This window comes from Pelodiscus sinensis, chromosome 23, assembly GCF_049634645.1.
Source record: "Pelodiscus sinensis isolate JC-2024 chromosome 23, ASM4963464v1, whole genome shotgun sequence".
NCBI lineage: Eukaryota > Metazoa > Chordata > Testudines > Trionychidae > Pelodiscus > Pelodiscus sinensis.
In genome coordinates, this window is record NC_134733.1 from 13092578 (window position 1) to 13157637 (window position 65060).

At 47.1% G+C, this 65060-nt stretch overlaps 1 protein-coding gene across 1 annotated transcript; it reads right to left on the bottom strand.

Annotated features, from left to right (window-relative positions):
- Nucleotides 1–275: 275 nt before the first annotated feature.
- On the bottom strand, nt 276–40442 carry SLC25A33 (solute carrier family 25 member 33). Its single transcript, XM_075906245.1, has 7 exons — nt 40224–40442; nt 19627–19806; nt 11118–11195; nt 9063–9163; nt 5272–5338; nt 3321–3604; nt 276–732 (listed from the first exon to the last, which is right to left on the bottom strand). The coding sequence occupies exons 1-7, from the start codon at nt 40271–40273 to the stop codon at nt 530–532; spliced, it is 963 nt and encodes a 320-aa protein (XP_075762360.1). The 5' UTR covers nt 40274–40442; the 3' UTR covers nt 276–529.
- Between the last annotated feature and the right edge of the window lie 24618 nt (nt 40443–65060).

A 65060-nucleotide genomic window follows, 5' to 3' on the forward strand; every position in this document is an offset into this window, starting at 1 on the left:
CCCCATTCTGAAAGCTCATGTGCATGATGAATACTATAGTCCATCGATCAGCCACGAAGCACACTGAAAGGTTTCACAGGCACCAGGCCTCAATACTTCTGGAAAATGATAGCTGTGACACCAGTGGTAGGTGGTTTAAGTTTCAGACTCCCAATTCAGTTCCTCTCCCACTTCAATACAGTTTTAATAACTATCAGTCCAAGACATCTCAATAGCTCAGGTGCATATATGCTACATGTACCTGCACTTAATGAAAAGGACAAACAAAACATATGTAAATTAAATAGCATGATTTAATTTAGTAGCAGTTTAATTCTGAATGATCTCTCCTTAAGTTAAAAAGTTATAATTAACTATTAACGTTAATGAGTTGAAACCTTCCAGAAAGCATGACTCCAAAAGGAAAAGTGTCCAGCAGGCGATCTGAGATTCATAGCTCTTTTCCATCATTATCACCTGTATCAGTCTCTTAAATGGCTATTTGCACAATGTCAGTTTTTATTTTTCCAGAGGATGCTCCCTGGCTCTGCTACTTAGTATGGTCTTCCAAGAGATACACAATTAGCTCATAGGTGGACAACACAATGGCTGTGTTTGGAATCTGCCTGATGAGCTGGGCAAACAGTCCTCTATAGAAGGCCAGGTAGCCTTCCTCACGTGCTACCAGACGAGCTGTCTGAAAGAAATTCTTGTATTTTGTGCCCTCCTCTCGCAGTCTTGTCCGTATGACCTCTGGGGAGAACAAAGAGAGCGCTCCGTTAGTGTTTCCTGTGAAATTCTGCAGTCCAGGAAACATTTACATGTTAGGAAAGAGCCTGCATAGCTCAGGGCAATCAGAACCTCCTGGACAAGTGAGATGCCTCTCAGAGAATCCACTCACCAACATTTACAAACCCTGCAGTCCTAAGGCACTGCTTCCCATGCAAGGCAGGAAGTTAAAATCAGTTTCCCACATCCATGTAAACACCAAACTGCCCAATAAATGGCTGATTTGCACATGAGGGCTGCTTGCTAGCCAGCTGACCTCTTCCTCCATTGCTCACATTTCCCATATTGTGCTTCGGAAAGGATGCACGGTTAAGGAGGCCCAGGCTCTCCTCAAACTGGAGTATGGGGTGAGCTGTGGCTTGGTGGTATTTACCATGAAGTAGAGGCCACTTTTCATTTGACATAGCTACATTGTTACTCAAGGCCATAGCTGTGATGGACAGATGCACTTGCACTGGATTCTAAGATTTAATGAGCAGCAACTTGCAGAACCAGTGCTTTCTGAGAGACCCACCACTCTGACATGCATCCTCTGCTCCAAGAAAGTTGGGAACTTCAGAAATGTTGCAAGGTGTATCCATTTTTGCGAGCAGCTTTGGAGAAGAGTCAGATTTGTGCAGCTATCTGCATGGTGCGTGGGGTGTTTAACTCTATGCGCTTTAGGGCAGAGGTACCTACTGCCTTAGATAGGAGCCACCTGTAATTTGTATAAATCAAAACACCTTCAAAAGACAAGTTTTCTTTCAGCAAGTCACCTTAGAATTTTTTCTTACCTAGCTCATTTATATACTGTTCCAGTATGGTAAAGAACAGTCTCTGTACAGCTGCAATAAAAATCTGTCCTCATCCAATCTGTCTGGAGAGCTCTGATAGAGAATGCATCATACAGATTCAGAGCAAGGCATCTATAGCTGCATGCATTAAACAAGGTGCCAAGGACAATTTAAAAAGGAAGAGAAAGATCTGAACACAATAACTTAGTTTCTGATAAAAACTTAAATCAGTTCATGGCTCTCATGAATCAGATTACATAGTCTTTTCTCCCCTGCTCTCTTCCATTCATGGTGTGATCTGTTCACATGAAAGTTAGTATGGAGAACAGGAGATAAAAGCCCAGAGGGGCATTTTAGTGGTAGCATCTAAGGGTACCCGGCTAAAACTTAAAACCACACTAGCAGGCAGCATCTAGGACTTTGATTTTAAAGAGGATGGAAAGATGGTGGCAGAGAAAGATGTGCAGGCAATCAGACAATTTTTCCATAGAGCACAGCAGAATAAAGAACTACTGTACTGCCAGGTAAGGAGAGGAGAATCAGTGGCATTTTAGAACCAGCCTCAGTGCCCTGTTTCTCTCTCACTTCAGCAGCTTTTTCTGTGTTACCTGTGAGAGATGTCAACATGTAGAAGACTACATGATTAACGGCCAAATCCTGTCATCTACACTCATTTTCCCCCCCTGCTGCCCCTGGTGTCCTTCACCCTCCACGCTGTTGCCTCTGATAGAGGCAGCAGCACAGAGGGTAAGGGGAGCAGGCAAGAGCCAATACCCGTGTGGAGCTGGCTTTTAAGCTGACTCCCCCCAGCACCAGCTCTTGCCTTCTCCCCCTCCCTGCCTCTGTAGGAGGCAGCAAGGGGGGGGGCCAGGCAGGTCCAATGGAGCCACTTGCCCCATCCCCAGCAACAGCGTGGGGGGAGAGCAAGGAAGGCTGCCATGAAGCAGCCTATGTCCACAGTGGGCTCGGGTTCGCTGCAAACAGGCTGCTGCCACCCCACATATTTTTAAACTGGCTCCCCTCACGGACTGGCTTCTGCCTGCCACCCCGCACTGCTGCCCGATAGCAGCAGGGGGCTTCCCAGGAATGGGGTCAGAACACACTGGCTGCTGGCCCTGCCTCCAGGGACCACTGAATAGTCGTGTAACCACTAAAATTTGATATGGTTACATGACTATTCAATAACACGCTAACATCTCTACTACCTGTTCTTTGTGGAACACCCTAAATCTTCATTGGTCAACGCATCACTCTTGCTTCATATACATCCCTGCTAAGCCTCTCTGCTGAGCTGTCTATAAGAACAGTGATGGGGCATCTATTTAACCATAATGACATGCAGAATTCAATGTGCTGCAACCTTGATATTCCCCAGGCTTTTCTCCTTCCCTTTCATCTCTTCAGGACAGAAATAGTCTATTTGTTCTGTAAAGCACTTAGCTCATAGTGAGTGCTGCCTAAATGACTGGAGGTAATAAGACATCCTCCCTGCTCCAAAGACCTACGAGGAGCTGGACAAGGCTATTAGTGAGAACAGAAAGGAAAGGAGAAGAGTTAGCTTTCTGCTGCAAACCTCATTCAGGAAGTCCCAGCAATAAGCTTTTTAGCTAGCAAAGAGTCATGGGAACAATGCTAAAGGCTCTTGGAACACAGAGTGTCACTGCAGTAACATGGCATCTGTAGATACCCAGATTAATAAGAATGTTACAGAACTGTCTGGCCATAGATGGATGCAGACAACAGCTGTTCTACTGCACTGGTAAACAGAGTTTAACATACCATGTGGATAAGCAATACAAGAGGCACAGCCCTTAGAAACAGCAGCAGCAAACATCAGTCCAAAAAAGTTGGTGGAGTTCCTCTTGGTCCCATTAGTAGAAGAAGGGGGCAGCTGGACAGCCTTCAGGTGCTTCTTTAAACTTTCATAAATAGCAAAGCAGATAATTGTCTCAGAAATCCCAGCATAGGAGGCAGTCAAGCCTCTGTAAAAGCCACGGAGACCTTCTGTCTGATAAACGTATCGAGTGCACTGCAGAGCGTTCATCGGCTTTGAATCCCTGACTCTGAAGGGAGAGAATTAAAACAGGGTTAGAATTTAGCAAAACTCAAGAGCTTCGAAAACTCCCCAGCTGTTACAAATGAAGTGACTCGGGAGAAACAAGAATGGCTCTCTGCTAAGTAACTGCAGGAATTTTCTAGGAATGCTGTGCAGAGACTTTTCAGTGTTCTTTTCATTGCCTTTGGCTTTGTAGTCACATTTAAAATGCCTGCAGCAGGATGGCAATGCCGTTTGCACATTTGACTCTTCCAGTCAGCTAATAGATGCTCATGCTAATCTTTCAAGGTCCAGTCCTGGCTGCTTTGTCATCGCTTAGTGCTTTAATACCAGCACCATGGAAAGAACATTGCTTTCTATTGAACTAGCTATTTCCTTCCTGTCTGGTTTTGGCAGGGCCCAAGACAAAAGGTCTCTATGAGGAATGATTCTTCAAGTAACAAGCAGCATTTAGTTCAAAGGTGCCACCTAGTGACTTACTGGAATAAAGCTTTTTAAATAATTTATAAGCTACGTAAGCCAATACATTTTTAAGTACATGTTAGTAGCTTTCTGATCCATCACCCAACATATCCCCAGGGGAAAAAGTTGCCATTTCAAAGAGTAACATTTTTACCAGCCTTAACTATAGCAGAGCTCTCACTGTGCTATAATCCCTCAGCTTTCGCATCCACTAGCAACTGTGAATCATTCAGCTCAAAGTTATTCCTATCAAATTTTACACAAGCTTATCCTGTGTCTCTAGGCGGCATGGTCGAGAGTACTAGGGTATTGGGGAGGATGCCAAAGGACTTCAAACCACTGAAGGGAACTTTATTGCCACTACAGTTTCTATGAAGTTAAACAACCCTAGTAACAGAAGTTTAAAAAAACCTTCATGTTGCCCAGAATGTAGGTGGTGGGCAGTTATGGAGGGTCCTGCATAAAACCCACCTAGAGTCAATGTTAGTGTCTTGTATTATCACGGGGGGATGACACAGATCAGTTCTTCAGTTCTGAGCTTTTCCTCCTTGAGCCCAGCACGAGTCTCTCTTTGGTATTAAGATGACCCCCCATTACCAAAGTATCGAAGGCCTCACAATCTCTCATGCATTTAGATTTGACACCACCACTCTGTGAGGCAGGGAAAATGGGGAACAGAGAGAGAAAGACTAAGTGACTTGTCAAGGTCACACAGGAAGTCTGGGGTGGAGCTGGGAACTAAATGTGGGTCTTGAGCAGTTTCCTGTAAGCTGAGCACTTGGACAGCGACTCAGGTGAGATTCAAGTGTTGCCCAGATGATTAGCAGAGCACCTAGAGCTACCCACAGCAGGCAACATGTGTTTCCACTGGTGGTGCACATCTGCACATGCCTCAGTTAACATAAAATGTATTCTGCACATGGGTGGACTATATCAAAAGGAACATTGGTCCTGAGTCTCAAGCTAGGACTAACTGGACCATCCTTCCCCTCCTTAGTAGTGACCCCTCTTGTCAAAGTGAAGTACAAAATGGAGAGGATTAAGCTGTACCCTGATCATCTAGCAGGAGGGTGACTTACAAGGGTAAGGGTTGAGTTGGACAGGCAATAGGAAAAGTGCTGTCAGGGATGCCAGAGTTATGGATGGAAGGGGCAAGAATGTGTGTTCTGGAGCCTCTCTTAATTGAAAGCGCCAGTTTCTTTAGTCACTTACTTCCGTTCCAGCTGCATTCTGGTTTTCACCATCCATATGGGATTCATCAGGGAATTTGTGACAAAAGCTGAAAAACGAGAAAAAAAACCCAAAGTAGTGTAATTAAGAGGAACTGGCTGCTGATAGAACAATGACAGTTATGCTAGCTGTACAGTCCTACGGGCGAGTGTTTCTCTAGAGATTTCAGAAAGTGGGTAGACAGTCAGTTTGGCACCAACGTTGCTGCAGAACCAAAGCAAGCTCCCCTTGTGAAGAATTCATTAGGGATGTCAAGGTGCAATTGACTATATGCACTCTCCCTCCCCTCTCGCTGCCTCTGATGCAGAGGCAGCAAAGGGAAGGCGGGATCTGGTGCTTGTGGAGCCGCCTGACTCCCCACACTGTGGCCTCTCTATCAGAGGCAGCAGTGCAAGGGATGGGAGGGGGTTTGGGAGCCAATACGCACAGGGAGCCAGCTTTTAAGCCGGCTCTCAGCACGTCGGCTCTGCAAAGCCACCTGCCCGCATTGCTGCCTCCCACAAGGGCAGCAATGCAGGGTGGGCAGGGAAGGCTGCTGTGGAGCAGTCCCTATCCACAGGGAACCCAGGCTCGGTGTGGACAGATGCTGCTCTGTGGGATGCTGGTGCAGCCTCTGTCCACAGGGAGCTCGGGTCCTCCACAGACAGGGGCTGCTGCCATCCCACACTACTGCCTCAGAGAGTGGCGCAGGTTGGCAAGTGGAAGCCAGTCTGCACAGGGTGCTGGTTTATAAACTGACTCCTGCCTGCCACCCCAGGCTGCTGCCTCTGATACAGAGGCAGCAGTGTGAGGTGGCAGGGGGAGCCATGGGAGTGGGACTGGGAGCACACTGGCTACTGGTCCCACCCCTGGGGACTATCAAATATTTGTGTAACAGCTAAAATTTGATGCAGTTACATAGTTATTCAATTACATGGTATCTAACATCCCTAGTATTCATTCTCTGTACAGTAGGATTTTGTGTAGCTCTCAGCATTGGTACGATTATCTAGCCCATGTTACTGTGAATAGCCTTCTATAAGATTTAATATTTGTTGATGGGTTTTAGAATAATTTATTAACTTGCCCTTAGAGGTAGAAGGAAATCCATACATCCACATTGGATATTTCATGACTCTAGGTGGTGCTGTTGAGCCATATCCTTAATTGAACCCATCCATACTTAAGGAGTTAATTTTTGAGAATGGCTTTTAACGGGCAGTTTAGTGACACAGGTCTGAGTAAACTGGTGCAGTCATCCTGCAATATGCTCTCCCAGAATAGCAAAATACCTTCCCAACACTGAGAAAAAGAGACTAAAGAATTTTTAATCTAAAAACCATTTAGATTTAGATTGGAGGTTGGCCAATTTCTGTTAAATTTCACATTTCCGTTTTGTTCACAGGAGCAGCATCATATCATCCTCCTCCTGCTCTGCAAATGGCAACCCTATTTTCAGAAGAAATGTATATTTCCCCCCCCACACACACAAAGTTTTCCATAGTAAAAGGGCTCTCACATATGATGAAAGTTTCTTTATTGCAACACACCCATTCAACATTGTACTGCATGAGATGTTAGTAACTTTACTTTTCTACCCCTTAAATCTTTTAAGTCTCAATTTCAAAGGCACTAATAATATGGGGTTCCCTTCCCCAGGAGAGGAAGCAATGACACATTGCTGGTCATTGGTTAAGAACTGCAGTGCTTGGTCTGATTTCTTTTCAGGAGCTTAAGGCTCTATCTATACATACCGCGACAAAGCTCCTTAAATTTAGCGGGTCCTGTGCTTTCAGATGGACTGGATGTCTCAGAGGCTCACAGCAACCCTCATTTAGACACCAGCTTACTGTTTGTTAGCTACTCTCATCATTGGCCAGCATGGGGGAAAAAGGGGATCCAAACTTCATGCCTTTGCAGCCCCTTCCAGTGGTACAGAGTAGGGCAAACTTGTACCAAAACTAGTCTTTCTAGTTCTGAAATGTGGAGTTGGTGGTAGGGGGAACCTGGAGCCTACCCTCCACTCTGAGTTCCAGTCCAGGGACCCTGTAAGAGCAGCTGTCTATAGTAACAGCAGCATGACAGCTATAAATCTCTGGGCCAATTCTTTACAGCCTTCCTCAGCACCTTCCTGACCGGAGGTTCTTCCTCCTGGTATCTGCTTGTACTTTCTTCTCCTAGACTAATCACCAAACTGAATCTCATCAGTTCCTTCCTCTCTCACTGAGGAAACAGAAGGGAAGCCTTTTTAAACCAGTCTCAACTGGTTTTTGATTGGTCCCCAGGTGTTCTAATTAGTCTGGCTCCCTTAAGTTTGGGAGCCTCCTAATGGTTCCAGGTGTTTTAATTGGCCCAATAGTTCTGATTCTAGCAAGTTCCTGCTGGTTCTGGATCAGCCCTTGTTAGTCTACCCTGGGAACACAGTCCTATTTAATCTGGGGCTAATATATTTCCTCTCCACTACTCTCCTGTAGCTCTCTGGCCTGACTGTCAAAATACATTGTACTGCTTTAACTATTCCAGTATAGTCTAGCACTACAACCTCCCTAGTGGGACACATTTATACCAGCACAAAAATGTTTATACTAGTAAATCTTAATCCTGTATAGGAAGGAGGATAAACTAATCCAGAATAAGACACCTTTATATTGGTATAACTGTAGCCATTTCAGTGTATTTATGTGAGTGTTTTCAGTGTAAGTATTTTAGTAAAAAGTTACAACTCCCCTCCACTCAACATTGTTTTACTGGTGTAACTCTGATGACAAAACAGGCCTAAAGGACTCATGTGCCCAACTCCCTTGAAAATCCTCACTGGCCCATGGGAAAATTCCATCTTACAGTCCTTGTTCCACAGGATAACCCATTCGGTACAACTCAGGCTGACACATGGAACCCTCTGCAATATGCCAGCTATTAAGCATTTCTTTATGCAGGTGACTACAGTATGTACAAACCTTATTATGTGAGTATTTGCCTGGCAGGCTTCTGTAGAATTTTGTTTCTCCCCTCCCCAATGCTTTACAGTAATTTTTAAAATGTTGTAGTCAAAGCTTCTCAAGTGTTACATAACTGGTAAACACACTTGTTTGGAATTAATTCCTTCCTGGTTGAAACTGATACCCCATTGTGTAAGTTGACTTGACTAAGCCTCGGTCTGCACAAACATTAACTGGAAGCTTCCTGTCCTGCAGAGTTGATTTTCAACAATTCCTGTACTTTGATTCCTTAGAGGTGCCCTTCACAATGTTGTTGTGTATTGAACTCAGTCACCTCTCCTGATCTCAATCTTTTATGGAGATCATTTGCTGGATAATTATTTCTTAGAAAGAACACCCTTCTCCATGGGGAGACCCAGTAATACATTGTGTGCACTAACCCAGGGAGACCAAATTAACATTTTCAAAGAGATCTGAGCATTTTTGCACCATGAAAACAGCAGCTGTATATTATTTGTTGTTATAGCCACATACAGAGGCATCAGACAGACCAAGCCCCATTGTCCAGAGTGTTTTATGCTTCATTACTAACATTTTCCACTGCTTTAGAAATGTGCTTGAGGCAATCGTAGCTGGCACTTGCACCATGGAGAGTGGCATGTTGAAAGGACCATCTAATAGATAAAACTTCATTGCCCTCTACAGAGAGGTTCTTGGGACTGGAGTGGAAATGGTACATGGCTTATTCTGGAGTAGGATCGACAGAATGTTTCTGGAAACAGAATGGCTGGGAACCTTTGTGCTGTGGCAAGACAGCCTGGGAGACAAAGGGACACCCTCCATGGAGTAACATACCTGCAGAGCCAGCTGAGCAAATGTGTACAATGTTGCTGTTGGGCACAAAAATGCCATTAAATCGCTCCTTGGCTTTGGAGTAGCATGCAAAGTAGACTGCCCTGTGCCAGGAAGAAGAGAGGTTGCTACAGAGGATAATGTACTGACATTCAGTTCAAACCAATCACTACTTCCCTCCCATAGTCTAAATGAGGTACATCTAAGAACGGTCTCAACATTATGGTTTCCACCTGCAAAGACTCAGCATGCCAATTGATATGTTGCCAATTGGATGTCTGCCAGAGGATTACAACTAATTTTTCTGTGGGCCAAGCTCACTGTACAATGCAGGACCCCTTGCATTTCTCCATTCCACCCCCATGCAACCCTACATGCCACCCTCCCAACTCCTCACTGCAACTTCCTCACTGCTCCCTTAGGTCTAAGGGCTTTAACTCCCATATCCCTCATTTAGCCCTTCAATGCCAGTGGCTATTCCTCCATTGGCAGGGGCTGTGTGTATACCCCTATCCTCCCAAACCAGGATCCTTACCCCCTCCCCCATTTCCATTCCACTAGGTGTTGTGTACTCCTCATTTCCCCTATGCCAGGTTCTTTTCCCCATGACAGAGCTCTGTTCGTGCCCTCCCTCTCCCCCGCCCCTTTTTTTTGGTTGGTCTTGTCCACAGATACTCAAACCATTCCTTGAAGTTTTGTAGCCAATCAGATGTTGTGCTGAACAGTTACTGTATTATTTACATTGACTAACACCATGCCATCAAGTGTATGGCCTCGAAGGCTGGCCGATTCAATCCTGAATGGGAAGTAGTGTAGCCTTGCACAGAAAGCACGGGATGGAGGAGTCGGGGGAAGTCTGTACTGCACCAGAGCGCGCCTCACTCTGCCCAGATAGACATGCACTTACACTGCTCTAGATGGTGTGCCAAAAATAGCAGAATGGATGCTGAAGCATGGGCTAAACCACCCAAGTTTTGACCCAATAAAGGAAGATGTGCTTGTACCAGAGCGGCTAACTTATGCAGCAGCAACCACCATGCTGCTATTTTTGGTGCGCTAGTATGAGCAGAGCTAGTGTGCGTCTGTCTACCTGGCTTGAGAGGCAGGCTCCCAGCTGCTAAGGTGCCTGGGTTCTAATCACAGCTCTGCCACTAGCCCATGGACTCTGGGTAAGTTGCTTAACCTATCTGTACCCATTTCCCTGGCTGCCATCTCACTGAGGGTGTTGTGTGAAGCTTACCCAAATGTCAATGCGAAACTTCAGATTTTTTGCATCCCAGTAATTTCTATTGGCCCAGACCATGCCTAGTGAGTCATCTATTCTGATACTCATTTTAATACTTGGTTCAATGTACATACTTAAACAAACTGACTGTCTTGGACTAACAGAAACCCCTCTTTTTATGCAAGGCTCCAATCCTCCCTCCTTCTCTGCATATCTGTGGTGTATGAAACTGATAATGAAAAGCAAAGATCATAAGCATCAGCCTAGATACACACAGAAAGTGTACAGAAGCCAATAAAAATGCCAGAGAAAGCCAGGTGCTGTAAACAGAGGCAAGTATCTTTCAGTCTGCTTGTACACCTTTTCCCAGGGAGAAAAAAACCCAGACAATTGGAAGGTGTTAAGCTAAGACTGATTCACACAGCTTTGATTTGCACACTTCAGAAATAATGGCTTGAATTTAATATCTATATCTGCATCACATTTGTACAGCATTTTTTTTCATCCATAGATCTGCAACCACTTTACAAAAAAGGAAAGAGTTTCAGTACCCCCATTTCACAGATGGAGTAACTAAGGTACCTAGAAGTTGAGCAACTTGCCCCAAATCACTGAGCACATCTGTGACAGAGGTGGAAAGAGAACGCATGTCTCCTGTCAGAACTATGTGCTTTTATCAGTAGGCAGCAGTTAGTTCACAAATGAGTTGTTTGGGAAGGGTTAAAACTAGTTTAATAAAGACAGAACATTTGTAATACGCATAGTTCAATTTTTGTGCCACAGCCTTAGTGTACCTTTTTATTAATATTAATTAACCCCTTTAAGATCTTTACCTTGATGGTGCAACTCCAACCAAGTTCGGACCCAAACCTCGGAAGAGCGACCTTGGTCCTTCCTTTTCCAGAATTGACCTAAGAAAATAGGGCAAAAATCACTGACCACCAGTCCTGGTCAATAACAACCATCAGTCACCAATCAGGAGAACTGTGCTAAAAGATAAATGCAGAATTAAAAAGAAAACCTATTAGCTATCGGGCTGTGCTCTTTAGTAGAAAACTGGCTGATTTAGCTCTTGACTTGAAAAAGCAAGCTAATGCCATAGAACTTAGGGGTATTAAAGACAAATCTGCGTTTGTGTCAGGAGAGAGCAGCTTAATAGCTCAATTGCTTGAAAGCTATGGGGAATGGGGTTATTTAAAAAGTTAATGGAGATCGCAAGATAAGTCAGTTCTGAAAGACAAAAAAAGCGTTCATTCTCTCCTAGCTATGCCTTCAGGGGTTTTGCTTTGAAGGGGAAGTGGAGATTTCATGGAGAAGCAAAGGGGTGTGGGGTTGAGAGAGGCCTTGCTAAACAGTGCACCCATCAGATGGCTCACCAGTGAGGGCTAATGAGCATAGGAGACTGCATTCCCTCACCCTCACCTCTGCAGGCAAGAGCAAGACCACCTTTGGAACCTTTCCTAGTCCTGAGTAGGTGATATAAGGGTTGCCTGGTCCCCACGAGAATCATGCAGTTTTCCCCTAATGGGAATGGGGGAAATACAGACTATAGTGGGACTGCTACACACACTCTTTCTGGACACCAGGGAGGATGTTTTGGGAAGAGAAGAGAACACCACATGGTCTGAAGTTAAGGAGTGGTTTCCAGAAGGAGGAAGCACATAACTCCTGTTTTGCAGCTGGGAGTCTAGTCTGACCAGGTGTTTACACATTCTGGTTTAGGTCTCCTAAGGAAAAGCAGAGACCACTGCAGCTGCAGAACTGTCAATTCTCAGCATCGAAAAAAAATTGTGAATTTGATACTGTAGAGCCTAAATTTGCCTTAAAATTCATGAGATTTTAGAAAACTAATGTTGGAATTCAGTTTCTTTGCCATCTGGGTTGAGCCTTTAGGTTACATCTGGGTCACATTTTCAAGCTTTTCTTCGCAATTAAGATGGCTAAAAATGTATTTTTCTAAAATAATCACTAGACTAAGAGTGGGGGCTTTAAAGATGGATACCAAACAGAGTGAGTTAGTACAATAAACTTCCGATAATCTGGCACCTTTAGGACCCAGGGGGTGCCGGATTATCAGATTTTTCGGACTATCGGAGGGGGGGGGCTATGAGGGGTCTGGGGTGGCATCCTACCCCACCCCAAACCACTCATAGCCCCCCCCTTCCGATAGTCCAGCTCTGCTCCAGGCGTCCCCGATTCAGCCGCTGCTGGTCAGTTTCAGCAGTGGCTGAATCGGGAAGCCTGCAGCAGAGCAGCTGGAGTGCTGCCGGGTTGGTCCGGTAGCACCAACCCTTGGCGTGGCGAGACCAACCCGGCAGCACCCCAGCTGCTCTGCCCCAGGCGTCCCCAAGTCAGCCACTGCTGATACTGATCAGTAGCTGAGTCCAGGAAGCCCGAGGCAGAGTTGCTCTGTCCCGGGCTTCCTGGAGTCAGCCACTGGTCAGTTTCAACAGCGGCTGAATCCAGACGCCTGGGACAGAGCAGCTGGAGTGCTGCCGGGTTGATCCAGTAGCGCCGTTCCTTGGCGCTGTGGGACCAACCCGGCAGCCCCCCAGCTGCTCTGTTCCAGGTGTACCCTAGTCAGCTGCTGCTGATATTCATCAGGGGCTGACTCCAGGAAGCCCCAAGCAGAGTTGCTCTGCCTGGGGCTTCCTGGAGTCAGCCGCTTGTCAGTTTCAGCAGCGGCTGAATCGGGGACAGCTGGGGTGCTATCAGGTTGGTCCTGCAGCCCCGAGGGGCAGCGCTACAGGACCTACCTGGCAGCACCCCAGCTGCTCTGCCCTAGGCATCCCCGATTCAGCTGCTGGTCAGTTTTAGCAGCGGCTGAATTGGGGAAGCTGGGAGCAGAGCAGCTCCAATGGTCCGGCTGCCCGGAGCACTTCCGGGTTCCTGATGGTTCCGGACCATCAGGAGTGCCGGACCATCAGATGCCGGACCATCAGAGTTTTACTGTAATACCACGAATCACTACATTGACAAATTCCTGACCTTGAGCATCATTTTTCCCCTCCTCCCATGTTTTCAACTCAAATAGGTGACACAAGCTGGCAACATCATAAAAAAAAAGGTAAAATGGTTTGGAAGCAGTGTTCCCTCATTTTTTCTCTGTGTGTGGAATAAGTTTTGCTATTTGCACCAAAGCATGTGTGGATGTGCACCACCAGAAGAAACACATGTTGCCAGCTGTGGGTGCTTTCGGTGCCCTGTTAATCAGCTGGGTGGCATCTGAATCTCTCCTGGTGGGTCATCCAAGTGTTCAGCTTACAGTGACCATTATTTGGAGGGCTCCTTGGGGACCTTGCAAGTTTTGTACAACAGCTTGGCTCAAAAGCAACCCTAGCAGAGTCCAATTCCATGCAAGAAGTCTTGGCACAGAGGGACATTTACAAGAAAGAAAATAATAGCTGAGCCCTAGTAGGAATCCCTGGACCTTATTTCACTCATCAGCAAAAGCCAGTGCCTACACCGACATGGAATGGCTTTGGATTTCAGTATGGGAGCCTGCAGGCAGTAGCCATGGGGTGGCCAACCCACGGCTCGTGAGCCACATGCAGCTCTCCGAAGGAAAAGTTGCAGCTCCCACACCCATGGCTAGACTCCTGTTCTGCGTTCCCCTGCTCTGACCTTTTTTCCTTGTCTGGTCTGGGTGCCGCTTGTGGCAGCGTGATCTGATGCTGTGGTCGACAGAAGCCTGCTTGGGCCACACACAGCTCTAAAGGGGGGCAGTGGGTTGTTGGGTTTTTTCTTTTTTTTGCTTAACTTCTTTTCCTCGGCTCTGTGTGTTGTATCCACCACTATTTTGGCTCTATATATAATAGGCTGGCCACCCCTGCAGTAGCCACTCTCCTATCAAAAAATCCTCATGTGAAAAAACGCAAGAAAATTCAAACAGATACTTCCAAAGGTCTTTCACATGTGCCTGTTCTATTGGCTTAAGTCTCCCATTTTGCAGAGTTTACTTTCCAGGTCATTAATGCTGCTGGTAACGTTTGTCGCAGAGCCCAAAAAACAAGCTCATTAGAAAGCTTCTGAAACGCATCCCCAAAGCAGAGCCGAATATTCTGTGTCAGCTCAGAGGCTAAGTGTCTCCTAGGAGACGGCTCCAGTGACAGGCTTGTTCTGTGTCACTTTAATAGTCACGACTGTGGCTTCCAGCTGAGGTGACTCACTAGAATCTCAACCGGATTACACACAAGCAGCTTGCACTTCTGAGAGCATTTTCCATTCTGAAAGATTCCACAGGCAAGCTTAACCTGGCTTTTCCAGGACATTTACTTTCTTTCTAGCCCATATACAACTCCCTGGGAGCAATTTTATAGAGGGGCCTCTGGAGGCTCTCACTGGGTCCAAGCACCTAAGTTCAAAGCACCTTTTCTCCTCCATCTCAGCCATGCTCAGCTATTTCAGGTCAGAAGGGCAAAGGGAATTAATGCAAAACACCGAATTTGCTCCGCATCCTGCTTCAAGATTTCAGAGTTCACAGCAGCAGGAAGAATCATCGCCAGCAACATTACTTATATTGCAGTGGCCGTTAGGTGCACTAATCAGGGACCAAGACCATTGAGGTAGGCGCTGTGCAAACACAGAACAACAGCAAACCATAGCGTCTGTGCCCCAAATCCCTAATATTCTGCACCATGGAGCACACGGAGATGTATCAGTAAGAGGAGCCCAACATCCTCTAGAAGGCTCGAGTCCAAAGTTATTAACACAGCGTGAACTAGGGTTGTACAAAGTCTGTTAAAAAGGTAACCACTAAAAGCTTAGCGATCACACGCACTGCGGGCGCAGCAGAATAAACGTTACCCTGCAAAGCCCACAGGGAAGCCTTCCCCATTTCTGCAGCAGAGCCACCTCCCCGGGAGCCAGGCCTGCAGGGACTGCTGAGCCCGCTCCTGGAGAGGCTTCACTGCAAGTTCTCCAGCCAGCTCCGTGAGAGCGGGATGGCAGCCCTGGCTGGCTCCACTGCCACAGAGCGGGCTGCTGGGACCGGGCATGTGTCTTCAGGCTCCTAACTACTGAGCCCACAGCAGGGAGGCAGCCAAATCTCCAGGCAGGCAAAGTTTCACTGATAAGCATCAGCTTGTTGGTCAATGTTATCGGTTAATCGGTTAAATTCTAACATCCCAATCATGAACAATCAGGTTCTGAACAGTGCAACTCCAACGATACACATAAGAAAAAAACTGAACAAATCCATGCTCCCCCACAATAACCATCCAATACTGCTCTAGAGAAGGCATTTCGTTTTGGGAGGAACGTGCACCCCAGCTATAGGAACGGCTCTACAAATGTGGCCACTGAAGACTTGAGTGGAGATGGGAGCAGGCAAGCGTTTACGCTTTCCTTAGAGAACGTGCCCATTAAAGCAAAGCTGTAGTTAGCAGCAGTGCCAAGGGACTCTGATTTCATCCAACTGGGAAAGGGAAGCCAGTGGCCAGTGTACACAGCCATATTAGGAAAGTGCACTTAGGTCCTATGTGTAATCAATCTTCATAGACAAAAACACCTTTCGTCTGTGACAAGCAGTATGACTGAGTTACAAGATTGCCTCACAGACCTCAGGAAAAGGAGCCAGGCAAGTGACAGAGTTTGAGCAACTGCTGGCATGAAATGTGATCAAATGAAATCAAGACCACAAACACCAACTTGGTTGACTCATTCAAGGTGATAAAACTCTGACTCAGTATTATCCAACTTTCCATCTCCCCATAAAGTACAACCCTGAAAATAAATGTGGGTGAATACTAGTGCCCTGCCTGGATACAAAATTGTGTATCCTCATCCACATAAATGAGCCACAGATATCTGCATCCACATCTGCGGATGCGGCTACCTGTAGATAAAGCAGATAGGGCTCTAGGGGGAGGGCAAAAGGGCCTCCATGGGCCGAATGCAGCCCACCGAGAGGGTTGATCTGGGCCTGGGGGCAGGGTAAGTGTGTCAAGTCTCCTCCAGCCCTGCAATGGGTACTGCACTTAAGAGTCAGCCTCCCGCTGCTGTTCAGCTGGCGGTTAACTAAGCACGGTGCTCCCTTGTAAGGTGGGGGCAGGGAGTGAGAGATTGTGTGCGCTCCCTCTCCCCCAGGCCCTGACTGACCTGGGGGCAGGAGGGAGCACAAAGTCTCCTCCCACTGCCAGGAGCAGGGCACCTAGAGGGAACAGCTGGCATCTCTCGGGTGGGGTCAAAGACTGCACGCTCCCCCACCCGCCAGACCAATCAGCGTCTGTGGGTGGAGAAGCATGGAAGTGTCATGGCCCCACCTCCTCCATCTGAGGCTCCGCCCCTTCCGGGGCAGCCTAGGGCCACCTCAAAAATTTCTGAAGTGGCCCATGGTCAAAAATTACTGCCCACTCCTGCTCTAGGGAATACTATTCCAAGAACTGGATACCTTGAAATGGTTTCACCGGACGTCCTTTAATCGGGAATGCTTTGTGTTGCAGGAGGGAGAGGAATTAGATGCATCCAAATGTACTGATTCACTCTCATTACCTTGGTTTTACATTGCATGCTGCTCTGACAAAAAAAATGTTATAAAGAAGAGCATTTGGAGGATGGAAGGGGGGAGAAGAATTGCTTATTTACAATAAGAGGCAAGCTATGATGCGTGACACAAGCAATACAGTTCTGCAGAAGACTTGATTGCCAAGGTATGGTTATATAATTATACAGCTTCACCAGGCAACATGCCAATTTTATCAGTATTACATAAATAAACCAACATAATTTGCTGGTTTGTTTTGGGGTTTTTTGGGTGCATCAAAATGCCTGATGTAAACAGGATGTTGGGCGACTAAAATTAAATGCAAATATTTATTTGCAAAGATCAAAATAAACATATGCAGATTTTTACTTTGCTTTCTTCACAAACACGACAGCAGACAGACCTGGGCTCAGGGTCTTTGGTTAGGTTATACAAAAGCATTAGCTTTGGAGCACTGGCTTGCCTTAGATCCAATCTTCTTTTTTTGGATCAGTCCTGAAGAGACTGGTACGAGCAGCAGCCTGTTCAGTCTGAGGTGGACAGGCATCTTATAAGCATCACAAACTCTCTCCTAGCTGAGGATTTATATGGGAACTAGAAGACTTACCTGGCATTGCCCAGGCCAAGGCTGGCCGAAGGAGGGGATGGGAGCGAGTCATGCTGTGCCCCCCACCCTCTAGCTTCTTTCAGGGGCCAGCCTGGGGGCGGGAGGACGGGCCACACAGTCCACCCGCTAGTTTCTTCCTGGGGCTGTGCAGTCTGCCTCTCGGTTTCTCCCTGGGCTAGCCTGGAGCAAAGAGGAGAGGGGGCGCGCAGTCCCCCCCACCGGCTTCTTTTCAGGGGTGACTGCAATGCAGGTCCGGGGGGCAGGGGAGGGGAAGGGAGAACCTGCTTTAAGTTATAAGAGGCTGCATATCAAATTTGGTGGTTCTAGCTCTTACTGTTCAGGAGGAGTTCTTGAACGAACTCTCAGACAGAGACAGAGGCACACTTCTAAAATATATAATAAGATGACCAATAACGAGACAATAACTGACTGAAACCACACAGCAGCAGCCGACACAAGGCTGCTCAGTCAGAAATAGCATAAGAGGAAGAAAGAATAGGCTGACTGAGGGACTGTAGTGTTCATGTCATGATTTCTAGCTGAACTGCTTCTGTACAAGACACTGTGTCTCCTTCCTCTTCTCTCCTCCCCCACAAGTTCTCATGTGGAATGTCACAATCAGCATTTTTCATACAGTGCAGAGAAGCCTTCATTTACCCACATTCACCAGCATCCTACCTGTTCCAGAAAGAGCTCCAAATTTAAAAGATCAGCTAGGCCTTCCAGCCAGTGTTCCCTAGTCTAATTTATGTCCATGTGCAGAATGAATTTTGTAATGTGCACCAATATGGAGAGCACATGTGAAACATCACCTTGCCATTGGGGCACATAACGTATCGTATTCCTGGCAGCCAGGGTGCTACTGGCAGAACTCAGTCTTGCAGATGCCAACTCTGCAGCGTTTGACAGAATCTAAGCCTTAAAAGAAAGTCAGAGAGAGATGGTTTTGAAAAGCCATCACACGTGGGGACCACTGCGCTCCTTCTCAGTGCAGCCTATGTTACTCCAGCGAGGACGGGCGTCAGGGGTTAGCTTGGACCACTTCAATATTAAACAACTGCAGCCTAATACTCTAAAACTCAGTGCCTGTCATGCAATGCAAGACATCATCTGCTACAGCCTTTACATTCTTCCCTTCCTCACCTCTTGATGGGTTCTTGACTTTTTTTTTTTTTTTTTTTTTTAACCTGTGCTTTAAACCAAGGCCCCGGTATATTTAATGACTGAGCTCGGTGGATTCTGCCCATCAAAGTAACGCAAAACCCACGCACAGAGGTGGGGATGAGGGCCCACAAAACCCTAGAACAAAACTAAAGGGACCAGGCTCTCAAACAGGAGAGGAGCAGATCCCACTTAGAGTGACAGTCTTAGAGCCCACAGTCCCCAGAGCAGGTACACAGCACAGACAGCAGCAATGAAACGTTTTTCATCCATGCTGCTCCAACTCTGAACTAGAAAGATGGTCACCAGCTCCCGAGATGAAAGGGAGAAGTTGCGACATAATTATCACCCAGCAAGAGACTACTATGGACTCTTGATTCTTGGGACTTAATACTTACTGGAAAGCTTAGATCCAATAAGTCTATTTAAAATAATACCTCTAGACACTTATCCAAACTTGGGATATTAAGTACTAGTTGACTAGTCGCTTCCCCACTTGCTGCCTCTGTCAGATAGAGGCAGCAAGGCAGGGGGAAAAGGGAGGTACTTCAAAATGGCAGCGCCACCTAGAGCCCGGGATCAGCTGTGCAGTGCTGCCCCTTTGAAACGCCGCTGTGGCATTTCAAAGCAACAGTGCCCCGTGGAGCCCAGGGTCAGCTGGGGAGTCCCCAGCTGATCCCAGGCTCTGTGCAGCACTGCCCCTTTGAAACACCGTGGTGGCATTTCAAAGGGGCAGCGCTGCCCTATCGACTAATCGAATAGTCGATGCAAAAATGCATTGACTATTTGATCCATGAATTATACACTACTTATCATTCTTAATCCAAACCAGTATTCTTTGGAAAGCTTCTCAGTGCCGTTGTAAATAAGTTAATCTGAAAAATCAAAGGTGCTCCCACAGGTCTACAAGATGTATTTTTAAAGTTTAATTCAACTTTTCAGATGATGCTGAACACAAAAGTCCCAATTCCTCATCTCACACCAGTGTGAATCAAGAACACCACCATTCAAATGTAAAACCAAGTGCCAATGAAATCAGTCAAGGCCAATAGGTGTGGATGTTGCTATGAATCACAAGAGATATACTCACTTTAGAACCTGAAGAAGTCCGGGTGAGACAGATGTTGGCCTGACCATTCCTTCCCCACTGATTGTCCCCAGCTGGACTTGAGGACAGTAGAAAGTCCGGAAAGCTAGCCTTGAAGACTGGAGCCTGGTCTTTATTACTTCTAAGGGACATGTAACAATGGCACCAACTGTACCTCCGCACCTGTAAGGCACAATGCAAACAGCATACAGCGTCAGCAAAATAATGTCACATCAAAACACCTCCACACGTAACAAGCAACGTTTGTTCCTCTCCCTTCTCCCACTGTAAGAAAGTTACAATTGTGGTTGTGTCAATATTGGGAGAGGGGAAATTTTGGCATGGGGCAAGAGAGAAGGTTTAGGAACAGGAGCATAACTCTTGTCTGAAAGATTCAGTGAATCAGTTTCTACACAATGCTTGCATAAATGACCAGTGGCATGAGGGTTCTGAAGGTCAGAGAACATCAATATCAATAGCAGCTTATCAGCTCTTAGTCCCATGTTCTGTGTTCCTCTTTTCTCAGGTCACCTGATCTTACTGTGCCAGAGAATTCGGTCTTCTTGAATGGAGTGTGGTAATTCCAGTTTTCAGTGAGTCTCTGGCCCTATGATAAACAAGTCTCTAGATCTGTGTCCTTGGGTGGTTTTTCTATTAAAAAAAAAAAAGGCCTAGATAGAGACCTTAAAGCTAGCAGCTGTAGGGGACTCCTGGGGCCTTGTGCAGACTAATGTGACAAAGTCACTCAAGTTTCACAAAGCTGTTCATGCTCTCTTCTCAGAAGTGGTATGGGGAGGAATCTCAGACCACTAGAGTTAATCAGCTGCCCCCAAAGAATTAACACTTGTTAATTTGAGAACACCACTGAGAGGTAAGAAAAGGGGGGCAAAAGGGCAGGCTATGTGGTCAAATCAGATGGATTCCTTTATCCTGATCTGGGATGCTTATATGTAATTTAATACATTAAACAAGCTGTAACACTTGTTCCTAGCAATTTTAAAAAAACACTCCATGGCTTCCATGGCATACACATTAGCCCCTATGCACAAGCGTCAAGAAAATCTTGTCCTTGACACAAACTGTTGCCACATGATACAAAGAATCAAAATACAAAAGAGCAATAAAAGCATCTAATTTTATTTCAGTTTCTCTATTGTTTTCCACAACTGTAACACCATGTGTCATGGTTGCAGCTCTTGTTGTTCAGCTCATATCATTTTCCCACTGTTATCTAGATACCGAAACAGAATTTCTGCTTCAGTGTTCTTCTTCCTTTTCTTTAAGGGTTTCTTCCTGTTAGCAAATGTAGCTCCTGAGGGCTTGTTTACTCGGGGACAAGGTAACCTGAATTAACTAATGTTGTGAATTTAAAGTGGATTTGCTAAACCACGTTAAATCCCTATGTGAGCACACTTATTCGAATTAAGGTGGCCTTTGCTTTGCTCACTAGTGAAATGAAAGAAAGTGTGCACACACACTCCCAGAAGTAAACTGATCTTATCTCAGTTTGTCTTAGTTCACCAGAGAATAAAACTAAATTAAGGCCACTTAAATACTGGGAGTGTCCACATAGGGATTAATGTGGTATAACAAACACTTGAAATTCATACCTTTAGTTAATATGGAATTGCTTTCCTGAATGTCCCCAAGCAGATAAGTCCTTAAGGATGTGTCCACACTACAATTTTAAATCTAGGCCAGTGGCATCTGGGCTTCTGGACCCATTTTTTCCCCCAAGCCTGCATTTGAGCATCATAAGATTAGCCATACTGGGTCAGACAAAAGGTCCATCTAGCCCAGTATCTTGTCTGTCGACAGTGGCCAATACCAGATGCCCCAGAGGGAGGGAACATAACAGGTAATCTTTACATGATTCCTCCCGTCACTCACTTCCAGACAAACAGAGGCTAGGGACACCGTTCCTACCCATCCTGGCTAATAGATTCATGGAGATTAGATCCATCGATGGCTATCTGGCTCTTTTTTTAACCATGTTAGAGTCCTAGCCTTCACCACATCCTCTGGCAAGGAGTTCCACAGGTTCACTGTGCACCAAGTGAAGAAAAACTTCCTTTTGTTTGTTTTAAATCTGCTGCCTATTAAACCTGCATCCTCATTGCACTGTATACCTGGCCTTGCAATTGCTGGTCCAGGATATCACAGCCATGCTAATGTGTTCATACTGCCCTACATCAACCTTCAGACTTGGATGTAACAGCTTGAGTTGCATCAACAATGCAAAACAATAGGGGGTGGGTCAGAAGCTAAAGTCCCAACAGGGTTTTAGGACCCAGGCTCTGAGTGCTTGTTAACATGATTTAGGCCAGGTCTACACCATGGGGGGTGGTTGGCTTAGGGCAGGGGTGTCCGAACTTTTTTCAAAGAGGGCCAGATTTGAAGACGTGAACATGCGTGAGGGCCGTCCCCGCACTCTCAGCCCCAAGGCGGAGGGCCCGCGGGGTTGGAGGCGGGCGGAAAGCGCAGGGCACGCCGGCCTCACTGCAGCCCGGGGGCAGGGCGAACCTGCAGGGGAGCGGGGCTGCGGACATGCCCTACAGGGCAGGCTCTAGGACTGTGGAGGCCATGGGCGGCTGCGGCTGTGTGGCTGGAAGCGGCACGCTGAGCGTGCCAGTTCAAAAGAGCGCCGGGGAGCCAGGAGAGGGGGAGGAAGCGGGGGCCGTATTAAACCGGAACACAGGCTGCAATTGGCCCGCGGGCCAGACTTTGGACATGCCTGGCTTAGGGTATGCAACTCTAGCTACCTAATAAACACAGCTAGAGTCAATGTACCCTATGCTGAGCTTGGCACTATTTCAACAGTGGGAGGTCAATGGGAGAAACGCTCCTGTTGACTTCCCTTACTCCTCACAACAGCAAGATGTGCTGGTGCTGACAGGGGTGCCATCAGCATTAGATTCAGTGGGTTTTTACTAGACCCTCTAAATTGAACCCTGGAAGATCGCCAGAGCATTGATCCTCCAGTAAGTGGAGACATGGCCTTAGACTGATTTGTGTGTGAACAAAGGGAAAAGTTGAGCTCAACATGAATCAGAACCTGGACTTGGAGTGCAGTACAGGCATACCCTATGTGACTAGCAACAACTGCATACACATCAGCAACAAACAACGCTAACTCATGTTGATTGGGAAAGCCACTGAAAATTAATGCACTTTAAAACAAACAAGAATGATTAAAACAAGGCCAGTACATTGCAAGATGTAGCTGGTTCATTTATTTTGACAAATGTTGTTTAAAATTATTATTTAACAGTTCACTGCATGCTCATAAATGCTTTTCCTCCCATAGTATGCGTTGTGTAAAGCTCCAGTAATGCGTGTAACCTTTCCAGTAAGGTCAGAACACCACTCTGCTATTACATCTTTGCTGAGAAATGGGGCAATACCCAAGTTTGTGGCTCAGAGAGGTTCTACTGCTCTTCTTTCCCCTTCTCCCTCCTCCCCTCCCATATATAGTTATACACACACACACACACACACACACGGACTCGGGGCAAAGGGGGTAATGCAAGTCAGGAAGCTCTGAAGTCTTGCAAATAGACTAATTCCTCTGGCTGTATGAGACAGTTCTGTTGCATCTGACCTTACATATTGACTGGGGCTTGCAATCATGCTGGAGCTCTCTGCTCTAGAATTAACCCTTGCTAGTAAAGCAGTGAACAACACAGGCTGAGACCCCAAGTGAAGAGCACTCCGGACTAAGACTCAGAAGACCTGGGTTCTAATGTCATCTCTGATTACTGCCCTAGCTTGAGTGACCTTGGTCAAGGCTCTTTGTCCTTGGAATAGTTTCCTCACACTTCTTTTACAAAGTGCTTAGACATTTACTATGGAAAAGTGTTATAAGATATTATAGGAGCTAGCCAGGGTATAGAGGGCACACTGAAAATTCCAGCTTTCTACAGCTCAAACAGGAGAGAGCATCCACTCAATGGAAGGAAGCATCTTCTTTTTGTTTACACAAGTGTCTTAGAATGTTATCACTTCAAGACATGCTATGAGATTCCCTTTGGAGAATACTTTTTAATTAAGCAAAGTTGATAGCAAACTTGCAATTTAGGTGTTTTCAGAGAGAAGGAAGAAAAAAATAACTGTTCCCAATGTTACACATCAGCAAAACCGTGTCTGCTAGAGTGACTAGGCACTTGAGAGCAAAACTCAAGAGATGAGGTATGTACAGCTCATTAACATAAGCATCACAGTAAATAAAATCTAATGCCAGGTCTACACTAGGAACTTTTGCTGCAATAGCCATGCTGGTTGGGGAGCTGTCGATGAATAAATGTGCTTTTGCTGGTAGTGCTAATTTGGCTTGCTGGATTAGCCAAATTTACAGAGCCTCCGAGCTGCATACAATAATCTTCATAAGTTTGTGCATGTCTTGCAGGTCTCAATTAGCCCCCACAGGGCAATGCTTGGGTTGGTCCAGTAGCACCCCAGCTGCTCTGCCCCAGGCGTCCCCAAGTCAGCTTCTGCTGAAACTGACCAGCGCTGACTACAGGAAGCCCGAGGCAGAGTTGCTCTGCCCCGGGCTTCCTGGAATCAGCTGCTGATCAGTTTCAGCAGCAGCTGACTTGGGGACGCCTGGGGTTCTTAAGTTGATTCTCTATGTAAGTCAGAACTGGCGGTCAGTTTCAGCAGTGTCTGAATCTGGACGCCAGTTCCGACTTACATACAGATTCAACTTAAGAACAAACCTACAGTCCCTATCTTGTACGTAACCCGGGGACTGCCTGTACAGTTACTGGATTACACGCATTTTAACATCCCTAATATAAACTGTAATGGCAATAGCAATTTTTTTTGTCAGTATAAGCTTGGGATGTTAATGGTTAACCAGCTGCTTCAGGGGTAGCCAAGTTAGTCTGTTACAGAAAAAAAACAAATGGTCTGGTAGCATTTTATAGATTAACAAAACATGTAGATGGGATCATGAGCTTTCGTGGGCACAGTCCACTTCTTCAGATGACCAGTCATCTGAAGAAGTGGGCTGTGCCCACGAAAGCTCATGATACCATCTACACGTTTTGTTAGTCTATAAAATGCTACCAGACCATTGGTTGGTTTTTTAATGGTTAACCAGTAAGCCTCACCTTAAACAGATGAGTCTTACTGGTTACAGTTAACCTGTAGGGGCTGAATAGTCCCCCTGCCCACCATGGGAAGAGGGCTGTTTCAGCCTGGCCAGAGCAGCCCCCATCTGTGGTGGGCCCAGCCCCAGCTCATGGCCCCCTGCCCACCCCATTTAATTAGTTAGCCAGTTAAATGTAACACTTAATCAAATTAATTAAATGGGATTTTGTATCCTTAGTATAAGCCACCTCTACACTATAGAGATTTTGTCAGCAAAAATTTTAAGGGCAGATTAGCCCTTATTGTAAAGATGATCAGAATATCTAGGACCATTTGGGCAAGGAAGTGGGTACTTTAATTCCAGTTTCTCCATCATTGTTTGCATTTGTGAGATTAGTAATTCTCCCTTTGCTATTAGTAATTCTCCCTTTGCTATTAGTAATTCTCCTCCCATGCAAAACTCAACCCTGGTGAAATGTGAGAACCTAGAGCCTTTAACTATGAGTAGCAACATCAGTCAAGTGTGTTTTCCTTCAGCTTCTTAATTTTTGCTCCTTTCCACCACAAACAGAAAGTTTACCTTAAATCAGTGGCAATTCATGCATTTTACAGTAACTGGTGTTCTGAGAAATATCCTTGCCTCCAGCCATTTTAATCCACTTGAGTTTGACCTTGGCTGCAGAAGAAAGCACTGAAGCCGCTTAGGAAGGGAGGTGTACACGTAAGTACACCCACGGCAGCTGAAATGCTGTTGCTTGGATAGAGGCTGAGCTACATTTGCTGACACAGACGACTGACTTTGAACAAGCAGCCTGGCTGTTATCAGCGCTTCACTCATGTGTACAGAACCTGGGCTTGACATTAGCTATCTGCTCTGCAAATACAACTTTGGAGCGCAATGCTTTAGCGCATCTTTCTCAATGTGGCGTGCTCGGCTCATGCTGTCGGTGTGCTAGTCTCAACGGGGGGGGGGGGGGGGGGGGGGGAGGGAGGGAGGGAGGGAGAGGTTGAAGGGACTGAGGCCCTGAGCAGGGAAAACACCCTTCACAACAAAACCTTTGTCTGTTCCCAGATTACAGACTTTAAAAACAGCTTGGGGTTGGTAACAGAGGGAAGGACGTGAGGTAACTATTGTCAGATCCATGCCCAGAATGTCCTCCCCTGTGCGCCTTGGATCCAACATTGGCACAACAAACCTGATTCTACCTTCACTTCTGGTAGTGTGAATCGAGTGACTCCAGTGAAATCAATGCTGTGAGGGAGAGGGGAACTTGAATCATCATTTTTACACTCCCACCTTATTAAAACAGGAACCCAGGTGATTCATTTCCAAGAAAATTCATTAAAGGTCATACAAGCACAGTGGCAGGCTTGTGCCTTCACCAAAGAAAGTCATCATTCCCTATTTACATAAATAACGGGACAGGTGCTTTAGTCATAAATCTTGCTTTGTTAGCTTTCTTTTTATAGAGCGTCTCATCAGCTAGGTGTAATTACAGGGAAAAATTGGGAGAGCCACAAAACTATATGTAAAGCCACTCCAAAAAAAAAAAAAAAAAAAAAAAAAGAGGCAGAACTTTGTAACAGCTACTTTTGCAATGTGTCACCCATATCCAGATCAGTCTCACCCAGGCCCACTGACAGAGGATGGGAAAGGAGGCAGTTGCCCTGGTGATTCAAAGGGGCCTGTGCGGGGTAGATGGAGTTCCAGGCCTTTAAAATCATTGTGGGAGCACGTGAGGGTGGCGGGGAGGAGCGGAGTGCCACACTCCGGGCAGTGCAGGGCCATACCCCTTCCAGAAATGCAGAGCCCTCCTCACCCTGCCCCCACCTTGCTGAGGGACACCCTCAGGCTGGCAGCTCCCCTCTTCTCACCAGTTTCTGATTATATAAATATTTCCAAAAATAACCCCAAACCAGAGATCATATGCCTGACAGTACCTTGAGAATTCTGTCAGGCTGCAAAATCAAGCAGAGAAAGCTCGCTCTGCTCCTGGCAAGGAACTAGCCACCAGAGAATTACAGACCTTAACTGCCACAATCATGTGCGAGGCAAAAGTGTCTTGGTGACCAGGGTCTCTCTATTCAGGGCCATAGGACTGTAGCCAACCCTCTGAATTGCATCTTGAGCTGAACAGGTAGCAGTACAAAGCATATGAGCATTTGCTGCCAATTCTGCACTTTCATGCCATTGAAGTGGAATGTAAAAACGCAACACTGTTTTATTTTTATTACAATAGCCCTTAGACTGATAGCAGGGCCTCATCGCACAAGGACTGTAATAAACTTTCTCTGCCCCAATAAGCTTACAAATCTAAATATACAAGACAGAAAATGAGTGAGAAATGAAGCTTCTTCTCTATTTTACAGATGGGGAAACCGCGGCACAGAATGAAGTTACTTGCCCAGGATCACACCGGAAGTCTGCATTAAAACCAGGAATAGCCCACACTGCACCATGCCAAACATCTAGCTACACTTTCTTAATTTTGTATACATAACAAAATGAAGTTAATTACCTACAGACAACAGAGGACACAGGTTTTACTTGGAGTACATGTACTTCCATAGCCTTTGTGACTGATGTGAGAACAGGATGATTCCTTCACTGAGTGACATCTTGTTATGCAGTTTCTCCAATCTTCTGACACCTGTCCATTATTCTCCAGCCACTAGCTGTCTCCTTGCCATCCTAACCTATTCCCACATACAAAGTGCCCCTCCATCCTGCTATTAGTTCAGTAAACTCACATAAATTCAGCCTCTACTATTTAAGTCAGGGGTCTCAAACTCTCTTTACCTTAGAGCCGGTGCTAATCCTCAAATTTTCATAGCAGGCCAGCGGGTACCCCCTTCTGGCAAGGCTCAGATTGGTGTCTCCCATCCTCACCTGCCAGCCTGTGTGCTCTCCCCACCCCATCCCCTGGCCCTCACTGCCATCTATAGGCAATTCAACTTCCCCTTCCAGGATTCCCTGCTGGCACCATCAACAGCACAGCAGGGCTAAAGCAGCTAGCTGCAAACTCCACACCAATGCCAATATGTCCCTGTGTCCCAGGAGAGGTGTGTGCAGAGCCGTCCTATCCACACGATGGTTTGGGACGGCCGCCCAGGCCCTGCACTCAGGAGGGTGGGATGACTGCTGGCGCCCTCAATGGACGGGATGATCCCCCATACTCAGGTTAGCCTATGGGGCGCTGGGCAGGTTGAGGACAGCAGCAGCGTCAAGTCCCCTCCTTCCACCCCACACACACTCACTACTGCTATCTCCCAGGCCAGCCCAGTCCCTCTGCTTCCCTACAGCTCTCGCCATTGCAACGAAGGGGGACTTCTGCTGCTGCCCCACACCATAACCTCCAGTAATCCCTCAGGCTGCGTCCCTTGGGGGAGGGGGCTTGAGGGAAGGTGTGCATTGTAGGTATGTTAAAATGTGTGTAAGTAACTGTAACTACTGAAAATGTCAGTGGTTACATACAGGACAGCAGTCAGCTCCCCGGAAGCCAGCTTTTAAGCCAACTCCCTGTACACACTGGGAGCCTCTGTGTAACCATTTACATGGTTACACTTTCACATCCCTAGTGTGAGGGGGAAGAGGGGTTACATGGTGGAGCAAGGGCAGGGGTGGAGCCGGGGCTGGGCTTGGGATAAGTGTGTAGCTGTTTGGTAAACAGCATGAGTCAGTACTGGCATTAGCAACTCTGGGCTAATGTTACCGACATGACTTTAAACACAACACTATCTACAGAGTCAGACTCTGGTCTTCAATATGTCAGAGCAAATTCTGTCCATGATATAAATACTCTGCAGGTCAGCTTAAGTAAGTACTTTAGTGCATTAACATCAGGTTCTGATCAGTTGACTGTCCTGCACATGAGGTTTCCTTGCATCATCTCTCCCTGTTCCGTTCTTTTTCCTGGGAAGACATCTGAAAATAGCCTGCTGTGCATAAAGGAAGTACTTTCTAGTATTCCCAGAGCATCTCAGACTCCTGCATCTGGGAAAAAGAAAAACAGCAACAACCTTAAACAGCTATGCAAACAAAGTCAAACCCTTGCAGTACCACATTATAAACACACAGAGTTTCCAAAGAAAGTTACACCAAGACTTTGTACTAATTAAAATTGCTTTGATGCACCAGTAGCAAAATTTTAGTTCTCAGGAAAAGATATATAGCTTTTATTGCATCAGCCTCTTGTAAAATCAAGATAATTTCTCAATCAATTTGCTCATCATTAGTAAAGAGAAAGCAAAGAGAATCAGAAAGGTCAGAGATAGCTAGAAGTATTGTTCACTCTCTCCTCCCTCATCTACAAATTAAAGGCAGCAGAAACACATGAGCACAACAGAAATGGATCTTTCTCATGATGTTCAATGATTCCCAGGCAGGAGCACAAAGCAACTAGTAAGTAATTATAACAAGAACTGATGGGAAGCCCTATATAACTATGTCAGCTTATTTATTTATTGTAGATGCAAATTAAAATAAAAAAATCACAGCCAAATTGCTAGATTCCACATTTGACTATGCATTTCTTTTTTTACCTCCCACTTTCTTAATCTGCAGGCACTATGACATTCATACTTAATATCTGCCCCAGTACACAATGGCTCTATCATAAAGAACCTGTCAGCAGTCCAATAACCTAGTCTATATGAATGACTCCAGAATCAAAACTCAATCAGAAAGGGTACCTGAACTCCTCAGTCCTAGACCAAACATAATTGTCAGGGAAAATTAAGACTGATAAATGGTGCAACCCCAGAAGACACAGACAGGGACAAAAACTGCCACAAGCCCAACCAAGGTTATAATGAAAGGGTAATTTGTGAGAGGATCAAACTGGAAGCCCCTTATTCACACTGTCAAGCATTTGCCCGAGAAATACATAAAACTTCATTCTTAGACAGCACTTTCCATCAGTTGATCTCAACGTGATTTATGAAGGAGGTCACTACTACACACCCCTTTTTTTTAAATATGGGGAAACTAAGGCACAGAGAAAGGCCATGACATGCCCAGCTTCACCCAGCAGGCCACTCAGGCAAATGATTGCTCATTTATACAAGGGGTTCACAATCTTGCTCCTAATGTTTCATTGCATGCCCATCATCATCCTAGGAAAGCTTAAAGCACTGAGAAGAGTTTCCTCAACAGCTGAATTTTGAGTTCTCAAGTTGGAGGAGGGGGGGTTGTGGAGAATGCCTTTTACAGAGCTTTTCTCCAGATTTACTTTGTGATGAAAAGTTTCAATCTGTTTTTCTGCAACATGCCACATGCTCCAGCAATGAAAACACAGTGGGGGCAGTTAATCAGGTCATGCCTTCGCTGTTTTAGTGCTACATTATGAGGTAAATTAAATGAAATAAGCTGATGCGTATTCAGGGCCTGAAGCAGATTTTGTATTAACATAAGTAATGAAATAAAGACACGCACCTTAATTATATTAAGAATTCAATCAAGTTCCAACTAAATTTTGTTACCAGGTACATGAATTCTCAAAGCATTTTTCCTGTTTCTCAGATGATTGTGGTGGTTAAACACTACTCAAGAAACAGAAACCCTTTTCTTATAGTGTATGCAGACAGATGGACTAAACATAGAACTGGGAGTCAGGAAGTTAAACTAAGCAAGTCATAGGCAAACCCTGGATATGTGGCCCTGCAAGCCATTGTAACCTGTCTCTCTGTTTCCCCATCTGTAAAGAGAACATTAGTTCACCTACCTCCCAGAGGCAATTGTAAAGATTAGTGTTTGCTCCACACAAAACAAGTTGTTAACCTCTGCTGGAGCAATTTGTTAGCAGGTCTACTCTGCGGTATTCCTTACTGACTTAAGAAACCCCCACAAATCTACTTGCTGCTGCAACGTGCTCCATAGGGAGCAATATCTTAAATCCCAAAGCTAGTGCAGAGCATGGCAGTTTAACAGACTTTCACCATAAGCACATGACACTGATGTTTTAGGACCTGCACTGGCTACCCAGTGGCCCCCAGGTGAAGTTTAAAGATATTGGTTTTGACCAGTAGAGCCTTAAATGGCCCAGGGGTCATATGCCCTGCTGCCACTGAACAAGCATTGCCAGTGCTCAAAAGAGAAACTTTCTACATTCAAGTGAGGACAGCTGGGAAGGTTCTACATGAGGACTCCTGCATTTTTGGAATATGGGGTGGGGAATCTTTTTTGGGTTGGGGGCCTCTCATCCACAGAAAAATCAGTCGGGGTCAGTACAAGGCAAATACTAAACCACCAACAACACTGTTTTAAGTGATGGAGTGGCTCAAAATTTTAAATGCTCCCACTTTCTAATGCTTTCCACTAGCAATGTGGATCCTATTTATCCTAGGCCCCTTGTCCTGCAAACAACTGTGTGGGCTGACACTTGTATCCTTAGAGCAGTGGTCTCCAACCTTTTGACACCCAAGATCACTTTTTAAATGACAGACCAAGCCAAGATCTACCGCCCCGCCCCTTCCGTGAAGCCCCGCCCTCTCTATTCTCCTCCTTTCCATCACTTGCTATCCCCAATCCTTATACTGCTGCTTATTTTTATTATTATTATTCTGTAGGAAGAGGTTTTTCCAACATTTGGCCTGTCTACACTGGACCAAATGTCAGGAAAAAAAACCCTTCTTTTGGAAGCCACCTTACTCCTTGTGGAAAGAGGAATATAGGGGTGACCAAAAGAGCCTGTTTGCTCTTCCACTAAAAAAGCAGAAGAACAAACGCAACCCTGGATGCAGAAGAGTTTTTCCTGGGATATCTCCAGAATCCTGAAAAACTCCTGCAGTCTAGCTGGACCCTTGCTGCGTTGAGACAGGATGTGTAGGCTCTGGGGTGGGAATGAGGGATTTGGGTGTGGGAAGGGGTGAGAGGTACAAGCTCTGGGAGGAAATCTGGATGCAGGAGGAGGTGGAGAAGAGGACACTGGCTCGGGGAGGGGGTTCCAGGATGGGCAGTGTTGGGATACTAAGCAAGGCCACAGACTTGCAGATGTGAGGGTGCAGGAATTTGGGTTGGGGTATGTGAGGGGCTGAGGGCATGAGGTTCCAGTGTTTGATAGGCTCAGATCTAGGGTCTGGGGAAGGGGGGGTGCAGGAGTGGTTGTGGCCAGATGGGGGCTTGGCCCCAATTGGGGGTTTGTAGGCCAGGCTTCATTTTTAAATAGAATACTATGTTAAACACAAAAAGTTTCTGCATTGTCTTTATTTATGAGAATGGCAGGGAACCTGCCTTGAGTCAGGGGTCACTGACCCATAGAAAAGTCATTTGGGAGCAGGGGACACAGTACTAGGGAGGAGTGCTAGTGGGTTCTGGAGCAGGGAACAGGGTGCCAGTGGGGACAGGGAAGAGGGGGCAGGGTGCCAGGACAGGTTTCTGCAGCAGGGGACAGGGTGCTGGGGGGGGACAGGTTTCTGCAGAGGGGAGCAGGGGGACAGGTTTCTGTAGCAGGAGACAGGGTGCCAGAAGGAACTGGTTTCTGCAGGGGGGGCAGGGTGACGGGGGACAAGTTTCTGCCGGGGGGGGGGGGGCAGGTCTCTGCAGCGCGGTTCGGGGGGGGCAAAGGAGAGGGAACAGGGGGCCAGGAGGGCGGCGGACAAGTTTGGGGCAGAGGAGAGGAAACAAGGTTGGGGGCAGAGTTTTCCCTACACCAGCCACAGAGGGAAGCCTCCGACCCGCGCTCCCTCCGGACTGACTGCAGGGCAGCCGGGCTAGAGCGAAGAAAAGCGGCTGCCTGGCCAGCTGGCCATGGCGCTCAGCCAGAGTGCCACCAAGCTCCACGTGGGCAGGCGCAGAGGGGAAGCCGCCCAATCAGCTGGAGCGCGTGCCACAGCCAGCAGGCCAGGCAGCTTCTCCTCTGCGCCAGCCCACGTGGAGCTTGGTGCTCCCTGGCTGAGCGCCATGGCAAGCTGTCCAGGCAGCTGCTTCTCTTCCCTCCAGCCCGGCTGTCCTGCACTCAGCCCAGGGAGTCTGCGCCTAGCTCCAGCTGTGAAAGCCACAGTCAGCTGGCTGGGGTGTTTCAGCCCTCCCGACCTCCCAGCTCCCACCATTCCTTGCAGCTACTCACCTGTGTTGTTGCTCACTGAGTAGCTGCTCCTCAAATGAGGAAATCTAATGTAAATGTACTGCACAGGTGCGCAGTTCAGAGTGGGCTCAAGAGCTACTCTTAGAGCCCCTGGGATCTACCAGTAGCTCACGATCTACTTGTTGGTGACCACGGCCTTAGAGTCTCACTGACTTCCGTGGATCATCATGCAAGGATCTGATTAGCTTGCACCATTGAAGGGAGGCCCTGCTGGAAATTTTTATCCACACAGACCTGAATCAGGAGTCCAGGACCCCATTGTGCTAGATGTTCTGTAAACTAAAGTCTCTATCCCACAGAGTTTCATGGAGGGGGCACAAGAAACTTTGCCCCTCACTTGAATGGATGTACTGATGCAGTGACAATCGTTTTCAGAAATTGCTTTTGATAACACTGTCAGCAAAATAAATATTAAATATCTGCCATTTTCCTTTAATCAGATTTTGTCTATCAAGGGAATATGCTAGAAATTTATCATGCTGTTACAAAGCAGCCCATAAAGATGGCAGGGTTTATAAGATTTAATAAAGTTGATCTTGACTTTCCAAGTTTTTATACTCTGTCACTGTTGCAGAACAAACACACACCATGTGACATGGGACAAGCATGTCTCTGCCTCAGTTTCCCCATCTGTAAAATGGGGATAAACACATACAAATTAAGCTCACACAAGTGTATAAAAGCTTCAGAGGGGTAGCCGAGTTAGTCTTTAAAGTGCTACCAGACTTTTTGTTGTTTTTTAAGTTTATCTTGTACAGACTAACAAAACATGTAGATGGTATCATGAGCTTTAACAGGTTCCCTATCAGACTATTTGTTGTTTTTTAAGTTTCCATAAGTGTATGCAAGACTGGAAACTTGGTTTATGAGCACTTCCAAGCAGTTTGTTTGGACATTGCCTAGCACTGTTAGCACCCGATGTGTCATCGGTTTTCATATGGACTTTATATCACCATGGTAACGAAGCACCTAACAATCTTTACTTGTAAATATGCTCAGGTAAGGAAGAGGAGAACAATACAGCACACAACTCAGATGTCCACATCATCTATCACCACCCAACAGGTTCCCTACTGAGCCATTACAGATGGCTAATCTCTCATATCTTGGTAGAAGCAGGTCCAGAAGAATTTAAGTTCAGTGCATTAAGAGTTCACATGGAAGAAAGCAGGACAACACAGGAACGGGGCAGAGCCTCTCTGGAAGAGCAGAAGAGGAGTGGTTGGTCACATGGTAAGAGATGTAACTGTTAAATAGAACAACAACTCTGTGACCACCTACGAACCACCTTGTCATCACTACACAGTGCAAAACAGCTATATGAATTTCACATAGGTCCTCTGGCCTTGAGTGCAGGCTTTGAGCTTAAAGACTGCACAACTACCGGTACTTGGTTATTGTCATTTTTATAGACATTTCTGTGGTGCTCACCACCATTACACACTCTCCATACAGCTAATATCTTTATGGCTAACCTAGAACAATGTTTCCTCAACTCCCATCCCCTTTTACACCTTCTCTACTTACACGACATCGATGACATCTTTCTGATTTGGATGCATGGCCAAGAAACACAAGAGACATTCCACAGAGATTTTAACATCCTACACCCCATTCTACACGAAAGATCAATTTCCTGGACACCACAGTACAAATCAGCAATGGAAAATTAGACACCACTCTCTACAGAAAACCCACTGACTCATACAGTTACCTACATGCTTCCAGCTCCCATCCAGAACACACCATACGATCCATCATCTATAGCCAAGCCCTTCGATACAACCGCATCTGCTCTAATCCCACTGACAGAAACTTCAGGATCTCCACCAAGCATTTATAAACCTCAGCTACCACCCAGAGAAATAAAAAAAGCAAATTGAAAGAGCCAGACGAATACCTAGAAACCATCTACTTCAAGACAGACCCAAGAAAACCAACAATAGAACACCACTTGTCATCACCTACATCCCCCAACTTAAACCTGTCCAACACATTATCAATAAACCACAGCCTATACTGGCACAGGATACTAAACTCCAAGAGGCTCTGGGAGACAGACCCATAGTGTCCTATAGACAACCACCTAACCTCAAGATGATTCTTACCAACAACCACAGGACATACCACACTAATACCAACCCTGGTACCTTCCCTTGCAACAAACCCCGTTGCCAGCTTTGTCCACATATGCACTCGGCTGAGACCATTATTGGACCTAACCAAGCGAGTTACAAGATCAAGAACACTTATTCCTGCGCATCCAGAAATATAATTTATGCTATCATGTGCCGAAAGTGTCCGTCTCCTATGTACATTGGACAAATGTCTCAGACTCTCTGCCAAAGGATCAATGCCCACAAAACAGATATTAGACAGGATCACAAAGAAAAAACAGTTTCTTGCCATTTCAACGAGAAAGGACATTGTCTCAATGACTTGATTACCTGCATCCTGCTTCAAAGGCCTTTTAAGACTACACTTGAAAGAGAATCCTCTGAACTGTCATTCATGCTTAAATTCGACACTTTACACCCAAGTTTGAATAAAGACGCTAATTATCTTACCCATTACAAAGATAGCTTCCCCAATTATCACCTCTAATATCATTAGCTCACAGACATTTACCTCCCCCTCTATCCCCCTTCTGTTCTGAAATTTGATTTGTCCTTTTCATGTGTTCATTTTTTTAATTGTATCCTTTGGTATATATGGTTGTGGAAATTTTCTTCCACTATTTGATCTGAGGAAGTGGGTCTGTCCCACGAAAGCTCATCACCTAATAAACCATCTTGTTAGTCTTTAAAGTGCTACATAGTCCTGCTTTTTGTTTCACTCTCCATACAGGGACTGTGCACGCAGCTGAGCAATTCCAGCCCAATCCAACAGAGGGCAGTGATGTACATTCATACTAGCTGGGTTTGTTACAGCATCACTACCTCTGTTGAGAGTGAAGAGTCAGTCATTAAATATGGAAAACTGATACTAGTGATGTTAAATTGTGGGTAATCAGTAGTCAGGAATTTCCATGAACTACTTAATTAGTTGATAAGTTGAAATTGCAGAGCTGCAAGGGGGAAACTGCAGAGCCGCAAGGGGCTTTAGCTCCCAGCTCGGGAGCTAACTCTGCTGCGACTCTGCCTTTTAAATGTATTAAGAGCTGCCAGCCCTTAATATATTCAAAAAGCAGATAACACAGCATCTAGGACTGGGCACAAGCTGGAAATCAGCTGATTCCCAACTTGTGCCTGATCCTCTGCTACACCTCTGCTTCTTTTACTCCCCGGGAAGATGGTGCTGGGGAGGGGAGTGGCTTTTAGCCAGCTCCCACTCCCCCCAGCTTGCTGCCTCTCTCTGATAGATATGCTTATCAGGTAGTTCACTAGTCACTTATATCCCTAATTGACACCAAGGATAGACCTTCAGCACAGGCATCTTCTTCTCTTCCCTACCTGGAATCCTCTTCTCTGTGCCTTACTGCCACACTTGGGTTCACAAGGGTGCTTGAGTTAGATCCCCTCACTATAAAAAAAGGGGACGGCTGGCAGGATGTTATCTGTGAGGGTTAAGATTCCAGTGCCCTCTGGATCCAAAACAGCCCAAGTCTGGTAACTTTCTAGGTACGCTGCAAAAAAACCCTGAAAACCCTTTTCCATTAGATCTCTGGAGAAGCTGAGGATGACCTGGATACAGTGGAACTGATTTTAATGCTACTGGGGATCATTTTTATTATATTTATTGTGCTACTCCATTGGGCTGCCTGGAACCTTTATTATCTGCATACATAAATAAACTGGACCCCAGCCTCAATAGGCAACATATACTACTCCAAGCCAGAAGGAGAAAGGTAGTGCCTTCAGCAAATAGCTCTGTGGCTTTTAATTTACTGGATGAATCAGTTATTGCTAGCTTGAAAAACAGAGTATAAAAAGTTCTAATGGTTCCTGGAACTTTCCCAGAGAGTTCTGGGCTCCACCTTTTAAGGAGTTGTAAACTCCTTCCTCATTTTTAACTTATTTTTATGTGAAAGTTCAGGATTCTATATGTAGAATCCTGGATGTTCTGACAATTGACTATATGATGGAAAGGTTACAAAAGTGCTCCTTTCTACTCCTGAATAGCTTTCTGTAGTAATATTTCAAAATATTACATGTTTCTATCATTTTATGGTTGAAACTTCTAGAGAAAAATACTGCAATGCTGACACTAAGTAAATACAATACATGAAACTTGGTCAATTTCCATTATAAGCCCCATTTTTGGATTGTTCAGCTCCCTGCACTGCAGAACCTTCTTCCAAAGTAATTGCCAACTGAAAGTACTTCAGTGGCCTATGTGAAATTGATTGCCAGTCTTAGTTAATCGTGGAGCCTCTCTTACATCTCAGAACATTGGTCTGTTGCTAAACAGAGGACTTCAGTCGCCAGTGTCTTTTGGAACATTACATTATGCAGGTTCACAGCCTTGCTTTTTAATCGCAGCCTATGCAAGAAGCTCTAATTATGCTCTGCAAACATTCACCACCCTCTCCCCAGTCCAGTCAAGTGGTGGCCTATCAACTTGCCTAAAGACCACATGCTAAACTTTGCCTTTGGATGGCTTCTTGCATCTCCCAGTGACTTCAAACATGACACGCAAATAAAGGCAGGATTTTGCATCAAGCTATTTGTTTAACAAATTCACTGTAGCGTCACCAATATATACAATTTTGTAGTTACACATGGCTGGATATAGAAAAAGCCAGTTGCATTGGCTATGTCCAATTCTAAGTCCACCAAGTTAGGCAGTAAAGGTAGGAGTGTCTAACATCAGTCTTGCAAACTTGTCATAATTTGCCAGCTCTGGCACAGAATCCAACAGCATTATGAAAACAATGGAAAAACATTTTTATAATTCTGATCAATATACATGCAAAAAGCTTTTAGTGTTCATACTCAGCAGGTCAGCACAGACACACATCTGGGCAGATGCTGCTTTTTAGGTTTCATGTCTCCTTCAAACAAAAGCCTCTGAACTGTGCTCTTATGTAATCAAGAAACATAAAAAAGCCTTAAAGCTACTGAAATGTCCTTCCAACAAGACTGAGTTCCAGCACGTAGTAAACCACAACTATCAACTGTCATTACCCTTCCCAAACGATCCTCATAGTACTCCACTCACTGCTAATCTTCTCCGCAAAAATCAAGGGGAAAAAAGTCACCCCCTACCTTACATCCCAGCACCTGTATCTAAAAGAAACCTCAGAATTCAAGGCATTCAGTCACTGCCTTAAAGAAAATACCCTTGCCCTGTCACAAGTCAACCCTCCATACTTTTTCAGGACATGGTCTCTTCTACTCTGTAGATGTGGACCTAGAGACTCTCATCACAAACTGCTTTTTCCTGCCTCAGGTTGCACCAGCTTTATAGCATGAAGGCATAACACCTGTCCTAGGAATGTTCCTTCCCTGAGCTAGAGATGTAAACAAGTACTTGACTACATGCTTTCCCCCACCTTGCTGCCTCTGTATCAGAATTACTACCTGACACCAGGGGAGGAGGAAGAGCCTGAAGGTTGGGGGGAAAAGAGGGGGGGGGGGGCAGGAGCCTGAGTTCTGGGTCTAACGCTGGACCTTGGCAATCCCATTAAAGTGGGGCTGCAAGTCACTTTGGGGTCCCGACCCACGGTACAAAATTGCTGATCTAGCAAAAATAAATTATTAAACTGACCCATCCCAGGAAAGTAGTGACATTTACAGAGTCCATACTTCACTCTTATGGGGATGTTCTCAAGGAAGACGCACAATTTTAATCACAAAGTTTGCAGGGGGAAGAAGTACTTTGACTAAATCATTCAACCACCAAAGCGATGAACACAGATTATAACATTGCTATTCCATGGCTCTTTCTAGCTTCACTATATTAATGACAATTGCTGCTTAGGGATCTGGCACTCCAATGCAACTGTGTTTCCTGATAAGTGGCCCCCATATAATGCCCACAAAGTTCATACCAACAGCTGACCAGGGTTCTAAGCACCTCCCTACTTCCATGAATTGCTGATGCCATCAATACTGCACCAAAATACCCTCATTTTCAATCATAAGGCTTTAGATTTGCATGCCCTGATGATGCAACATTCAGAAGAAAGGTTTTATTTTGCTAGGATGCAATACAGCTTCACTGCAGGAAGGCAGCAGCAGCAACAACAGCCTACACAGCCTTATTGCAATGACACAAACAACAAGAATGGAGGGGAAGGAGGTGGATGAGACAAGAAAAGATTTAAAAGAAGGAAGAAAAAAGCCAGCAGATCAATAATAGCAGATGAGAGATGACAGAGACAAAGAAAGCAACAATACCATCCTAGCAAATGTTTGCACCAGCAAAATACATGTAATAAAAGGATGGAGGAATTGTAGCCTAAAAGGAGAGTTTCCAGTGAGAGAACAGCTGAAAACAGGAGCTTATAATGAAAATCTCACTGCAAACCACAGTTGTAATGGTAATATGAGGCATACACTATGATCCAGACATGACCACCACTTTGGCCTGTACTGTCAACGGGTATACCCTATATACCTGCACAAGAGCCTGAACTTGTGTGTCATGGATTGTGCCTTCCATGCCCTTACGCCATGGAGTACACTGCCAGGGCTCTAAAATCCAGCCACTTACAGGAGAAAGCCAGTCGGCCCTAGCCTTGGCTCCTGATGAAAACGCATGTTCCACCATGTGGGAGGGTTTGGGTGAGCAACGAATACATGTCACCCTCATTAAACCCCACCTCTCCCCAACCCCTCCTCAGTCGTAGTCTTCCCTGAACTGACACATTTGGGTGGGGGAAGTTCCCCTCCACCCCCCACCCCACGTGTGTGGGACCATTCGAAGTCTCGCTCTCACACAAACCCTCTTTAGAACGACGCCTTTGAAGAGAACAGAGATACCAGGAGGAGGAGGAAGGGAAGAGGAGGCAGGAAAAATGAAGGGGGGACGGGAAAGGAGAAGGGGGAGCAGGGGGGAAGGGGAGGGAGCCGAGCCGGACACCCGAGGGGAAGGGGGAGCAGGGGGTGAAGGGGAAGGGGGGGAGCAGAGGAGACCCGGGAGGGAAGGGGGGAGGGGGCGGAGCCGAGCCAGACACCCGAGGGGAAGGGGGAGCTGAGGAGACCCGGGAGGGAAGGGGGGAGGGGGCGGAGCCGAGCCAGACACCCGAGGGGAAGGGGGAGCTGAGGAGACCCGGGGGGGAAGGGGGAGGGGGGGGAGCCGAGCCAGACACCCGAGGGGAAGGGGGAGCTGAGGAGACCCGGGGGGGAAGGGGGAGGGGGGCGGAGCCGAGCAGGAGACCCGAGGGGAAGGGGGAGCAGAGGGTGAGGGGAAGGGGGGAGGAGGGGAGCCGAGCAGGAGACCCGAGGGGGAGCGGAGTGGCCGCGGGCGCCGGGCACTCACCCCCCGGCGAAGAGGTGGAGCAGCGTGTTCTCCTGCGGTGCCCCCGCCATGGCTCCCCGCCGGCTCCTGCAACCGGCACGGCGGCCACCTCCTCACTGCGCCTGCGCCACCTGGGCCCAGGGCCTAACGGGGGGGGTGGAGCCTCGGGAGTCACATGATGCCGTAGGCGGGTGTGGGACCCACCAACCAGGGGCCGAGGCGGTCGGGAGTTTGGAGAGGCGGGGCGGGGGCGCTGGCACTGACGTCATAGGGGAAAGGAAAGCTCTGATGCTACAATAGGCTGTGGGCGGAAAGCGAGGCTGGGGTGCAGGGGAATTGTGTGGGTGCAATGGGATGGGGTGCAGGGGAATTGTGGGGGTGCAATGCGATGGAGGTGCAAAGAGATTGTAGGGTGCAATGGGGTGGGGTACAGGGAGGTTGTGTGGGTGCAATGGGCTGGGGTGCAGGGGAATTGTGGGGGTGCAATGCAATGGAGGTGCAAAGAGATTGTAGGGTGCAATGGGGTGGGGTGCAGGGAGGTTGTGTGGGTGCAATGGGATGGGGTGCAGGGGAATTGTGGGGGTGCAATGCAATGGAGGTGCAAAGAGATTGTAGGGTGCTATGGGGTTGTGTGGGTGCAATGGGATGGGAGTGCAGCCCAGGGGCTGGTGAAGTGGAGGAAAATGGGAAGGGGATGCAGACTTGGGGCTGATGCAATGAGATTGAAAGAGGTGTGCAAGGATATGGTTTTAGGGCTGGGTGCTGGGAAGCACATCAGGGGCAGTCAGCTAGGGAACGGGGAGGGAGCGGAGCCGGACACCCGAGGGGAAGGGGATTAGTTATACAGCAAAAAGTGGGAATGAGGCTTCATCAAGCAGGTAGACAGTGCACTAAGGCTGTGAGTTACCAAGGAGGCAGTTTTTTGCAGTGGGACTCGATTACATTAAGGAGGCAGCTAAATCAGCTTGTACAACAAGCTACCATTAATGCTACCATGTGGTCATCTGGGTGCAGACGTTTAAACCTGAGCTGGACAGGGATTAGAGATCAGAGGGGAGTTGTTAGTCTCTCATAGGACAGTTCCAGGCTATAAATTCGTTGAGATAAGAGAGTCTAATCTGATCCTCATTCCCTTGTGATTGCCTTACTGGGTGGAGTTCCTGGCTAGTAGAGATGAGTGAATTATACTACTATGGCCATGTCTAGACTGGCAAGTTTTTCTGCAAAATCAGCTGCTTTTGCGGAAAAACTTGCCAGCTGTCTACACTGGCCGCTTGAATTTCTGCAAAAACACTGACTTCCTACTGTAAGAAATCAGTGCTGCTTGCGGAAATACTATGCTGCTCCTGTTTGGGCAAAAGCCCTCTTTGCGCAAATCATTTGCGCAAGAGGGCCAGTGTATACAGCACAGTACTGTTTTGTGCAAAAAAGCCCCGATGGCTAAAATGGCAATCGAGGCTTTTTTGCGGAAAAGCATCCTTGCCAATCTAGACGCTCTTTTCCGCAAATGCTTTTAACGGAAAACTTTTCCGTTAAAAGCATTTGCAGAAAATCATGCCAGTCTAGACGTAGCCCTATCATTATATCTGTGTGAAGTCAGTGGGTTTGTGTCTCAACTCCTTAACAAAAGGAAAAGGAAAGGAGAGGCCTGGGTCTTTAGGCTGGGCTGCACCTGAAGGAAGGAGCCTGAGACCCCAGGGTGGGGAAGAGAGCCCTGGTTTAGAGTGGCAGCTGGGAAAGAGGTTTTAGGGTGAGTTTAAGTTTGCACTGAGGCTTCAGTGGAGAATTAGCCAAACGGTTTTGTTTCTTTTGATTTGTAACCTACTTTGCTCTACCTGTTTTCGCTTACTACTACTTAAATCCTACTACTTCAACTTAATAAAACCATTTTTATTTTCTATCGAACCCAGTGTAAGCGATTGTTACCTGGGGAGGGGGGCAACCAGCGTGCACATTCTCCCTTTCATTGTTAAAGGCTGCTTACCTAATTCTTCGGGGTTTGATCCCATCTGGGGAATGATATCCCAGGAGGCTGGGCCCTAAACTGCACTCTCCTTGGACCTGAAGACGTTTGGTGTCTGTACTGCTTCTCAGTGGGGGCGGGAACCTCAGCTCTGGGCCTTGGCTGGGGGAGACCAACAAAGCTGGTCCAGCAGGACTGGGCGGTGAGGAGCCCCAGAGAGCAGGAAGGCAAGTGGCAGTGGCCGTGTCAGCACCCTGGGAGGCACCCCAGAGGGGTCATCTGTGACCTCACCCCATCACATTTCCCAGCTTTTCTCCAGAGGCATAAAGGTCAGAGGTTTTCAACTTTTCTTTTCTTTTTAAAGTACTCTGACTAGCTCAGTCTTGTAACTCTCAGAGTGCAGCTTTAAGAATAATATAAAACAAAATCACAAGAATCATCAGCAGTGTGATACACCTCAAATCATGGCTATTCCAATTATTGTCACAATGTAGGCATGCATTTTTGTTTAAAAAAAAAATCCTTTAAAACAGGGCCCACCAGCCAATTTGTTTGCGGCCCGCAGTACAGTTTGGCTACGTCTACATTGGCCCCTTTTCCGTAAGGGGCATGGTAATTTTTGAAATCACAATAGGGAAATACGCGGGGGATTTAAATATCCCCCGCGGCATTTAAATAAAAATGTCTGCCGCTTTTTTCCGGCTTTTAGAAAAGCCGGAAAAGAGCGTCTACACTGGCCCCGATCCTCCGGAAAAAGCGCCCTTTTCCGGAGGATCTTATTCCTACTTCAAAGTGCAGCCTGCAGGTGGGATCCTTTGAACATAGCCTCCACTGGGAACACGCTTAATTGTCTTCTGTTGATATGTGTTTTAGTAGTTAAATTCCTGGACTGTCATTGCTCATTAAAAGTGCTGTCATATTGGTGGAAATCTGGTAACTATTGCATTTTATAATATTAATATCAGCAGAACTGATATTAAATAGGGCCTTAAATAGGGCCTGCATGTTGCGTAATCCTGCCTTAATCTTTGTATTCATGTCTCGGCATGTGCTGTGAGTATCATTGTGGCCCCGAGAGCTTCCAAAGTTGAGTAGTCCTGCTTTAAAAACGTTCTCCTTTTATTCTATAACTTTACTCATAACCACACAGATACGTTGATCTGGGTCCATAATGTCTTTCCTGAATGTGTTCCTGAATATAAATCAAGGGCTGCGTCTAGACTGGCAAGTTTTTCCGCAAAAGCAAGTGCTTTTGCGCAAAACTTGCCAGCTGTCTACACTGGCCATTTGATTTTGCGCAAAAGCACTGACGTTCTACTGTCCGAAATCAGTGCTTCTTGCGCAAATGCTTTGACGTTCCCGTTCGGGCAATAGCCCTTTTCCAGAAATGTTTTTGCACAAGAGGGCCAGTGTAAACAGCTAAAAACTGTTTTGCGCAAAAAAGCCCCGATGGCGATCTGGGCTTTCTTGCGCAAAACCGCGTCTAGTTTGGCACAGATGCTTTTCCGCAAAAAGTGCTTTTGCGGAAAAGCGTCCGTGCCAATCTAGACACTCTTTTCCGCAAATGCTTTTAACGGAAAATCTTTTCCATTAAAAGCATTTGAGGAAAATCATGCCAGTTTAGACGTAGCCAAAATGTAAGCTACTCAGGGATGGCCCATGCCTCGTGATACCTACAGTGTGCCATGTGGAGCTATTGCTCTGATTCAGCAAAGTAATGGGACTATTCACATGGTTAAGCTAGGCATATGCTTAAATAACTTGGGCCTCTGTAAACAGTAATTAATAATCAGATCATCCTCCCTATGCTGCCAGATACAGTTGGGGAAGCAGAGACTTGCCAAAAGCACAGGCATTTCTAGACAGGTGGCAAGCACAGGGCACCTAGCTCAAATATCAGCTCACGTCAACTGTTCTGTGTCACATTTACTACTGTAAAGAGTTAGCATGCTTTCTAATAAAGTAATTCAACAAAGCACAAATATTTCACAAATATACCACGAGACTGTATTAATATTATATGTATTTTTAAAGTGCTTAACAATGTAGCATCTGGACTGAGGACACTCGATGGTACAAACCAGCAGATTAAATAGTGCTATGCTGTTAAGCTCCTGCACCCACATCTTTCTTTAATGTGTCTCTTTAACATGACCCTTAAAGCTGGAGCCAGGAACTTGCATCTATATCACTTTAATGCTCTGCACAAGCATCAAGCGCCTGCTCACAGCTGGCTGCTGTGCTCACGCCGCCCCGGCGCCCGAGGAAGAAGTGTGTGGCGGCAGCAGTGGCAACAGCTCCGGGACCCAGGCATTAGGTTGTGGGGGGAAGGAAGGGCTGGTAGAGCCTGGGTGCGGGTGGGAGGATCCATTACATTAGGGAGGCCTGGCTCTGGGTTAGGGAGGAGGCATCAGGTTGGGGGTGCCTGGCTCTGGGGGAAAATACTGAGCAAATGACAGGCCTATCTGGGGAGTGTATCCCCGTCTGCTTGGCCCTTACAGTTTAATATCCATGTGTAGGGATGTAAAATCCTGTTTAATCACTTAACCGGTTAAATATTGTGTTCAACCAGTTAACTGCCTGAACAGGGACAGGGGGGAGCCACTCCAGAATGTCCCCCTCCTCTATGGTGCATCAGGCCTGGCTAGGCCGGATCATCCCCCCCGCCCAGTGCAGGCGGGGGCTGTTCTGGCCAGGCCAGGCCCACCGCACTGCACAGCGGGCAGGTGAAGAGCTGCTCCAGCCCAGCTGGGCTGCTGATTAACCATAACCGGTTAGCATCACCCGTAACAGGTTAACCATTCACGTTCCTTAATCATGTGTCAATATAAGACAAAGAAACCGTAGTCATATGTATTAGCACATTATTGTGAATGACCAGCACTGGACCACACAAAAATCTCCAGTGCTTGCAGGTCCCCAGAGGGCTTCAGAGGCATCAGGGGCTCATGTTTGAAAGAGGACATTGTTTCTGTGTGCATGTGAAGAACAAGGGGAAGCGTCTCAGCTATTCGAATAATCCACGTCAAAGTCAACAGTTCTGTTTACCTAGTTAAATCAGGCAGCTTTGTGCCCAGCCTTTGACATGCCTGGAGAAGGCTCAGACAGCTGCACTCTGGCCATGTGATCTCGCTGGATGTTCCCGAGAGGAATATCAACAGTGATTAACAGTGTTTGTATTCCATGGGCATATGATATCCAGCTACAAAGTTTACATCCCACTGAAGTCAAAGGAGGAACTTTGTCCTTACACTAGTGCTGTGGTTTACACTCAACTATCTGCAGACAGGTAGCCACTAGGCTTCTTGCACTGAAGTATTAATTCTGGGGAAAACATTAAAATATGCAAAAAGACCCTGGCGGTGCACATTTTGCACACGCATGGCTTTGCTATTGTTCCTGACAATGACTCACCTAGCACCTCTGCATCCAGACCTGAATTTCATGTCTCCCTCCTGGGACAAACCAAACAGATGGGGCTGACTGCTCCCAAACTGGAGTGTTTGAAATCTGTATCTGAACGTCCCCAAATGTCAGGATTTTGCCCACTGTACACAAAGGTTGAAGCAGTGAACTCAGAGCCATTGTCTGGATCCAGAGCGTGCACCAGTGCAATTTAATGGGTTGTCTCTGCCCCGCCAACTCCAAAGAACAGTTTGGTTAGGCCATTTTGTATGTAGCTTTTTGCACTGACAGTGCTGATCCTGCTCACACAAGGCAGAGGTTACTTTGGGAAAACGCTTTAGATTTTTAACACCTTACTTCATGGGCCTGTGCAAACAGTTTCACAGATTTTAAGCCTAGAAAGGACCGTTGTGGTCATCCGGTTTGATCTCCATAACACAAGCCATAAGATTTCCACAAATTCATTCCTGCTTCCCATCTAGTAGCTGCACTGGAACTATATTATATGCAGCTCTTTTAGCAAAGCGATCTCATCTTCATTCTAAAATTTCCAGTGATGGACAATCCACCACAACCCTTGGGAAATTGGTCCAAGGATTAATTGTCCTCATTGTTAAAAATGTGCACTTTATTTCTAATCTGAATTTGCCTAGCTTCAAATTCCAGCCAGTGGTTCTTGTTCCACCTTTGTCTGCTTGGTTGAAGAGCTAGTACTGCATTTCTGTTCCCATTGGAGGCACTGTGGTCAATTCGCCCTTAGCAGTGTTCCCGCTAAGATTTTCCAAGCATGAGCGGCGTGAGTTTTGGATTGCGCACCAATATTGAGGTCATGTGTGCTGGTTTGGACATGGCACCCGATTTATAAACACATTTCTGGCTGCTGGAGCAGAAACCTTCCCCCCACCATGCAGCATGTCCCGTTCCCAGCCACCGAAACAGAACCTGTCCTCTCCAGCCATGTGGCAGGTCCTGTTCTTAATTGCAGCCTCCAGAACAGCCCCCGGGCCTTCCTGCCGTGTGGCAGCCCAAGCCACCAGAGCAGGCCTCCCCACCCTGCCACGTGGCTGCAGTAGGTCCTGGCCCCCCACCCCAGCGGCTCCCTCACCACACCTTCTCATTTGGCCCCATCTGCTGGAGCAGTCACCTGCTGCACAAGTGCTGCTGTGTGGTTCTCCAGAGGAGGTAGGCGGGGGAAGAATTTTTTGTGCTCAGCCATGTACCTTAGTGGGAATTATGCCCCTTAGCCTTCTCTTTGATAGGCTAATTTCCTTATGTCTTTCGCTATACAGAATATTTTCCGAACCTTTAATCAGTCCAGTGACTCGTCCGAACACTTGCCAATGTATTGACATTCTTAAAGTGTGGACACAAGAATTCTACATAGCAGTGTTCCTTGTTAGCTGTGTGCTTGGGTGGTCACCCAAGAAAGATTCAAATGCCACCCAGCTGATTAGCAGATCTGGCAGCATGTGTTTCTACTGGCAGTACACATCTGCGCATGTCTCAGTGGACATAACATTTATTCTGCACACGAGTGGGAAAAATTAGAGGGAACACTGGTACAGGCAGTCCCCGGGTTACATGGATCCGACTTACATCGGATCCCTACTTACAAACGGGGTGAGGCAACCCCGCACTAGCTGCTTCCCCCCAGCAGACCAGGGAGACGTGAAGCTAGCGCTCCCCCTCCCCGCCCCCAGCAGACCAGGGAGACGCGGAGCGGCTTTTCTCAGCAGACACCTCAGCTTGAGAATAAAGGACTGAGGGAAGTGAGGTGTGGGAGAATAAAACTGAGCTCTGGAGAAATGTTTGGCTAGAGTTTCCCCTACAATATGTACCAGTTCCGACTTACATACAAATTCAACTTAAGAACAAACCTACAGTCCCTATCTTGTACGTAACCCGGGGACTGCCTGTACACAGTATTTCAGTAGTGGTGGCATCAGTGCCAAACAGATAATATAACCTCTCCACTCCTAGTCAATATCCCTCTATTTATACACTCCGATAATACTTTTGGCCACACTAGGAGCTTTTGTTGAGCTGATTATCCACTGTGACTCCCAAGTGTTTCAGAGTCACTGCTTCCTAGGACACAGTCCACCAGCCTGTTAATGTGGCCTGTGTTCTTTGTTCCTAGATGTATGATTTGACATTTGGCCGTACTGAAAGGCATACTGTTAGCTGGCACCCGGCTAACCAAGGGGTATCAATTCCTCTCCATCAGTGACCTGTTCTCTTCATCCCTGACCACTCGCCCCTACCTGTGTCAAACTATTAGTCATGATTTTATGGATGTTTTTTCCCCAAATCATTGATAAAAATGCTAAGTCATGTAGGGTTTGATAAGGATTCCGTTTAAAATTACATTAAAGATCTATTGTGTCACCAGTTTTTAATCCATTTACTGTGTGTCCTGTGGGAATCATGCTAACAATCAGGGGCTGTATCTAGACTGGCCAGTTTTTCCAGAAAATCAGCCGCTTTTCCGGAAAAACTTGCCAGCTGTCTACACTGGCCGCATGAATTTCCGCAAAAGCACTGACTTCCTACTGTAAGAAATCAGTGCTTTTTGCGGAAATACTATGCTGCTCCCATTCAGGCAAAAGTCCCTTTTACGCAAAACTTTTGCGCGAAAGGGCCAGTGTAGACAGCTGAGATTTGTTTTCCGCAAAAAAACCCCAATCGCGAAAATGGCGATCGGGGCTTTTTTGCAGAAAAGCGTCCGTGCCAATCTAGACGCGCTTTTCCGAAAATGCTTTTAACGGAAAACTTTTCTGTTAAAAGCATTTCCGGAAAATCATGCCATTCTAGACATAGCCAGATTGTTTGGTGAGTGTCAAGCATGGCCCCACAGCTGCTTAATGAGCCCTGCCTAACCAGGGGCTCAGGACTCATGCATAGAGCTGCCTGGCAGCAGGAGAAGCACTTCTCCCTCAGGCTACATCTACACTGCTCCTCTCTTGAGCAAAAGCCTATGCAAATGAAGTGTGGATTAGCATATTGCCACACTTCATTTGCATAATTAGGGGCCATTTTTCTGCAAGAGACTTTTGTGCAAAAAGGAGCTGTGTAGATGGCTCCTTTTTGCGCAACAACCCCCTGTTGCACAAGAGCCGTTCTTCCAGGAGAGGGTTTTTTTGCGCAAAAAGGAGCCATCTACACAGCTCCTTTTTCTGCAAAAGCCTCTTGTGCAAAAACGGCTCCTAATTAATTATGCAAATGAAACATATACCGTTCAGGCGGGTGTTTGCTTCACAGCCATTTGCAATGTGCACTTGCCGACAGGAGTGACAGGGTAGACATAGCCTGAAAGAAGCCAGAACAAAGTTGGACTTTTCTCACTGAGGCCCCAGATGGGCCATGTGAATGTTTGGGGACAGGAAGGTCTGGGAAAGAGGCAGCTTATTCAACTTCAGAACTGACCTGGTGACCTTTGCAGGTTTGTCAGAATGTAGGTCAGGAAGCAAGTCTGATTAGCGTTTCTCCCTTCTGTTTGCTGACGGTATTGACCCAACCATCATGTGATCTTTGAAGATCTTCTTAGGGTCCACAACCTCTGAAAATCAATAAACCCTTAAACTTTGACCAAACTTTTCCTGACCTTGCAGTTAACTACCGATACATTGAGAGCACATGTCTATGCCATGCAACAGTCATTTAATGACAGGGACCATGTTCATCTCTGCTACAGACTTCAGTCTGGACCAGGGGTTCCCAACCTTGGGTACGCATACCCCCAGGGGGTATGAGAAGCTTGTCAAGGGGGTAAATATTTGGTAAATAACTAGATTATCCTAACTGAAATATTCCAAAAGTAGCAGTGTTAGTGAAAAAAGTTGTGGATTCTAGAGTCTAGAATTTATTTCCTTTCATATTGAATAGGGGGTACGGGAAGATTTACTAAAATCCAAGGGGGTACGGGACCAAAAAAGATTGGGAACCCCTGGTCTAGACTTTGCAGTTCATACCATCTCTTAGCTCCTGTGTGAGCCCAGAGAAAAGAGGTGGGTTCCTAAAGGAGTGGGGACTGAGAGCAGGAAGCCAGATGGGAATGACTTTCAAGCTGCACAGGTGCTGCCCAGAATGAAGAATCCAGCTTCCAGGACAGGCGTATGAGGAAGGGTGTCCATTGTCCAGGCAAGAAAGGACCAACTCTGGAGGAAGCGGTTCATCTGGCTGCTAATCAAGTCAACAAGTGAGACTATCAGAGGAAAACACTGCAATAAAGGTGGAAGATGCATATTGCAGCTTTTCACAGGGTGTACACAAAAGTGGCTTCTGCATGCGAGAGACTCTGCAATACCCTGCTGAGCTGTTTGAATTGCAGATTTTGTTGTTCTGGCAATGGCAATGCTGAAAAATTATGGGAGGAAAACAGTTTTGGGTTGAACTGATGAAAATTTTCAAACTGAGAAGTTAAAAAAGTTGAAATGAAAAGTTTTGTTTTTGATTGAACTTTTTTGTTTTCAGTTAATGCAGTTAAAGGACATTTTGAAACAAAGGCATTTTGGATTAAAAAAAATCAAAATGTTTCATTTAGAAAAATGTTAAAAAACTAAACATTTGGATCCCCATCCCCCCCCCCCCCATGTGAACAATTTGGTGCAATGAACATGAATTTGCAAAACCTTTCATCGCTGCCGAGTCTGCATTTGACACACAAACACCCCTGCCCAATGTTGTTGGTTTTTTTTTGGGAGGAGGGGGGCAGAGATCAGCTCAAATCCCATGGGCTGTGAAAGAGCCAGCGGGGACCAGCTTAGAGGAGTTCCAACCCACTCTCTCTGCTGGGGTGACATTTTCAGCTCTGGACCAAGCTGAGAAAAACATCATCCCCAATGACAAAACCAGCACCATCCAAGAGAAGAAGACGGATATTTTCACTTCCTACTTGCATTTACATACAGCTCAGGTCAAGCTACTGGCACAGAACAAAGGATACAGGGTGAAAGAGCAAACAACTGTGGGATAAGCTCTCTGCTGCGTTATCCTCCCTCCTGCCCTGTGCACACAGAGCTGGCATAGCAAGGATAGCTATTGTCCTGTACACCCACAGCACAGCAAGCCTCTCTGAGACATACAACCACGTAAAACAAATCAGCATCTTTTAAGCCCCAGTGTCAGGCACAAATGCCATCTCTGCCTCCCTTAAGCACCCCTCCCCCAAAGACGGGACGGTCCCCCTCCTACACACACCGAAATGCACCCGCAGCAGTGCGTGCCAAGAGCACTGCCAAGAGATTAGTTATAACCCAGGAGCTAGCTCAGGAGAACAGCTCCTGGATGGAACTGGTTTGCTCAGCCTGGGGAAGTGCCAAGTAACCTTTTCCCAGGCTGGAAACAGGAAACTGGATCTTCTAGCTGGACCTGTGAGAGGGCAGAATGTGCTTCTGCCAGGTGGCTGAGGGGGAGGGAGAAGCTAGGATGCCAAGGTGATGGAGGGGAAAGGGGGAGAGGAGCGGTACCAGGCTGGTCACTAATGGAGAGAGGGAAGAGTGGAGATGCCCAAGTGATGGGATGGGGACGGGCAGGGGTGACACATGGGGGTCACCAGGGGATCATGTGCACTCAGATGCTGTGGGCAGGAGGAGCCAACCAGCGGGGGGACTAGCTGGGGGCAGGACCTGGCACCCACCGCAGGGGCCTGCCCCGCCCCACTCACCAGCAGTGGCAGGGGGGAGCAGAGCTATGTGGCCTCATCTTGCTCTGCCCTCCTGACGTGTGGCTCAGGGAGGGACTGCCCCCACGCTCACCGGCAGGAAGCGGAGCAGAGCGAGCTGCGGCCGCCTTGCTCCACTTCACCTGCAGCTGCCGGTGACTGAGGGGTGGTGGAGAGGACCCTGCTGTGGCAGGTTGGGGATGAGGGAGAAAGGGCTGCTCCCTTGGCAGGGAGGAGGAGGACACGTTTCTCCAGGCAGGAGGAGGAGGGAGCTGTTCAAGCCAGATGGGGGAGGGGGAGTCCAAAGTGGCTTATGCAGGGAATACAGAGCAGGGTGGGGAAGCAGAGGCTGCAGCTTCAGGGGGACTAGAGAAGCCTGCCCAGCTTAGGGGTCTAGGTGAGATGGGCTCTGTCTTTCCCTCCGTGGCCCCTCCGCTGCTGTATTTGTCCCAACGCCATACACCTGAGGAGGCACCTGCCGTGGCCATCGCTGAGTTCACTGGGCAGCCAGCTCTACCCTGATGGCAAGTGGCCAAACAGGAGCAAAAGCAACTGACGGGAATGAGGAGAATGCCAGCTGCCCAGGTCTTGGGCCACAGCCCACGCAAGAGGGTGTGAAGGAGGCGTAGGCTCAAGACAGCCACTCAGCAAGCAGCTCTAGGAAAAGCCTCCCGGGCAAGAGTCCTAGCAGGCTGCAAGCGATCCTGAGGCCTGGAGAGGGAAGCCCTGCCTGCCCTGAGAGTTGAACTGTGCTTGGACACAGGTCTGATCTGCATGGATGGGTGAGAAATGCGCCAGGGTGGTCCGGTTACCACACTCGATACAAGCTATACGACTGATTTTCATTTTCCCCATTCCTGCACTGGGCAGAGATGAAATGGAGCAGACAAAGATAAGTCACCTTGGTGCTGTTTGTATTCTGGTGCCATCCACACCACACTCAGCTGCAAGCGTAAGTTAGACCCACCCCAGGGTTGCTCTAATGCAGGGGTGGGTAACCTAAAGGCCCTAGGCTTGCCTGGATCCAACCCCCCAGGCTTGGGCTCCATCCCAGCATTGGGGAGCTTGCACTGGTGCTCCAGTTCCCCCCCCCCGCAGGGCTGGAGCACATAAAATCTACTATGCTAGGCCCCCAAGGTTCTAGTGTGCAGGGGGAATGCAGAGAACGTCCCTCTCAGCCAGAGGCCGCCTCACTTGTGTGCAGTCCCTTCCCCCCCAACCCAAAAAAAGCTTCTCCACCCCTGCTCCATGCATGCTTTGTCTCCTCTCGGCCCTGGGAAACAGAGGCAAGCAAGGATAGAGCCTAGCCCCAGTACAGTCCAGTGGTGCCATCCAACATCTCTGCCCCATACATGGAGGCTGGGAGTAAGAGGCGGGTAGACTGCTTAGGCCAGCTCTGCACTGGCCAAGGAAGTCCCTTCTGCAGAAAGGCGTTCTCAGGAGGCCCTTCCTGCTAGTTTTGAGGCCTCTCAGGGCATGTCTACACAGCAGGGCTAAAGCTGAAATAAGCTATCCAGCTTGAGCTACGTCAATTGCAAAGCTTAATTCGAAATAGCTTATTTGGGCTTTTGGCGCTGTCTACACAGCAGGCAGTCAAAGGAAGAACACTCCTTCGACTTCCGTTACTCCTCGTGAAAGAGGGTTACAGGAGTTGGAGTAAGAAGTCCTCCAGCTCGACAGCATTTTGAAATACAGGCAGTCCCCGAGTTACGCGGATCCGACTTATGTCGGATCCGCAGTTACGAACGGGGATTTCTTACCCCGGAGGACTGGAGTGGCGGGACACCTGGTCCCGCCGCCCGCCTCCTCCGGGGCGAGAAAAGCTGCTCCCCGTCTCCCTGGTCTGCTGGGGGAGCCAGCAGACCAGGGAGACGGGGAGCAAAGCGGCGGAGGACCCGGGGCCGGACCCGCGGCGCTTCCAGCTGATCTGGAAGCGGCCGCGGGTCCGGCCCCGGGTGCTCTGCGGCTTTGCTCAGCGTCTCCCTGGTCCGCAGACCAGGGAGACGCTGAGCAAAGCCACGGAGGACCCGGGCCGGACCGCGGCGCTGATCTGGAAGCGTCGCGGTCCGGCCCGGGTCCTCCACCGTTTTGCTCCATGTCTCCCTGGTCTGCTGGGGGGGGGGACGCAGCTAGTGCCCCCCCAGCAGACCAGGGAGACGTGGAGCAAACCCGGGGGCCTGTAGTAGAGCAGGTGGGGCACTGCTGGTTGGTCCCGCAGCACCGCTCCTTGGTGCTACTGGACCAACCCGGCAGCACCCCAGCTGCTCTGCCCCAGGAGTCCTGATTCAGCAGCTGCTGATCAGTTTCAGCAGAGGCTGAATCAGGATGCCTGGGGCAGAGCAGCTGGGGTGCTGCTGGGTTGGTCCAGTAGCGCCGAGGAACGGCCGTGCTACTGGACCAACCCAGCAGCACCCGAGCTGCTCTGCCCCAGGCGTCCCCAAGTTAGCCGCTGCTGAAACTGACCAGCGGCTGACTACAGGAAGCCCGAGGCAGAGTTGCTCTGCCCTGGGCTTCCTGGAATCAGCTGCTGATCAGTTTCAGCAGCAGCTGACTTGGGGACGCCTGGGGTTCTTAAGTTGAATCTGTATGTAAGTGGAACTGGTGTCCAGATTCAGCCGCTGTTGAAACTGATCAGTTTCAGCAGCGGCTGATGCCGGTTCCGACTTACATACAGATTCAACTTAAGAACAAACCTACAGTCCCTATCTTGTACGTAACCCGGGGACTGCCTGTAAAGGCTTGTAGTGTAGACATGCTCTGTTATTGTGGAATAATGTCAGTAGATGTAGCCTGTTGTGTAGACATCGCCTTAGTGACCACAAGACATGCCACTTGAAGGCTGTGTGGTAGCCTGCATGAAATGAGTTGGTAGGTCTCTGCTCACATCACAAATCCCTTACCACAGCTGTTGGTAGACAGAGCTCTTTAGGGGTAGGCAGGAGCGGCCCTAAACGAGCTGCCGGCAACTGGAGCCCTAGGCGAAACGCACGATCAGCGCACGATCGGCGCACCCGCCTCCAAAGCCCTCAATGGCCGTTTATCTTGGCGCCCTAGGCGACTGCATAGGTCACCTGTATTGACCAGCCATCCCTGGGGGTAGGATTGCAGTTCAGTCCCATGCAGTCCTTGGCCTTTCCAAAGAAACTACACCAGGGGGTCAACTATGCTGGTGCTTTTTGGTGAGGCAGCTGGTGAGTGACACCCCTGCTTATCAGCTGCGCATTAGTGCCTCATTGTTTCCCCTCTGTCTGCAGCCACCTGTTGTCTCCGATTTTACACTGTTGTTTGTTGTCTGTTCGCTTCTGCCAGTATCCCACAATGCCTGCCCTGATGGCTGTGCTCAGTGTTTTGAGGTCTACTGCCCTGCAGGCATGCGCCCCGCCCCTTCCAAAGCTCTGGGAAGTATCTGATAGCTGAGCGAGCTGCTCCATTTGAGGAACAAACAAAAAAAGCAAATCATTGAAATGCTCCCCTTTTGCCCTGCTAGAAACAAGGCAGCAGGCAGGGTGCTGCTGCAGGGGGAAGGCTGGAGAGACTGCTGGGCTGCTCTGATACTCCTCAGCATGGAGAGATCACTGAGGGCATTTCTACACTGGAGAGCTATTTAACTTCCCTTATTTTGAAACAACAAGGCAAACATCCACACTACCAAACCTTCATCTGAAGTGGGTTGTGCCCACGAAAGCTCGTGATACCATCTACATGTTTTGTAAGTCTTTAAGGTGCTGCTAGACTATTTGTCACATTTTTCCAGTTCCAGAGTAACTTGGCTACCCTCCTGAAGCTTTTGAACTACCAAGCCTGTTATTTCAAAGTAAGGGGCTGGTTATTTCAAAATAATAACTCCTGCTTGTGAAGAGGAATAAGCTCATTTTTAAATAGTTATTTTGGGAGTTATTTTGAAATAACTCATTTCGAAATAACCTGGTAATGTAGACATAGCCAGAGCTACTCATGCAGCTGAGAATGCGGTGGGAGAACTCGGAGAGAATCCCAAGAAGTGCAGGTGGGATGCATTTAACAGGAGTGTTGTGAGCAAGACAGGGGAAGTCATTCTTCCGCTCTACTCTGTGCTGATTAGGCCTCAGTTGGAGTATTGTGTCCAGTTCTGCGCTCTACATTTCAGGAAAAATGTGGAGAAATTGAAGAGAGCCCAGAGAAGAGAAACAAAATTATTAAAGGTCTAGAAAACATAACCTATGAGGGAAGAGTAAAAGAACTGGGTTTGTTTAGTTTGGAAAGGAGAAGACTGAGAGGGGATACAATAGTAGCTTTCATATACATAAAAGGGCATCAGAGGGAGGAGGGAGAAAAATAGTTCTCCTTGGCCTCTGAGGATAGGACAAGAAGCAATGGGCTTAAATTGCAGCAAGGGAGGTTTAGGTTGGACATCTTCCTGCCAGGGTGGTTAAGCATTGAAATAAATTGCCTAGGAAGATTGTGGAATCTCCATCATTGAAGATATGGAAGAGTAGGTTAGACAAACATGAGGGTGAGGGATGATCGCACTTGGTCCTGCCGTGAAGGCAGGGGACTGGACTTGATGACCTCTTGAGGTCCCTTCCAGTTCTAGTGATCTATGTTTCCCACAACACTGCACGATGGAATGCTCACCCACACTGCTTTGCTTTGCTTTGTCAGAGGAACTAGCCATGCTGTGTCTAGAGTGGTCACCACAGGGCACTGTGGGACACCTGGAGGCCAAGAATGTTGACTTTCAAAGCACTGCGTCTGCACTACGGCAAAGTTGACTATGTAAGGTTGAATTTAGTGGTTGTGCCTCATGAAAGCAGTACAGAAATCGACTTTAATGGCCCTTAAAGTCGATGGAACAGGCTTGGTGGTGTGGACTCATTTAGAAAATTGACCTAATGCAGCTAAATTCAACCTAACCTCCAGGGCAGACCAGACAAGTCATAAACCACCAAGAAAATGGAGGTTTCAATGACAGTTGGAGTAACTATCTGCAGGGCTACATCCATAGAAGATACTAAGTTGGGGGAAGAGTATATTGAGCAATTGAATATAGTGGGATCTTGGCTGGAAGAGATTTTAATCCAGTCCAATTCCTTTTACTGGAATTACTTGGTCAGCAGCACAGGGAGGCAGTAGAGTACTCAGGCAAAAACCACTGCCTGCTCTTTTAAGCCATCTCTTACACTGGATTTCAGATCTCATTAAGGCGCTTATGTACATATGGTTCCAGCTAAAAGGTTTGTAATGCGGCTTGGCTGGTCAGTGTGAATGTAGCCAGATCACATCGGAAGCATATTTTGGTGGTGAGCTCAGGCATTCTGACTTGAAAGCCAGCAGAGGTTGGCAGTTCTATTCAGAATTACTCCAGATGTTTTTGTATCCCACCCTTACCTTGGCTATGGTGCTTGAGAAACACACCCTCCTGCCCTGTCCATGCTGGCCAGCCAAACCAGACTGCAGAACAACTTAACCGGGAGCTTAAACACGGCTCCTTTGCTCCTTTCCCATCCCAGTGTGCATGCTGCTGCCATCTAGCTCAGTCCCCACCAGAGAGCGCTCTGAGACCATAGACAGGATCTTTACCAAATCTTGTAACTTCTCTTCCTGTGCCTGAATGGGTCAGTTTTGTCAGCATGTTTTCAGGTATCAAAGTCTTCCTTGTGCATGCTCCCTAATATGACCACTGGGCTTCTCGAGATACATGCTCGAGAGGTCAGCACACAAACCCAGGAGGTAAAAGTAGTCAATCGGGAACTCAGATGTGAAAGGTTCCTGCCAACTCCGCAGAATCAGGATCCAATTTACAGCCTTCCTCTGAGCCCCCTTCAGATCAATATCCTGGCCCCCTCACCTCCTTCTCCCTAACCATGGGGAGAGCAAGCTACTGCATTTTCCTATATTTATGGGCTGTCCTGTCAGTGTTAACATCGCTCCCCAACAGGGCTGGCCCACAACACTTTGGCACCTGAGGCAGGGAGCTCAAATGACGCCCCCATGCCCTCTCGCTTGGGCCAAAACTTTGAAAGGTCTGAATTCTGCCGTCTTCCTGTTCTACTCCTCTCATGGTCCTGCTCTGCTACCTACCCCAATAAAGGAGAACTAACTTAAAATGCCTTGTTCAAAAATTGTAAGTAACACTTAACTTCCGAGCAGAGAAAATACACATGCACCAGCAACAGACAATCTTCTACACGCTGGGTCCTACTGGCGTCCCTGCACAGTCTGGCACCTCAGTTCGCCTCATGGTGAGGCCAGCCCTGCTCCCCAAACATGCAAACATGGCTTTTACCTACAGGCTCTGCTTTCTTTCTCCGACCTCTTTCAGGATTGCTTTGAAATTGAGGGCTCAGTAAAAGCATTGGGCCCCAGACTGCTGCACTGCTCAGGGTGCCCAAATATGGCTGTTGGGCCAGCCAGACACTCCGAGCAGGTTTGGCCAATTGTGGGGTTTCAAGCTCAGGAGCCACTGGTATTCTGGCATGCAGAGTGCTACACCCAGGATTGAAACAGGGAACATTGCAGCCTTCAGGCAACAGCTCAAGGGGTTACAATCAAAGATAGAGCAATGGGAACTATGGTACAAGTTGAAACTATAGTGAAGAACAAAATTGTCAGACAAAGATGAACATAATTTGTTGGGGAAAGTCAACATGATTTCTGTAAAGGGAAATCATGCCTTAGAGTTCTTTGAGGGGATCAAAAACATGTGGACAAGGGGGATCCAGTGAATAGAGTGTATTTAGATTTCCAAAAAGCCACAGCTCAGGCTTTCCTCAGCTATTTGCTGCAAGGGCGTAGCCATGGGTGGGCCTGAGTGGCATCTTTGCATCCAGGCCCATCCCCCCCAGCCCACCCGGCAAGCCAGTCGAGGAGTGGGGCCGGGGCACCAGGGCCTACCCTGCTCCTCTCCAGCACTCCAGCCAGGCAGCAGGGCTAGGGCTAGAACTTACCCCCTCCATTCCTCCTGTCATGCTCCCCCCACTCTCTGTTCTTGCCCACCCACCCAAAGTCGAAGCCCACCCAAGTGGACCCTTCTGGCTACACCGCTGATGTGCTGACATTCAAACTAAAACCAGCAGTGCAGTCAGGCAAGAGCAAGCGGAATTCTGCTGCTTCAACTGAAGACACAGACTGTCTGGGCTCTGAGTAGCCAAAGTTCCTGGTGAGAGGAATCTGGACTGTGATGTGTATCATGGAGGCTGATGTGTATCTGAGGCTCTGCTTCCTTTTCCAAACTGAGTCCCTGCCAGAAGCAGCAGCAGGGAAACATCCAGGCGTGAAAAAGGAATGGATAAAGCTCAAGTGTTCTGGGAATGGCTGGCGGAAGTCATTCCTGGTTGGTTTTGGGGCAACTTCCACTTTTGGGGAAAGGGGCATGTCTAGAATCGGGGAGGGTGGCAGCAGGGTGAATGGCAGGAATCACAAGGGGAGCGGAGGGGAGGGGTTGGCATGTCCTCTAGAGAGTTAATGCATTTTTTCAAGGCAAGGTATATGGCTCAATAAAACTCTCTAAGGACTTTGTTTAATACAAACTATTTTCATTCTGATAGCTGCCTCTCTTCTTAGGATCTCAAAGCAGTTTGCAAGATTCAATAAATCCAACCAATCAGAGTGACGATAGACTATTCCCATTTTACACATGGGAAAGCTGAGTCAGAAAGACAACAGGACAAAATGAGCAAGGACAGATAAGGCTGGGGCTAGAATGAATAGTCAGAAGGTCATATAAGCCTGGCTTATGCTATTATGTTCTGTACCTATTACCAGCTGCTCTGCTACTGCTGATGGTTTAAATGGCAGTGGCTCTGTCGATACTTGGATGATATGCACTCGTTTCCTACCATTGCTAGATAGGTTCAGTTCCACCAGTTGAGGAAGTTCTAGTATGAACAGTCGTCTAGGCAGCTGCAGTATTTTAAGCACTGTATTGTCTAACCCTTCTGAGGGGCAGTTGACATGACATTGATAGCAGCAGGCTGTCAGCAAGGGAGCAGTCAATGAAATTAAAAAGGCGGCAAATTCAAAACTAGTCAAAGGAAATGCTTTTTTCCATTACATGTGCCATGAAGCAGTAGAACTCACTGCTGCAGGAAGTTGTTAAAGAGAAGAATTGGTAAGATTAAAAAAAAGATTAATGCTGTATATGGACAATGAGATTTGTGTAGTAGGAAGCCCAGGTGGCTGGGAGTATGAGGAAAGTCTCAAAGGGTTAAATGCATATAGCTTAGCTATGATTAATTGGTCAGGGTGGGACATGCTGGCAGCGGGGCAGTTAGTCAACGTATTTCAAGGGGCTATAATTTTGAGCAATGGTCTGAGATTGAGCCTAGGAAAAGGAAAATGCAGGGCAAGTAGGAGGGATAACCGCCTAAATGAGACAGAGAATCATTCGCTTGTGAAATAATCTGCCAAGGGAGGGCTGGAAAACCTATTGTTTGGGACTTGTGAAACTAGATTGGGCAAAGTCTTGGAGAATGGGCTGCAGGGAGCAATCCTACACCAATTGGAGGCAGAGGAGGTGCAAGAGGAAACGGCCTGCATTACTTAATAGGTATTTTCTACCGTCAGCTCCCATGAACAAAGGGCACTACTGTATTCCATGTATGCCCCCTACACCTGCTCCGGGTTTCATCAGCCCAGTTGCTCAGGGGCAATGCTCCTTTACAGATAAAAGGGAATGCTCAGATGGGCCTGTGAACCAAACCCCATTGAACCCTTCATCCCCCAGCACGGGGCAGAAATGACACCTGGTTGATCGAGAAGAGGGGACTGTCATTCACTGTGATTCCCCAAACTAGGCAATGCATTGCAAGTACAGACCCCAAAGGGCAGAGTGAATCTTGGATAACAATAGGGGAGGTGGCAAAGTAGAAGGGAGGTAGTATCTCTCCTAGCTCCCACCCAGTCCTCCAGTCAGTTTCTGTCCAGGCAAAGCTTTGCCTAACAGAAAGCGTAGGCGAGGAGGGCCTGCCAGCTGGGAGCTGCAGCTGAGGCATTGAGGAACAGCCTGGGATGTGTTCACTAATCAAATAGCTCATGAATGGGGAGTGGTTAAAAGATGCAGGGCTCCAGCTCCAATGCTCCCCACTCTCCTGGTGAAATAATTAGTCATAGTCCAGTCTGGAGAAAAGGTTCCAAGCCCATACTTGTGAAAGAATGAGAGTCGCTAACCATGCCCTCCTTCCCCACGACCCCTGCTCTCACTCGGGACTCAGAGCAAACAGGTAGAGCCAGGCTGATACCCAGAGCAGTGCTCCAATCCCTGATCCTCTCTCCCCTCAAGACCTGCCATCTTCAGGTGCTTCACTTGCTACGGATAGGCCAGCAGCAAGACCAAACGCTTCTGTTGCGTTAACCGTGCCTGGCATAGGAGCTGCACTCATGGGTGTGGATTTTCACACACACTGGACCCTGTGCACCATAGCTATGTGGACTTTTTAAGCACGCATGCACACCAATACACGCCTCAGCCCCCACCTTCCACGCCATCACCACTTTCTTCTAGGGATGTTAAAATGCGTTTATTTAAGAAAATTTCAGCAGTTACAAGTGAGGGGGGGGGGAGATTCCCCACGAGCACCAGCTCCTGAGGAGCCACCTGCCCATCCACATGCTGCCGCTGGCTCCCTGTAAGCACCGGCTCCCACCTGCCTCCCCCTTCCCTGTGCTGCTGCCTTTGATACAGAAGCAGCAGCATGGGAGATGGGGTGTGGGGGGCCCTCATCAGTTAACTGTGTACACATGTACATTATTACATCCCTACTTTCTTCCTCCTCTTTCCACTCTCTCCCCTTCTACATGCCACAGAAGCCCAGCCCACAAAAAAAAGCATAGTGCTATAAAAATAAATAAAATCCAGCAGAGCATCTGATGTGACATGCAGGTGACAACTGAAGAGCTTAATAGAACAGGACAGTTGTTTTGGCCTAGATGTTTTTGGGGGAAGAGAAGAGGCTTGAAGACTGAGGGGCTGATCCTCAATGGGTGTAAATCAGCAGTGAAGTCCGTGAAGCTGCACTGATTTATGCCAGCACAGGATCTGGCCCTGAATGTCTAAGTCTGAATGGGATGGGAAACAGAGGAAGACCCAGACCATACGAATATTCCCTGACCTTGGAGAGAATGTGTCCTGGCACCACAGATTGTGCTGCATGCAAGAAGCAGCCAGCAGCAGGCCTGCTTCTAGATGGGGATGGGAGAGCGCACAGGGCTCCGCACACTGCCCCTGCCCCAAACACTAACTCCGCACTCCCATTGGGTGGGAGCTTGCTGCTGGCTGAATCTGGGGCACAGCATGGTCTGTAAAGCCAGGAGAGGCAGGAAGCTGCCTTAGCTCCCCTGCTGCACCATTGAGTGGGAGCCACTCAAAGTAATTCCCTTCTGCCCCAGCCCTGACCCCCCTCAAAGCCAAAGTTTCCTTCTACACCCCAAAGCTATCATCCTGAGCCCCACCCCAGAGCCCCAAATGATGTTGGATTGTGGGCTTCAAAAACTTTCTTCAACTGGGTCATGAGAAAAATAGTTTGAAAACCGCTGAACTAGAAGGACCAGATAGTAAAAAATCAGAACATCAAAAAAAATCAGTAAAAAAGAGTAAAAACACTTTTTCTGGGGGGTGAGTGTCCAGGTTCATGTATAACACAAAGCCTCTAATATTGAGTTGGTCCCAATATTATCAGGATGTCTAGTCTCCCTAGGCCTAATACATGAAAATGTGGCTTGCTCCTAATTTAAGTCATATAAAGTTCAATTAGATGTCATGGTGACTGATATCCTGCAAATTCTTGTCATCATCCTGTTGTAATTATAACAGCAACCAGCTGTGTGCAGGAGCTACTTTTTTGCTGCAACAATGACCTGCAGAATTTTTTCCCAATTGTGTCACTGTGCAACTTAATTTTAAAAAAAATGAATTAAATCCTCCCAGACTAAAATGTGCTTCATGCCGACAGCCCCCTTTATGTTGGACTGATGCACAACCATTTGATGGAAATATTCCTTTTTTAAATACATCAAAGTTCTTTTTAAAGGGAGGAAAAAATTAATGTATAGAAGGACGTAATGCGCCAGTGGGATGATCTCAGATTCCAAGCACTCTGCTGTTTTTATTAACTAAAAATCGGCAGAAAATGCTTAGCGAAATAGCTGCCCATCCCATCCGGTTTATTACCATGCCTGTTTGCTTTTTATTTTCCCTAGCTCAGCTTGAAAGAATCTTCCACCTTTCCCATCCTATTGATTCTTTCTGCCCTGGCTCCAGCATCCAAAGTCAAAGATGGATTAGGACACATTCAGCTTCCTTAATACATAGCTGTTAGATTTATTTATGTAGGGACTATTTTAGTGACCCTCTCTGGTGCTAGTCCTGCAATCTAATCCAGGTAGACTCACCAAAAACAAATGATGATCCAATTAGCATACTGAAACTTGTGTTTGCCTTTATGATTTAGCTAGTAACCTTGCCAGTCCAAGATGGTTTAAAAAGTTGCTCCCCAGTAGTCCAGGATTAGAATGAAGCTTTGTGAAAATCAGAGTTACAATAGTGACTATTAACAGACTTGTTTTCCTAGGCTTTGTTTTTCTTCAGCAAATGCAGAATTTTAAAAAATTCCCCTGAAGTACTGAAACGTAAATGATGGTGATGATGATGGGCGATCACTCTTTGCTGAGTGTGATCATCTTCCATGGGAATTGTGGATCCTCAGGGTATGTCTACACTACAGGACAAGGTTGAATTAAGATACGCAATTTCAGCTACGTTAATTGCATAGCTGAAGCGGAAGTACCTTAACTCGACTTTTGGTGCTGTCAACACTGCAGGAATTCGAAGGGAGAACACTGGAGAACCCCTCTCAGTTCGAATTAGCTGTCTTAACTAGACCCACTCATTTGAACTCTGGAAGATCTACAGCGGCAGCTTCTTTTCTGTAGTGTAGTGGTACTCTCCGGTGGCTAATAAGGCTGATCCTTGAACACAAGTTCTATTACAGTGAGGACGGATGTTTCCAGGTACAGCAGGAGGCTGTTGACCATGACTAGAAGCCAGTCTCCCCTTCCTTCTGCACCTCTTCTCCTCCGCAGCTTGTCGGTGGCCAAGTTCAAAATGCAGGGGACTATTGTGTATAACTTTCCTCCATTTTGAGAGATCCTGAGTGAGTGTCTCTCAGGTGTCAATGTCAATTTTGCACTTCTTTTAAGTTATCCTTTAGCAAATCCTTATAATGCTTCCATTGTCCTCCCACGTTACGGTACCCTTCTTTCAGTTGAGAAAACAGGACCTGTTTTGAAAGGTGATGGTTGGGCATCCGAACATGATCAGTCCAGCAAAGCTGCTGATGGAGGATCTTTGCCTCGATACTGGTGGTCTTTACCTCTGCCAGAACATAGATGTTAGTGTGCCTGTCTTCCCATTTGATCTAATGCAACTTAAATACTGCAGCAATAATTTAGTGCAACCATTCTCAGCCTTTATATTTCAAACTCCAAAGGGTTTGGTGCATCACCCCTATAACATTACAAGTTTACAATAGGCTCTTTTCCAGATAGTAGACTGAAGCTAATCTGTGTGATCCACCTGGTTGTGGTCTATTTACCACCAGTACATGCAAGTCCTACAGCAAAAGGGCTCCCTCCACAGGTTAAAAGAGAAATTTGAAGGATTCTACTTGGTGTAAAGTTTATTTGCTTTATTTCTTCATTTGCAAACGCTTTTAAATTGTTTCAGAAAGTCTAATTGAGATTTAGTTAGTCTATAATTTTACAAACAACAAATAGTTCTGTAGCACCTTAGAGAAAAAGTGGGTTTTGCCCACAAATGCTTGTATATTTTTGCAGTTATATATCAGCAGATATATTTTTGTTAATCTCTAAGGTGTCACAGGACTACTAATTGTTTCTAATTGAGATTAAGGCCTTGTCTACACTGACATGTTGTGTTGCCAAAAACTGCCTTTTGTTGACAAAAGAGTGAGAGTGTTCACACTACAATGCAACTTTTGTTGGGAAAAACATCCAGTTTTAGTGACAAAAACCTTCCACCCCTGCAAGAAACTTTTGTCTGTTTCCTTCCTTTTATTGTCAACAAACAGCCAGTGTGGACTGTGTTGTTTGTTTTGTTGAGAGAACTGGCTTCTGCCAATATCCCACAATGCCTGCCCTCATGGCTGTGCTCAGTGTTTTGTGATCTCTGCTGCCCTGCAGGCATGTGCCCCTTCCTTCCCAAAGCTCTGGAAAATATCTGACAGCTGAGTGAGCTGCTTTATTTGGGAAACAAAACAAAAAAAGAGCAACTCATTGGAATGCCCTGCTAGAAACACAGCAGCAGGCAGACTGCTGCTGCAGGGGGAAGGCTGGAGAGACTGCTGTGCTGTTTTGACTCTCCTCAGCATGGAGAGCTCACAGAGTTACTCATGCTGCTGTTCCAAGCAGCTGAGGAGGCTACAGGAGAACTTGGAGAGAATCCCAAGAACTGCAGGGATCAGCTCTGCTTTCCCACAACACTGCACTGCGAGATGCTTACCCACAGTGCTTTGCTCTGTCCTGTGAAATGTCAACAATAGGAGGCAGAAAAACCAGTTTAACTGGTTTTCACTTTTGCGAACTTTTGCGTGTCGACAGCACTTTCGTGGCCAAATAGCTATACAAAGTCATTGGGAACTCTGGCAAGACAGTGCCAGCAACACAGACAAAACCCAGTTCCATTTCCTTTATCAGATGACCCATATAAATGTCACAAGATTGAAACAAAAGGGGGGGGTGAATTACAGGCCACATGGGGTCTGGTGGTAGCAGCATGTTGTGGTTGCAAAGGACTTGGCCCTGCTCCTCTCTCCTCTGAGTGTGTGTATGTGTG

Excerpts from the sequence above, each read along its gene's own strand:
- SLC25A33 (XM_075906245.1), bottom strand. The coding sequence starts at position 40,273 with ATGGCGGGGGCACCGCAGGAGAACACGCTGCTCCACCTCTTCGCCGGG. Across the intron at positions 9,164-11,117 it reads GTTGGAGTTGCACCATCAAG|GGCAGTCTACTTTGCATGCT; the intron begins GTAAAGATCTTA and ends TTCCTGGCACAG. Across the intron at positions 733-3,320 it reads TTGTATTGCTTATCCACATG|AGGTCATACGGACAAGACTG; the intron begins GTATGTTAAACT and ends TGTTCTCCCCAG.